This window comes from Mus musculus, chromosome 9 (genome assembly GCF_000001635.26).
Source record: "Mus musculus strain C57BL/6J chromosome 9, GRCm38.p6 C57BL/6J".
In the NCBI taxonomy this organism is placed as follows: domain Eukaryota; kingdom Metazoa; phylum Chordata; class Mammalia; order Rodentia; family Muridae; genus Mus; species Mus musculus.
This window is the reverse complement of record NC_000075.6, coordinates 20,227,078-20,289,785: the sequence shown is the minus strand read 5'-3', so window position 1 is coordinate 20,289,785 and position 62,708 is coordinate 20,227,078. Positions and strand designations below refer to the sequence as shown.

General features: G+C 37.5%; 2 protein-coding genes and 1 pseudogene across 2 annotated transcripts; 1 reads left to right on the top strand and 2 right to left on the bottom strand.

Moving 5' to 3' along the window:
• Window positions 1-3,137: 3,137 nt before the first annotated feature.
• On the bottom strand, window positions 3,138-7,435 carry Olfr39 (olfactory receptor 39). Its single transcript, NM_146825.2, has 2 exons — window positions 7,302-7,435; window positions 3,138-4,101 (listed from the first exon to the last, which is right to left on the bottom strand). Exons 1-2 carry the CDS (start codon window positions 7,307-7,309, stop codon window positions 3,150-3,152), a joined length of 960 nt encoding a protein of 319 aa, NP_667036.2. The 5' UTR covers window positions 7,310-7,435; the 3' UTR covers window positions 3,138-3,149.
• A 21,437-nt stretch (window positions 7,436-28,872) lies between these two features.
• Window positions 28,873-52,624, bottom strand: Olfr872 (olfactory receptor 872). Its single transcript, NM_146560.2, has 2 exons — window positions 52,544-52,624; window positions 28,873-29,915 (listed from the first exon to the last, which is right to left on the bottom strand). Exons 1-2 carry the CDS (start codon window positions 52,570-52,572, stop codon window positions 28,973-28,975), a joined length of 972 nt encoding a protein of 323 aa, NP_666771.2. The 5' UTR covers window positions 52,573-52,624; the 3' UTR covers window positions 28,873-28,972.
• On the top strand, window positions 36,898-36,993 carry Gm25425 (annotated as a pseudogene).
• Window positions 52,625-62,708: the final 10,084 nt, after the last annotated feature.

Sequence of the window (62,708 nt, the reverse complement as noted above, 5' to 3'; positions counted from 1 at the left end):
AACTTCAAGCATTACCTATTTGATCATATCAGCTTATTTGGGATAACATCAAGTGGAGACCTAAATACTCACTCAACACAAATGGGTTAGAAACTCATACCAGGGGCACAAGTCCCTTCCGCTCGACTCGAGCCCCGGGCTACCTTGCCAGCAGAGTCTTGCCCAACACCCGCAAGGGCCCACACGGGACTCCCCACGGGATCCTAAGACCTCTGGTGAGTGGAACACAGCGCCTGCCCCAATCCAATCGCGCGGAACCTGAGACTGAGGTACATAGGGAAGCAGGCTACCCGGGCCTGATCTGGGGCACAAGTCCCTTCCGCCCCGGGCTACCTTGCCAGCAGAGTCTTGCCCAACACCCGCAAGGGCCCACACGGGACTCCCCACGGGATCCTAAGACCTCTGGTGAGTGGAACATAGCGCCTGCCCCAATCCAATCTCGCGGAACCTGAGACTGCAGTACATAGGGAAGCAGGCTACCCGGGCTTGATCTGGGGCACAAACCCCTTCCGCTCCACTCGAGTCCCGGGCTACCTTGCCAGCGGAGTCGCCTGACACCCGCAAGGGCCCACACAGGATTCCACACGAGATCCTAAGACCTCTAGTGAGTGGAACACAACTTCTGCCAGGAGTCTGGTTCGAACACCAGATATCTGGGTACCTGCCCTGCAAGAAGAGAGCTTGCCTGCAGAGAATACTCTGCCCACTGAAACTAAGGAGAGTGCTACCCTCCAGGTCTGCTTATAGAGGCTAACAGAGTCACCTGAAGAACAAGCTCTTAACAGTGACAACTAAAACAGCTAGCTTCAGAGATTACCAGATGGCGAAAGGCAAACGTAAGAATCCTACTAACAGAAATCAAGACCACTCACCATCATCAGAACGCAGCACTCCCACCCCACCTAGTCCTGGGCACCCCAACACAACCGAAAATCTAGACCCAGATTTAAAAACATTTCTCATGATGATGATAGAGGACAAAATTGCAAAGCTTCTGCAAAGCAAAAGACACCGTCAATAAGACAAAAAGACCACCAACAGATTGGGAAAGGATCTTTACCTATCCTAAATCAGATAGGGGACTAATATCCAACATATATAAAGAACTCAAGAAGGTGGACTTCAGAAAATCAAATAACCCCATTAAAAAATGGGGCTCAGAAGTGAACAAAGAATTCTCACCTGAGGAATACCGAATGGCAGAGAAGCACCTGAAAAAATGTTCAACATCCTTAATCATCAGGGAAATGCAAATCAAAACAACCCTGAGATTCCACCTCACACCAGTCAGAATGGCTAAGATCAAAAATTCAGGTGACAGCAGATGCTGGCGTGGATGTGGAGAAAGAGGAACACTCCTCCATTGTTGGTGGGAGTGCAGGCTTGTACAACCACTCTGGAAATCAGTCTGGCGGTTCCTCAGAAAATTGGACATAGTACTACCGGAGGATCCAGCAATACCTCTCCTGGGCATATATCCAGAAGATGCCCCAACTGGTAAGAAGGACACATGCTCCACTATGTTCATAGCAGCCTTATTTATAATAGCCAGAAGCTGGAAAGAACCTAGATGCCCCTCAACAGAGGAATGGATACAGAAAATGTGGTACATTTACACAATGGAATACTACTCAGCTATTAAAAAAAATGAATTTATGAAATTCCTAGCCAAATGGATGGAACTGGAGGGCATCATCCTGAGTGAGGTAACACATTCACAAAGAAACTCACACAATATGTACTCACTGATAAGTGGATATTAGCCCCAAACCTAGGATACCCAAGATATAAGATATAATTTGCTAAACACATGAAACTCAAGAAGAATGAAGACTGAAGTGTGGACACTATGCCCCTCCTTAGATTTGGGAACAAAACACCCATGGAAGGAGTTACAGAGACAAAGTTTGGAGCTGAGATGAAAGGATGGACCATGTAGAGACTGCCATATCCAGGGATCCACCCCATAATCAGCATCCAAACGCTGACACCATTGCATACACTAGCAAGATTTTATTGAAAGGACCCAGATGTAGCTGTCTCTTGTGAGACTATGCCGGGGCCTAGCAAACACAGAAGTGGATGCTCACAGTCAGCTAATGGATGGATCATAGGGCTCCCAATGGAGGAGCTAGAGAAAGTAGCCAAGGAGCTAAAGGGATCTGCAACCCTATAGGTGGAACAACATTATGAACTAACCAGTACCCCGGAGCTCTTGACTCTAGCTGCATATATATCAAAAGATGGCCTAGCCGGCCATCACTGGAAAGAGAGGCCCATTGGACTTGCAAACTTTATATGCCCCAGTACAGGGGAACACCAGGGCCAAAAAGGGGGAGTGGGTGGGCAGGGGAGTGGGGGTGGGTGGATATGGGGAACTTTTGGTATAGCATTGGAAATGTAAATGAGCTAAATACCTAATAAAAAATGGAAAAAAAAAGAAACTCATACCAAAAGCTATAAACAAAAAAGTTATGCAGGTTCTGATGTAAAAATAAGAAAACACAAAAACTCCATGATAAATATATTCCATCTGAAGATTATCAGTTACATAGTAATGATTTTCAATGAGAACTACTTAAGTGAAATTCAGAAAATTATTTAGAAAGAACAATTAAAATATATACAAAGAATTCTCAAAAGTTATAAGCACTTCAGTGAATTAAAAATTCTTACTGCCTTTCTCTCTCTCTCTCTCTCTCTCTCTCTCACCTCTCCCTCTCTTTCTCCCTCTCCCTCCCCCATCTCTCACACACACAGACACACAATATGTGTGTATCTGTATGTGCATGTATGTTAGCATAAATGTGATTAGAGGACAACTTGTGATGGTCCAATATCCTATTCCTTTATGTAGTTCCTGGGAATTGAACTCAGGTTGTTGAGCCTCCCTACCAGTTCTACAGTTAAAGTTAATTACAAATTTTAAAATCCCCTGTACTATAACTGAACAAGTTGAAAATATTGAAGACCTTCTACAAAAAAAATTGAAAAAAGGAATGATTATGAAAGTGGCAGAGGGCAACACACAGGCAACAAAGTGATGGTGTTTTGGGAGCAAGAAATGAAATAGCAATCATTTTCAAGTAGATAAATAAGGTTTTTTTTTGTTTTTTGTTTTGTTTTTTTTTTTTTTTGGTGTTGATCCATCAGGGACAAGAATATACTTTAAGGATTCTTACCAGAGCCCCCTTCACATCTTTATTCCTCAGGCTGTAGATGAATGGGTTGAGCATAGGAGTGACCACAGTATACATCACTGAGGCTATAGTGCTTCCTTGAGAAACATCAGTCCCAGCTGAACTGAGGTAAACCCCCAGTGCTGTACCATAAAACAAACAGACCACACAGAGGTGAGATCCACAGGTGGAAAAGGCTCTATACTTGCTGACTACTGAAGACATATTCAATAAGGAGGAGACAATCTGCGAGTAAGAGAAGAGAATTCCAGTGACAGGAAACACACATAACAGGGCAGTAGCCACATATAATGCGATATTATTGATGAGAATATCAGAGCTTGCTACTCTGAGAATTTGAGCCAACTCACAGAAGAAATGTGGGATTTCAGTACCCATGGAAAAAGTTAATTGCTTCATTAATAGACTATGAAACAGGGAGACTGATAAAATGATAATCCAGCACATTAGCACAAGGAAGCAACAGAAGTGAGGGTTCATGATGACTGTGTAGTTTAAGGGGTGACAAATAGCCACAAAGCGGTCAAAGGCCATTACAGTCAGTAAGAAATTATCCATTCCAGCAAAAACCATAAAAAAATAGACTTGAGTGAGGCACTGCATGTAGGAGATATTTTTGTTCTTTGTCTGGATGTTCACCAGCATCTTTGGGACAGTGGTAGAAGTGAAACACATGTCTACAAATGAGAGGTTGGAGAGGAAGAAGTACATGGGGTTGTGGAGATGGGAATCAGAACTGACAGCCAGGATGATGAGCAGGTTACCAAGCACTGTGACCAGGTACATAAATAAGAATATCCCGAAAAGAATAGGCTGCAATTTAGGATCATCTGAGAGACCCAGTAGCAGGAATTGTGATAGTTCTGTGTGATTTTCTTTTCCCATTCCAGAGGCTTCTCTCCTTGACAAACAAACAAATGTTTAGAAAATATTCATATTGATACCAGCCCTACATGACCCTTCGTGATCCTTCCAATTATCTTGATGTCCTTAGATACGAATAATCTCATTTCACTTTAAATGTTTATAATGTTTTGAGCCTCATACTTTATTTAGCATAAATCTCCTTCATTTTATATTTACTCAGTCCTTTAAATTTCCTCTTAATTTTTCTGTACGCACTAGCTATAGAATGGTCGTAAGACATTTCATATATTCCTTAAGAACCATGAGAGTTTCTCATTCCTAAAGTTTTGTAATACAAAAATGATGTTTTAATAACCTAATTCATATTTATTTTCTGAGTTTATACTTATTGATACAACTATTAACTAACAAAATCTTATTTCCTTTATAAATATTAGTACTATAAAGTTTATTCAGAGCTTTAAGAAGGCTTTTTATAGTAAGCATATCAATATGTGATATATTTTATTGCTACCATTATTACTATTACTATTATTATTCTCTTGTATAATAAGTAGTTTAGATATAAAACTTTTCCATAGGTCAGAATGGAGCTTGGTTTAGGAACTGGACTCTCAATTCAAGTTCCTAGGAACAAAATTTTGGTTTGCCAAGTAATTATGTAACCCTGAGACAGTTACTTAAGGCCACTTGGCTACAAATAATTTTACACCTTGATATTACTGCATTATAGTATTGTCATGAGCAATTAAATAATGCTACAATTCATTTATCTTATTGTGGTTCCTGTCATATGCAACTGGCATCACAAAAATCTGTTTTTTCTTCTGAGCATCCAATAATTTTGTCTTGTAGCAGTATAATTATGCAGCAGCATACTTAAATTTGAAATTTATCAAATCTGGATTGTTATAAATACAACCATTTTTAATCCACTCAAATTTTATTATTTTGAATGTGTGCAACATTTTTGATTAATGAACCTATGTTCCTTTAGTCAGAAAATACCATGTGTGTTCTTATAAGATATGTAAAAATAATATGGGTTGCATATTATGTGGACAAAATAATGCCATTCCATTAAAATAAAGTGAAATGAGAATAAAATAAACCTAAAAACTGTATATATGAGAGTATGTGCTCACATAGTCAAGATAGCAGTGTAAAAAATTAATGGAGTCAATGCATAAAATATGTATTTGACTAAATCAACCACAATTTTTATAAAGCAAATTATCTTAAAATTTTAAGAATTAATGTGATTATTGAAATTAAACATGTTTTATGACAAAATCATTATTGTTGATATATAATGAAGTTTATTTAAGCTATAAGATACATCCAGTAGTAAGTTATTGCATGAAAGAATGTAGAAAAGGCTTATCTTAATATAAATGTTTCAGCAGAGATAAGAATGGTGGGTAATTTTTCATCAAGCTATGAATGAAGAAAATTTCATAGCAAAGAGAAGAGGATAGAAATTTGATCTATTAGACTATGATTAAAGTTAAGGATTTCAAGATGCAACTAACAAAATGTAGATGTGAGAGTCAGGAAGAACATGGCATATGAGACAGTGTAAAGACATTCCTTCATTCTTCCTTAATGCCTCCATCGCACTGGTAAATTCAAATTTACCTGCTAGTCTGAATTTGTGACAGTTTTATCTCATCTTTCCAAAGATATACATGGATCTTGGAATGTTATAGGTGATGGTCAAATACAAATTTTGGATACATAATACATATCTGTATCCAAATATCAATTATATAACAAAAGATAAAATTCAACTTTATATCTATCTGTAAATTCAGACACAAAACTTTATAGTATAAACTACATTCATGTCAAATTCTAAATTAGAAACATGATAAAAAGTTAATAGCAGTTTTAGAGGTGTAAGTCCAATTAACATCAGGATATAACTCAACATAATTTACCACAGCAATGTGTCATAACTACAATTATGAGAGAAAAATGTGGTAGGAAAAAGTAACAGCCATTTTTGTTGTCAGATTCTAAAAGTATGTTGGAAAACAAAATAATCAAGGCCAATTATTTAATCCAATAAGTAGCTGGTGGTGATTATTTTCAAACCACAGTCTACAAGATATTAAATCACTAGTATATCTGTGGTAAATCCATGAACATGTTAATTTAGTTACCTCCAATTTCAATCATATACGTTATTTCTGAACATTTAAAAATTATTTTAAATAGATGGGGTTATTTATATTAAAAATTTTATTGTGTTAAGTTTCATAAATAATTAGTTGTAAGCAAACAGTAGGAAAACAAAAGTGAAACAATAATTACAACTAAAAGTAACAAGTGATATTATAATTCAAGTAATTCAGTAAAATCTTAGATAACATGATAGATCAGTTAAGTGTGACAAAATTGAGAATACCTAAGTTGTTAATGAGTAAATAATTGGATGCAAAATGTCTGGAAGGAAAGTACAATTGAAAGAAAAATTGAAGAAGACTAGCAGACTGTAAGAAATTATTTTAAAAGAAAAATGGCAAAAGTTGTATTTTAAGTTATTTATTTTAATTTTGAGATTATAATATAATTACATCATTTCTTCAATCACTTTCCTTCCTTGAAATTCTCTAATATAACAATCCTTGCTCTTTTAAAAAAATAAATTGTTGTTACACACCCTCACTTCTAAATTCTTAGATGTAATCTGCTCTATATAATGCTGCATGATTGTGTTTTCAGGAATGACCGTTTGGTATTAGATTACCAACTGAAGTGTTTATTTTCTGGGAAGACTATTTCTTCTGCTTTTAGTTTCCCATAGCTTTTCACACATTATATATTTTTATCATTTTTCTCTTCTATAACTACAAAGATCCAACCCACTTCCTTACCCACCAAATTTCATGCTTATTCTCCTTACTTCTCTCTCTCTCTCTCTCTCTCTCTCTCTCTCTCTCACACACACACACACACACACACACACGCACACCATATACAGACATGCATATGTGCTCACAGAATTGTTTTGCCAACTACTCCTTTGCAAAAATTATTCTTCTTGATAGGAGGCTCCAGATTCTAAAGAGTGAGAGAGCAAAAACCAAGTCTATGAAAATAGATGTTACTTCAAATATACAGAGTTCTCCTTCAGAGACAAACTGCTTTTGATATCCTTACTGTTATTATTCTGGAGATATAGCTAATTCTTATCTCCTCCTCCTACTCCTCTTCCTCCTATTAATTTACCTTTGCATTGATTGTCTTGACCAGGACTTACAGATTCTCTCAGATATCCATCATGGAGGCTTTCTATTTCCATAACCTGTCCCCAGAAAGCCCACATGGATTATTATGGAGACTAGAATAATATAATTATAGGTGAGGGGCAATGGTTGAGGTTTCTGTAATTTAAAACATTTAATTACCACAGCTCCTCATTAAAGAAATTGTTCTATTGCTTTTCCAGGTCCCAACACCTTTCATTCCCCCAAGGAAAAAAAGAAGATTGCAGATAGGAAAAATTTTGATCATTGTATCCATGTTGGCATTAATAGAGAGAGATAGACTTATTTCGTCTAAAGGTAGTTTGTTTCAAAAGCTACAGGGAATCTTCTTTGGAAGTAATAACTTGTATGATTATCTTTCCTTGATATCTCTGTGGAATTTGGGGCACTGAATGGTTACTTGTCCACAACATTATTTCAGAAAAGAAGTCCTTATTCTTCTTTGTAATTTTATATTAATATAATTCAAATTAAGAGATAAAACTATATGTGTTTAATGTGTACAGGATTATGTTAAATATGCTACATGTGATAATTGGTTAAATATAGAATAGTAACATGTAAATTGCATCGTGTAGTTACTGATTTTTGTGGCAAGATTCCTAATATCCACTTAATTTTTCAAAATACTCATGAATCTTGTTACTATGGGATTGGAATTTTGTACCTTTTCTTCCATTGGTCTACCCTCTGCTGACTAAACACCATATTTTTGTATTTTTGTGAGATAAAGTTGGTGAAACTGTTATCTGGTGGTGATTATCTCACTTCTTATTTTGCAAATGACATTGAAAAAAGTCCTTATTATTTGACTAGACAATTGACATTCTATAAGATAATTGTTTCTGCTTATGAGTGAACATATCACTGAGTTTCCATCTAAGAGATTACTGATTTTGAAATCAAATGTTACTATAGGTTTAAGACAATGAGTGAAGACTTCTAGGTGCCATTTAGAGGGTTCTGGAATACAACATTTCTTTTTTTAAAAATTTCATCTTTATTCACCAACCTTTAAAAGAGAATTTATATTTCATTAAGCATATCACAACACCCATATTTATAATTAGATTTTGAATGTAAAATGTTGAATGATATAGATATATTAGTTTACTGTAATATCCTGGATAATAATAAAAAAACTTCCTTTAATTCCTATTGTGTTGACATGAAAAGAAATCAAAATAACATGAATGTATCTCTTAGGAATTTTATGCAACAACTTTAAACTCTATAGTCATTAACATTTTCAATAATAATAATAATAATAGTAATAATAATAATAATAATAATGTATTTAAGGGTAATGAAAACAGTTATAAATGGTCTATTTCCCTTACTTTCTGTTATTAACTAACTCCTGTTACTAAAAAATAGCTTGATAGCTTACATTTCTAATGACTGAATAAGATCAACTACACAGATATCTACATAGAAAAATATATATGGAAAATTAAGAAGAATTCTGCTTTTTTTTCTCACACTATACTTGCATTAATTTAAGGCTTTCTATAATCTAAAATATGCTACTTTCCAGAGTCAGAAAGCAAGCTCAATAAGGGAGAGTTGGCAGAACTACCCAAGGGCTATTGTTCTCCACTCAGCACTACAATCTAGTCTCCTATAGACCCTGGACACTTGTGAGACTTCAGGAACAATATAAGCCAGGGCACCTGCTTCCAGAAGTGGGAGGGCACCCATTCCATATCTGGGAGTTCTTCCTCTACAAAAGAATATGCCCCAGAAGACCCCATGGGAGTGGGTATTGAAGAAGGAGGAGCCAGTCTTGCTAAGATGTCTTTTGTTAAATATATAAATATTACTCATTCCTAATGTCACAAAGTCACAAAGTTAATTCTCTCTCTCTCTCTCTCTCTCTCTCTCTCTCTCTCTCTCTCTCTCTCTCTCTCTCTGTGTGTGTGTGTGTGTGTGTGCATGTATACATACATCTCTGTGCACAGGTGTATGTGCAGGTGTGCAAGCCTGGAATACAACATTTCAAAAGCTGACAGTGAGATGCCTCAATTACTCTTGTCTTTGTTCATTTATCACAGAAGGCCAGAATAGGCGAGATGTCACCAAATTTTGGGCAGACATTATAAAGCAAAAGAACATGTTTGTGGACAGAGGTTTAAGTATGAGTATTAAAGTACAGGGGACACATTGTGAAAACAAAATCCTGGTTTATAGGGGATTTTCTTAGACTTTATGGATCCAATGTTTTTAGGCCAAAACACATCTCTCATCCTTCTCTCCTTCTTTCTCTCTTTCTCTCTCTCCATCTCTCATTCTTTTTTTTTTTAATTCTTCAATTTGGAGATATTATATTTAGGTCAACAACCCAGCAACCATTCTTTACCCATTTCCACTAGTGGAATAATGTACCGTCATTACATCATCAATAGCCTACTGCTTTTTTTTTGTTATTTTTTTCTTATTAGATATTTTCTTTATATACATTTCAAATGCTATCCTGAAAGTTCCCTATACCCTCCCCCACCCTTTATTCTTTTTTCTTAAAGAAAGTCATATTTGTCACTAATAGTTTACTATTAGATGAATAAAATTCCCCCATTACGTAATCCAAAATAGTAAATCTTTTTTAATCCATATGTTCTTTCTTTTGCATTTTTCTATTTTTTTATTGAAAGTAGAATTTTTTCATAAAATATATTGTGATTATAGTTTCCCTTTTTCCAAATCCTCTAAGATCCTCTATACCTCCCCTTCCATCTGGATTCTTACCCTTTTTGTCTCTCCTTAGATAACAAACAGGTTTCTGAATAATAATAATAATATAATAATAGTAATATAAAACTAAAAGGAACAAATCAGTATAGGACAAAATAAACACAAGAAAAAGAACTTAGATAAAGCACAAAAAACACATATAGATGCAGACACACACACATTTACACAAACAGGATCATAACAAATGTTGTTAAATTGGATATCAGTCTTACAATAATGCAGAGAGATGCGTATTTATCACCCTGCACAAAACTCAGGTCCAAGTGGATCAAAGACCTCAACATAAAACCAGATATACTAAGTCTAAGAGAAGAAAAAGTGTGGAATAGACTTGAACATATTGGCATAAGAGCCAACTTTCTAACCCATAGATCAGGAGCTAAAAACAACAACAACAACAACAACAACAACAAAAACTGAAAAGCTTCTGTAAGGCAAAGTACACCATCAATAGGACAAAATGGCTTCCTAAAGAACTGGAAAATATCTTTACCAACCCTATTAGCCAAAATATATAAAGAACTGAAGAAGTTAGACACCAACAAACCAAATTTCTCAATTGAAAAACATGGTACAGAACTAATCAGATACTTCTCAACAGAGCAATCTCTAATGGCCAAGGAACACCTAAATTTTCAACATCCTTAGTCACCAGGGAAATGCAAATCATGAGAACTCTTGAAATTCTACCTTATGTAGCAGGAGTTTTGCTACACTGCTTTGTCTCCTGGCAGGTTGCATGTGTGCTGCCACCCAGAAGTTATTTTTGAAAGACAGACAGTCAGACAGACAGACAGACACACACACACACACACACACACACACACACACACACACACACACACTACCTTATTTTAAACACACCTTACTAACTCAGTGGCTGGGCACTTCTAAGCCTCCTGTGGCTAGCACGGCCATACTCTCAAGTACTCCTGGCTCAACACCTTCTAAATCTATTTTTAATCTTGCTGCCCTGTTACTTTCTGTTAAGCCCATTGGTCTTTACTGCCCAAGATGCTTCTGGGCAGTCTTTCTGTGGGCTTTACTCCTATGTTTCGAATGATCTCCCTTCTGCAGCTCTAAAATTGTTCTGTGTCTCTCTCCTGGGTCGTGGTGATCCCCTTTTCTTCCTCTTGCATCTTAGCCCATGGAACTCTAAGGGTCCCACCCTATCTCTGTTTGCACAGCCATTGACTGTATGGCAATTCTTTATTGCCAATCAAATCCAACTGTGGGTAGGCTTCCTTTCTGTATGAATGACAGTGCAAACATGTTTTTATTTTGGCTAACACTATTAGCAAGAGATCACCAGCCACTACATTCCCCCCCCTTTTGTCCACTAAAAAGGCCCTTTCTTTCCAATATACATTGAACATAAGTATAACAGTCATGTAAACTATGAGGTATAATATATAATAAAAGTGTCAAATCCTTCAATGTTGTCAATTTAGATAAAGTATTCTATCATCATTGCTAACTAAAAGAGTTTATAATTCTATACCTAATTATGTTTTGATTTTAGCCTGTAACACCATCTGAAAACCATGTTTTTAATTCTATATAATATCTTTTAATATTAAACAACTTAAGTTTGCTTATGGGGCTATAATTAGTCTTCAACTCCATCAGAAATCCAGAAACATATTAAATATTACTTGAGAATATAGGAAGCACCAAACATAGCTTCTAAAACTTAAATTGTAGAGACAGCTGATTACTTAAACAGTTCCATAATTTCTTATAACATTGGAGCATCTGTCTTCAGTCTTTTGGCCCAGAGTCATCTGGCAGACTAAGCAATGAAGTAGAAATATAAAGAATTAGCTTACCCTGTCTTGGCAGAGATTAGTAGTTGACTTCCCAGATCTGTTTGTCCTTTTGGACAGTATTTTGTCTGTAGATGAATAGGCATTTTCTGCTCCATGGCTACCTTGCCATGTTAAGCAACCTCACCTGGAGGTAAAGATGTTCAATTCTTCTTTGAAGGAGAATGAGGAAACTGTCAGGAGCAGATGTGTCTCATTGTCAAATTATCCTTAATAATGAAATAACATGAAATGTCACATTCTGTGGTTTTCTGATGTTTTCAAAGACTATCTATGTAAAGTATATTTGAATTATTAAACCTTAGCTCCTCTTAGCCATTTCTATTTGAGTAAAATAAAAGCACTTTATATAATTAAATCAGAATCTAACCTAACAATTAGTTTACTATCTGGTCCTTAACTTGTCTTACTTAATAATTCTTAAACAATTTGTAATAGTAGATATTAGAAGAACTGGGTCAAAGCCTTCTAATATCCCTTGCTCTTAGAAGAGTTGTATAGGCACAATGCCGATCTAAAAGTAACAATATTAATTTCAAATTGTGTATCAATATACAGATTTATACCAATGAAAACCTTAATTTTATATCAATATATAAATTCTGTATCAGTGTAAGTAATTTTACATCAATCACAAAGATTTCTACCAATGTAAGAATATGGCTACACAATGCTTTGATCAATAATAAACTTAGTAACTTATACCATCTATTTCTTCCCTGTTTGAAATTATGACCATTACCAAATTATCACGTAAAATGACAACCTATCTATGATTTGTAAAATAACCATAACCAGACAACCAAACCCAAGGAATTGGCCTGACAACTCTCCATGTCTTCTTCCTTCTGAATAAGGGAGGCAAGAAATTCTTTAAAGGGGTAGGAAGGGGTAGGGAGATTAGAAGATTATTAGACTTAAGAAAGCTAGCTTTAGCATCTTTTATCCAGCCTCTGTATGCTTAGAAGACCCAGAGCTTGACTGAAGTTCTGACTGGATTTGTCTGAAAGTTTTGATGAAGCAAGATCATCTGGAGTCAGTAGCAATTCCTGAAGCTGTTCTGGAAGCAAGTATCTGAACAGAATCAGAAAGCAGGGGCCTGGAACAGCAGGTCAGTTCAGCATCTCTGAGTAAGAATCTTGTCAAAGCTGTACATCCTGTAATATATGAATACCACAACCAAAATTTTAGTACCATCAAGATAAGTGTATAGATTGTGCAGGGTGCACAGATCAGTTAAAGATGAAATTTTGCTCCTTGTTCGAGCAGGTGAAAGACAACTGTCTTTTTTTTAAAAAATTATTTAATATCAATAACCAATTGTAATAAATCTTCAATCATGCCATATGGAGGGCAGGAATAATCTTAAGGATTCCATAACCAACAAGATTTATTGTCTCATTTTAGCTGAAGTTTTGGCTTAAGACATTTTTATGTATAAGCCAGCTACTGGGCTGTTTCCATGTCAAGCAACCAGCAGATCAATTTACTTGTGGTGTTTGATTTTCTCAAAAATTTTTTGAGATCCTTAGGAGGTCTTCCCCTGTCATATCTGATCCATATCACCCTGGAAGAGGGCCACAGCATTTTATCTTTTCCTGTCAACACAATTACAGAGCCCTTTTCCAAAAATAGCATGTCCTTGGTCTAGTAGCTAAAAATCATTAAAGGTATAGCTTGACCTCTCTCACAGAGGAATTTTAATATAACCACCAAACTCATAATCACACCATTTTGATAATTAAAACAATTCAAAGCAATTAAAGCAATCTGAACAAATATTAATGATTAAGACATTGTATCATCACACCCCCCTGCTTTTCAACCTATAATTTAAGATCAAAAGCCTTAATATTTTATATATCTATGTATACTTAAATTCTTCCTACTATGGAGATTAATATCTCTGTGTACATATTGTAGTATTCCCAATTCTGTTTATTTAATTCTCAAGGCCTAAGCTTCTACTGTCTGAGATAGGTTAGGTTTCCTATCTCCTGCTTTCTATCTAATATATATATATATATATATATATATATATAAGATTGAATGCCTCAATCTTTATAGATCTCTGTATTTAACTTTAATTAAATTCCCTTCTACTGAAAATACCCAAGGAGCTGAAGGGATCTGTAACCCTATGGGTGGAACAACGTTATGAACTAACCAGTATCCCGGAGCTCTTGACTCTAGCTGCATGTGTATCAAAAGATGGCTTAGTCGGCCATCACTGGAAAGAGAGGCCCATTGGACTTGTAAAGTTTATATGCCCCAGTACAGGGGGGAACGCCAGGGCCAAAACGTGGGAGTGGGTGGGTAGGGGAGTGGGGGGAAGGGTATGGGGGACTTTTGGAATAGCATTGGAAATGTAAATGAGGAAAATACCTAATTAAAAAAAAATCCCTTCTACTTACTTTGTAAGCCTATTTACAGGCTGTAATTTTTGTCATGCCAGGGTGATAATCCTAGAAATCCCATGTAGACCACACTTAAAGATCCTGATAATTTGCCCTGGTACGACATTTAAATTTCTTTAAAGCATTTGTTCATTCATTCTCCCTATCTTCTACCTAGCTTAATATCTGCTGCACCTACCATCTGGCTTTCTGCCGCTCATTTTCTTCCTTCTACTAGCCACACTGGCTCTTAGCACAGCAGAAGCTCCAAGCTACTTAGCTTAAGCTCTTTGTATCAGTTTTGAATAAATCCCCATGTGGTTCAGGCAAAATCTGTATATTCCCTTCTATCCTTAAAAACAGTCAAATCTGACTTATAAATCTCTATCCTTTATTTATCTGGTGGCTGGAGTCAGGCGTCTTTATTCTCTGCTTCTTACTGTATTCTTTCTATCAGGCCGCCCTGGGTAAATTCTTGCACCTCTAAATCTGTTTTCTCTCTCTCTCTCTCTCTCTCTCTCTCTCTCTCTCTCTCTCTCTCTCTCTCTCTCTCTCCTTTTCTGGGTCATTGTGATCCCTCTTTTTTCCTCCTGCATTTTAGCCCATGCAACTCTAAGAGTCTCACCCTGTCTCCCTTTGCCCAGCCATTGGCTGTATTGCAATTCTTTGTTGCCAATCAAATTCAGCTGGGTGTAGGCTTCCTTTAGATTGCATGCAGGACACTACACACAGTCTTTTTGAGTAACATAATTAGCAAGAGAACACCAGCTGCTACAACCTTACACCTATCAGAATGGCTAAGATCAAAAACTCAAGGAACAGTACATGCTGGTGAAGATGTGGAGAGTGGTGAACACTTCTCCATTTCTAGTAGGAGTGCAAACTTGTACATCCACTCTGAAAATCAATTCGGTAATTTATCAGAAAACTGAGAATAGTTTTACCTCAAGTCCCAGATATACTACTCCTGGGCATATACCTAAGGCATATACCCACCATACCACAAGGACACTTGCTTAACTATGTTCATACAACTTTATTCATAATATCCAGATTATGGGAAGAACATAAATATCTCTCATCTTAAGAATGGAAAAAGAAAATCTGATACATCTACACAACTGAATACTATTCCCTTAAAGACTTCTACAAGAGGAGGTTGTAGAGACTGAAATGGCCAACTTCTGTAGCCAGGAAGCACTTCTAGAGGAGGGAGGGAGACATCAATCCACCTGTAAACCCTTCAACTAAAAATTTGTCTTGCCTACAAGATATGCAGGGATTAAAAACAGATCAGAGACTGAGGGAGCATCCATTAATCTTGATCTGTACCCATCACATGTGGGAGACAACCTCTGACACTATTAATGCTGCTCTGCTGTGCTTGCAGACAGAAACCTAGCATAACTGTATCTCAAGGGGGTTTCTCCAGCAGTAGATGGGGGCAGATGCAAACATCTGCTCCATCAGTCAAACATCAGGAGAAACCTGGGGAGTTTTGTGGAAGAGTGTGGGGATAGAAGTAAGCAAGTTAGAGGGGTCAGGGACACCACAAGAAGACTGACAGCATCAACTTATCTTGGGCCATCAGAGAGCAAATGTGCAGCTTGGTCTTTATGTGGGTCCCCTAACAAGAAGATCAGGGGCTGTTTTGGTCTTTGTTCCTTGACATTGGGTCCCTTCCTCTCAACTTGGACTGCCTCGTTGGGCATCTATGGGAGAGAACGTGTCTAGTCCTGCTGAGAATATAAGCCCCAGGGTGGACTGATACCCAAAGGGGTCTTCCCTTTTCTGAGGAAATGGGGAGGGGGAAATGTGGGGAGGTCTTTGTAAGGGTGGTTCTGGGAAGAGAGGAGGGAGGATCTCTTTGATGCTGATGTCAAGTGAATAAGGTACAAAAATTCAAAATCAAATAAGCTACTTAAACAGAACTATAACCCCCTGTCAAACAGAAACAGCAAAAAAAAAAAAAAAAAAAAAAAAACTCATAAAAAAGTCCAGGCTCAGATGTTTTAGTACAATATTTTATCAGATTTCCAAAGACTAATTAATGTCAATACTCACATTTTTATCTCACAACATAGAAACAGGAGGAATACTGTCCAATTTTTACAAAGCCACATTTATCTCAACAACCAAATAATATAGATTCAATAAAGAAAGAGAATTATACACCAATGTTCCTTATGAACATAGATGCAAAATTATTAATAAAATACTTGCAAGCTGAATTCAAGAACACATCAAAAACTGTCATCTACATGGTCATGCAGGTTTCATTCAAAAATGCAGGAATGGTTTAACATATGTAAATCTATAAATGTAATCCATTATACAAACAAACTGAAATACAAAAGTCACGTGATCATTTCATTAGCTGTAGAAAATTCTTTTGGAAAATCCAACACCTCTTCATCATAAAAGTCATGAAGAGATTAAACACACAAATATTAATGTAATAAAGCATTTTATCCAGCAAGTCCATAGCCAATATCAACTGAAATAAAGAGAAATTCTTAATGATTCCACTAAAGTCAGGAACACTACAAGGTTTTAAACCCTCTTCTTATCTATTTAAGATTAATCTAGTACTTGAAAGATTACCCTTAGAGTAAGACAATTGATGGAGATCTGTAGTCTCCCCTCCCCCAGCCTGAAACCTGCTTGCTCAGGGGTGGAGCTTCCTGCTCATTCGTTCTGCCACGCCCACTGCTGGAACCTGCGGAGCCACACACGTGCTCACCTTTCTAATGGACCAGAGATTATTCGGCGGGAATCGGGTCCCCTCCCCCTTCCTTCATAACTAGTGTCGCAACAATAAAATTTGAGCTTTGATCAGAATGAATTTGTCTTAGCTCCATTTCTTCTTTCGCCCCGTCTAGATTCCTCTCTTACAGCTCGAGTAGCCATATCAGTTGAACCGTTCACGTTGCGAGCTGCTGGCGGCTGCAACAGAGATCAAAGGTATACAATTTGGAAAGGAAGAAATCAACGAATCGTTATTTGTTGATATGATATCGTAGATAAGTTATCCTAAAAATTCCACCAGAAAACTCCAACACTTGATAAAAAAATCTTTAGCAAAATAAGTGGAAACAAGATTATCTCACAAAAAACAGTAGTATCTTATATACAAATTACAAACAAACTGAGAAAGAAATCAGTGAAATAACACCTTTTACAATAGTCCGAAGCAATATAAAATATTGTAGGTTAACTCTAACAAAGCAAGTGAAAAACTTTTATAATGGTCTATCAACCAAAGAGTATAGATGACACCAATTACATACGTAACAGTGGATTGCCTTATCTGGCATGCCCTTGATCCTGTGGATGCTTGTTGCCCTAGTGTAGGGGGATACTAGAGGGGTGGGATGGGAGTGAGTGGGTTTGGGGAGGCAAAGAGTAGGGGAAATGAGATGTGTGGTCTGCAGAGGGGAGACTGACTGGGAAGGGAGACAACATTTGAAATGTAAATAAATAAAATAACCAGTTAATAAAAAAGAAAATATTAAGACACTGAAGAGATTGAAGACCGTATCACAAGATGAAAAGATCTCCTATGTTCATGTATCTGTAGGATTAACACTGGGTCAAGAATGGCTGCATAAGGGGTGGTATGACAAAGTTCCTGACTCTAAAGCTGACAGTGGCTAACAGAATCACAGGAGGAACAAGCTCTAGTCAGAGACAGGTATAACAACTAACGCCATAGATTACCAGAAGGCGAAAGGCAAACGTTAGAATCTTACTAACAGAGACCAAGACCACTCACCATCATCAGAGTCCAGCACTCCCAACTCAACGAGTCCTGGATACCCCAACACACCTGAAAAGCAAAATTCGGATTTAAAATAGTATCTCATAATGCTGGTAGAGGATTTTAAGAAGGAAATTAATAACTCACTTAAAGAAATTAAGGAGAACATGGCTAAAAAGGTAGAAGGCCTTAAAGAAGAAACAAAAAAAAAATCCCTTAAAGAATTACAGGAAAACACAACCAATCAGGTGATAGAATCGAACAAAACCATTCAAGATCTAAAAATGGAAGTAGAAACAATAAAGAAAACCCAAAGGGAGACAACTCTGGAGATAGAAACCCTAGGAAAGAAATCAGGAATCATAGAGGGGAGCATCAGCAACAGAATACAAGAGATGCAAGAGAGAATCTCAGATGTAGAGGATTCCATAGAGAACATGGACACAACAATCAAATAAAATGCAAAATGCAAAAAGACCTTAACTCAAAACATACAGGAAATAAAGATACAATGAGAAGACCAAACCTACAGATAATAGGAGTAGATGAGAATGAACATTTTCAACTCAAAGGGTCAGCAAATATCTTCCACAAAATTATAGAAGAAAACTTCCCTAGCCTAAAGAAAGTGATGCCCATGAACATACAAGAAGCCTACAGAACTCCAAATAGACTGGATCAGAAAAAAATTCCTCCCAACACATAATAATCAGAACAACAATTGCACTAAATAAAGATAGAATATTAAAAGTAGTAAGGGAAAAAGGTCAAGTAACATATAAAGGCAGGCCTATTAGAATTACACCAGACTTCTTACCAGAGATTATGAAAGCCAGAAGATCCTGGATAGATGTTAAACAGACCCTAAGAGAACACAATTGCTAGCCCAGGTTACTATACCTAGCAAAATTCTCAATACCATAGACGGAGAAACCAAAGTATTCCATGACAAAACCAAATTCACACAATATCTTTCCACGAATCCAGCCCTTCAAAGGATAATAAAGGGAAAACACCAACACAAGGAGGGAAATTATGCCGTAGAAAAATCAAGGAAGTAATTCTTCAACAAACCTAAAAGAAGACAGCCGCAAGAACAGAATACCAACTTTAACATCAAAAGTAACAGGAAGCAACAATTACTTTTCTTTAATATCTCTTAATATCAATGGACTCAATTCCCCAGTAAAAAGACATAGACTATCAGACTGGCTACACAAACAGGACCCAACATTTTGCTGCTTACAGGAAACCCATCTCAGGGAAAAAGACAGACACTACCTCAGAGTGAAAGGCTGGAAAAGAATTTTCCAAGCAAATGGTCCAAAGAAACAAGTGGGAGTAACCATTCTAATATTGAATAAAATTGACTTCCAACCCAAAGTTATAAAAAAAGACAAGGAGGGGCACTTCATACTCATCAAAGGTAAAATCTCCCAAGAGGAACTCTCAATTCTGAATATCTATGCTCCAAATACAAGGGCAGCCACATTCATTAAAGAAACTTTAGTAAAGCTCAAAGCACACATTGCACCTCACACAATAATAGTGGGAGACGTCAAGACTCCACTCTTATCAATGGATAGATCCTGGAAATAGAAACTAAACAGAGACACATGGATACTAACAGAAGTTATAAAACAAATGGATTTAACAGATATCTATAGAACATATTATCTTAAAAGAAAAGGATATACCTTCTTCTCAGTACCTCATGGTACCTTATTAAAAATTGACCATATAATCTGTCACAAAACAGGCTTCAACAGATACAAAAATATTGAAATTATCCCATGCATCCTATCAGATCACCATGGACTAAGGCTGATCTTCAATAACAAAATTAATAATAGAAAATCAACATTCACGTGGGAACTGAACAACACTCTACTCAATGATACCTCGGTCAAGGAAGAAATAAAAAAAAGAAATTAAAGACTTTTTAGAGTTTAATGAAAAAGAAGCCACAACATACCCAAACTTATGGGACACAATGAAGGCAGTCCCAAGAGGAACACTCATAGCCCCGAGTGCCTCCAAAAAGAAACTAGAGAGAGCATACACATGCAGCCTGACAATACACCTAGAAGCTCTAGAACTAAAGAAAGCAAATTCACCCAAGAGGAGTAGACACCAGGACATAATCAAACTTAGGGCTGAAATCAACCAAGTGGAAACAAAATGAACTATTCAAAGAATAAACCAAACCAGGAGCTGCTTCTTTCAGAAAATCAACAAGATAGATAAACCCTTAGCCAGACTAATTAGAGGGCACAGGGACAGTATCCTAATTAACAAAATTGGAAATGAAAAAGGAGACATAACAACAGAACCTACGGAAATCCAAAACATCATCAGATCCTACTTCAAAAGGCTATACTCAACAAAACTGGAAAACCTGGATGAAATGGACAACTTCTGAGACAGATACCAGGTACCAAAGTTAAATCAGGATCAGATTAATGACCTAAACAGTCCCATACCCCTTAAAGAAATAGAAGCAGTCATTAATAGTCTCCCAATCAAAAAAAAAAAAAAAAAAAAGCCCAGGACCAGATGGGTTTAGTGCAGAGTTCTATCAGACCTTCAAAGAAGACCTAATTCCAACTCACCTCAAAGGATTCCACAAAATAGAAACAGAAAGTACTCTACTCAATTCCTTCTATGAAGCCACAATTACTCAGATACCTCAACCACGCAAAGACCCAACAAAGAAAGAGAACTTTAGACCAATTTCCCTTATGAATATCAATGCCAAAATACTCAATAAAATCCTCACAATCCGAATTCAAGAACACATCAAAATGACCATCCCTCATGACCAAGTTGGGTTCATTCCAGGGATGCAGGGATGGTTTAATATATGGAAATCCATCAACATAATTCACAATATAAACAAACTCAAAGACTAAAACCACATGATCATCTCATTAGATGCTTAGAAAGCATTTGACAAAAATCCAACACCCCTTCATGATAAAAGTCTTGGAAAGATCAGGAATTCAAGACCCATACCTAAACATAATAAAATCAATATACAAGAAACCAGTAGCCAACATCAAACTAAATGGAGAGAAGCTGGAAGCAAATCCACTAAAATCAGGGACTAGACAAGGCTGCCCACTTTCTCCCTAAGTATTCAATATAGTACTCGAAGTCTTCGTAGCCAGAGCAATTCGACAACAAAAGGAGATCAAGGGGATACAAATTGGAAAGGAAGAAGTCAAAATATCACTATTTGCAGATGATGTGGTAGTATATATAAGTGATCCTAAAAATTCCAGAACTCCTAAAAAGTACCAGAGAACTCCTAAACCTGATAAACAACTTCAGTGCAGTATCTGGATATAAAATTAACTTAAACAAATCAATGGCCTTTTTCTACAAAGGATAAACAGAATGAGAAAGAAATTAAGAAGACAACACCATTCACAATAGTCACAAATAATATAAAATATCTTGGTGTGACCCTAAGGAAGTGAAAGATGTATAAGATAAGAACTTCAAGTCTCTGAAGTAAGAAATTGAAGAAGATCTCAGAAGATGGAAAGATCTCCCATGCTCATGGATTGGCAGGATTAATATAGATAAAATGCCTATCCTGCCAACATAATCAAGAAGAAGGAAGACCAACTTGTGGATACTTCATTCCTCCTTAGAATAAGGGACAAAATAACCATGGAAGGAGTTACAGAGACAATGTTTGGAGCTGAGATGAAAGAATTGACCATCCAGAGACTGCCACTCCTGGGGATCCATCCCATAATCAGTCACCAAATGCAGACACTATTGCATATGCCAGCAAGATTTTGTGGAAAGAACCCTGATATAGCTGTCTCCTGTGAGGCTATGCCAGTGTCTCTACCTGCATATGTAGCAGAAGATGGTCTAGTTGGCCATTATTGCGAAGAGAGGCCCCTTTTTCTTGCAAACATTTCTTGCCCCAGTACAGGGGAATGCCATGGCCAAGAAGTGGGAGTGGGTGGGTAGGGGAGCATGGCAGGGGGAGGGTATAGGGGACTTTCAGGATAGCATTTGAAATGTAAATGAAGAAACTATTTAATAAAAAATTGAAAAAAAAAGCCAAAACGAAGACACAACATACCAAACTTATAGGATACAATGAAAGCATCCCTAAGAGGAAAACCCATAGCTCTGAGTGCCTCCAAAAAGAATCTGGAGAGAGCATACACTAGCAGGTTGACAGCACTCCTAAAAGTTCTAGAATAAAAGGAAGCAAATTCATCCAAGAGGAGTAGACAGCAGGAAATAGTCAAATAGTCAGGGCTGAATTCCACCAAGTGGAAACGTAAGATCTATACAAAGAATCAACCAAACCAGGGGTGGTTCTTTTCTTTTCTTTTCTTTTCTTTTCTTTTCTTTTCTTTTCTTTTCTTTTCTTTTCTTTTCTTTTCTTTTCTTTTCTTTTTAAATTAGATGTTTTTTCCTTTACATTTCAAATGCTTTCTATTTCCTAGTTTTCTCTCTGTAAATCCGCTGTATCCTTTCCCATCCCCATTCTCCCCTACCCACCTAATACTGGGAGATAGAATCTTCACAAGGCCAAGGGCCACTTCTCCCACTGATGGCTGACTAGGCCATCCTCTGCTACATGTGCAGCTAGAGACACAAGCTCTAGGGGTACTAGTTAGTTCATGTTGCTATTCCTCCTATAGGCATGTAGACTCCTTCAGCTCATAATGTATTTTCTCTAGCTCCTTCACTGGGGAAGCCGTGTTCCATCCAATAGATCACTGTGAGCATCTGGTTCTTTGAGAAAATCAACAAGAGAGGTAAACTCTTTGCCAGACTAACTAGAGGGCACAAAGACAGTATCCTGTTTAACAAAATCAGAGCTGAAAAGGGAGATAAAAAACAGAATGTGGGGAAATCCAAAAAATCATCAGATCCTACTACAAAAGCCTATACTTAACAAAACTGTCAAACCTGGATGAAATGGACAATTTTTTTCTAGACAGATACTAGGTACCAAAGTTAACTCAGGATCAGATTAATGATCTAAACAGTTCCATATCTCCTAAAGAAATAGAAACAGTTATTAATAGTCTACCAACAAAAAAACCAAAAAACCCCAAAACCCAAAAACCAAAAAACAAAAATGTGTACTCACTGATAAGTGGATATTAGCCCAGAAGCTCAGAATACCCAAGATATAATTTGCTCCAACATATAACAAGGACACATTCTCCACTATGTTCATAGAAGCCTTATTTATAATCGCCAGAAGCTGGAAAGAACCCAGATGTCCCTCAACAGAGGAATGGATACAGAAAATGTGATACATTTACACAATGGACTACTACTCAGCTATTAAGAACAATTACTTCATGAAATTCACAGGCAAATGGATGGATTTAGAAAATATCATTCTGAGTGAGGTAACCCAATTACAAAAGAACTCACATGATATGCACTCACTGATAAGTGGATATTAGACCAAAAGCTCAGAATACCCAAGATACTATTGACAGACCACATGAAGCTCAAGAAGAGGGAAGACCAAAGTGTGGATGTTTCAGTCCTTCCTTGAAGGAGGAACAAAGTACTCAAGAGGTGAAGTAAGGAGACAAAGTGTGGAGCAGAGACTGAAGGAAAGGCCATTTTGAGACTGCCCTACCTGGTGATCCATCCCTTTTACAGTCACCAAACCTAGAAACTATTGTGGATGCCAAGAAGTGCTTGTTGACAGGAGCCTGGTATAGCTTTTTCCTGAGAGGCTCTACCAGAGCCTGACAAATACAGTGGCAGATGCTCACTGACAACCATTGAACTAAGCATGGGGTCCCCAATGGAGGAGTTAGTGAAAGGACTGAAGGAGCTATAGGGGTTTGTTACCCATAGGAAGAACAACAATATCAACCTACCAGACCCTCCAGAATTCACAGGGACTAAAACACCAACCAAAGAGTACACATGTAGTGACCTGTATTTACAGTTGCATATGTATCAGAGGAGGGTCTTATCAGGCATTAAAAGAAGGTGAGGTCCTTGGTTCTGTGAAGGCTTGACCTCCCAGTGTAAGGGAAAGGAGTTGGTTGGTGAGCACCCTCATAGAAGCAGGGGGAGGGGGTGGCATAGAGGGTTTCCTGGGGTGGGGAACTAGGAAAAGGAACACCATTTGAAATGTAAATAAAGAAAATATCCAATAAAAGAAAAGGAAAAAAAGAAAAAAAGAAAAGAAAATCAAGCTGAGCAAGTCATGTGGAGTAAGCCAGTAAGCAGCGTTCTTCTTCATTCATGGATTCTGCTACAGTTCCTGTCTCCACATTTTTGACTTGCTTTCCTTCAATAGTGGACTGTGACCCAGAAAATGGAAATGAAATAAACCCTCACCCACCCAAAAAGTACTTCTAACTAAGTCCAAGAACAAATCAAAAAAATTAATCACCTTTATTAAGTAGGTTTCCAGATATGTAGGGCCACTTTAATGTTTGAAAATTGGTCAATGTAATCCACCATACAAAAATTTTGAATGAAAGAAAGTATACGATCTTTGCCCCTTCTTAGAATAGGAAACAAAACACCCATGGAAGGAGTTACAGAGACAAAATTTGGAAGTGTGATGAAAGGATGGACCATCTAGTGATTGCCATATCCAGAGATCCATCCCATGATCAGCTTCCAAACGCTGACACCATTGCATACACTAGCAAGATTTTGCTGAAAGGACCCAGATATAGCTTTCTCTTGTGAGACTATGCCAGGACCTAGCAAACACAGAAGTGGATGCTCACAGTCAGCTATTGGATGGATCACACGGCCCCCAATGGAGGAGCTAGAGAAATTACCCAAGGAGCTAAAGGGAACTGCAACCCTATAGGTGGAACAACAATATGAACTAAGCAGTACCCCGGAGCTCTTGTCTCTAGCTGCATATGTATCAAAACATGGCCTAGTCAGCCATCACTGCAAAGAGAGGCCCATTGGACTTGCAAACTTTATATGCCCCAGTACAGGGGAACGCCAGGGCCAAAAAGGGTGAGTGGGTGGGTAGGGGAGTGGGGGGAGGTGGGTATGGGGGACTTTTGGTATAGCATTGGAAATGTAAATGAGCTAAATACCTAATAAAATATGGAAAAAAAAAGAAATGAAAAAAAAAATCCCTGGTTAAAAAAAAAAAGAAAGTATATGATCATCTCATTAGATGCTAAAAAGCCTTTGACAAAATCCAACTCTTCTTTAAAATGAAATTCATAGAGGAATAAGGAGTACAAGAGACGTACATAAGCATAAATGCAATTTATAGTAAACCTAAAACTAATATATAATTAAATGGAGAGGAATTCAAAGCAATTCAACTAAAATCAAGAGTAAAGCTAAGCCTGTCCTCTCTCCATATTTAGTAACATAGAAGTTAAAGTTCTACCTAGAGCAATAAGACAAGTAAAGAGATAAAAGAGATGCAAATTGAAAAGGAAGAAGTCACATATTGCTACTTGCAGATAAAGTGATAGTATTCATAAGTGGGCCTGTGGTAGTTTGAGTAGGTATTGTCCCCATAGATTAAAGTGTTTGAATGCTTGGGCATAGAAAGTGAACTATTAGAAAGAATGGCCTTATTGGAAAATGTATAGCCTTGTTAGAGGATGTATGTTACTGTGGAGGAGGGGCTCTGAGTCTCATATATGCTCAAGCTCAATCCAGTATGGAACAATCTTCTCCTGGATGCCTTCAGATCAAAGTCTTAAACTATCAACTCCTCCAGCAGTATGTCTACCTGTATGCTGCCATGCTTTTTGCCATGATGATAATTGACTAAACCTGTGAATCTCTAAGCCAGTCCCAATTAAATGTTGTCTTTTATAAGAGTTGCCTTGGTCATGGTGTCTCTTTACATCAATGAAATACCTACTAAGACAGATCTCAACATGAAATAATAAAAATTATAGATAAATAAATGGAAATTAGAAAAAACCTGACTCAAGTAACTAGGACCCAGAAATATAAACATTGTATGTTCTTTTTAATGTGAAGATATTAGCTTCTAATCTTTTTTAGGTGTGTTTTACTTGGAACATAAGTGGACCTTGGAAAGTGATAATTGGACGTTGGTGTGGAAACACAGCACAGGAGTTTCTATAGCAGATTATAGGTAAAACAAAGGTAAAAAGAAGTATTGGATGTGAAATAGCCTATCCAGGGATGATCATGGAAAGTGTTGGGAGCTCAGGATGTATAGAGAGTATTAACCTAAAGGAAGGTTGTTTGAAAAACCTATATGGAAATTTATCTTGCAACCCAATTAAAATTATTATTAAAATGTATAGTAGGAAACATGTGATAAAAGACAGAGGCATATAACCAAGGTAGGAGGATGTGGAAGATGAGAGGTAGTAGATAGTGAGTTAATAATCACTAAGCATGTATGAAATAGCCCATGGGAACTTATGGATTAATTAGTTTCAAAATTCAATTAAAGGAAATTAGCCAGGCATTGTGGCACATGCCTTTAATCCCAGCACTCGGAGGCAGAGGCAGGCAGATTTCTGAGTTCGAGGCCAGCCTTGTCTACAAAGTGAGTCCCAGGACAGCCAGAGCTATACAGAGAAACCCTGTCTCGAAAAACCAACTGCCTCCTCTCCCTCCAAAAAAAGAAAATAAAATTAAAAACAGAGGTTCACTATGTGGTGACACGTAGCTGCTCCCAGAAGTCATGGAATATTAAATAAAAATTGAAGGCCCAGGTGGGAGAAACCTCTCTAGGAGTTATTAGTTAGGGAATTTCGAGGGGTACTCAAAGCAACACAGAGCTTTTGTCATTATTCTTAGTTAGCCACAACAACTAAATGGTAAGGTGCTATTGATGAAGGCACCATACATTTTAGCTTCTGGTAATAGAGAAATTAATTTTCATTAATTAACTTTGTCATTGTTGTGGAATTTTCAAAGTGTGAGAAGGTACTATTCAGGTTTCTGGGGAGAAATGATATTAGAGGTCTTACCTAGCACTGCATCCTCCATGCTCTCCTACCAACCTGCCAGGATGACATGTCCATTGGTGTAAGAGTGGTTTGAGTTATGTGATGACTGTTTCTAACTGGGTTTCAGTCCTTTGCCACAGATGAAATTTTATGTCTAATACTGTAAAACTGGTAAAAAGTTCATGATTTGAGAGGCGGTGATCTCTGGTATAGAGCTTCCTTACTAGATTTCTAAGTACTTAGTTTATACTCAAAGGCCTTAACTCCTCTCACTCAATTGTTACTAAAGAAGGGTCTCTTTCATGCGGGTATCAGTCGATTTAGAGACCCTTACCTGGTTTAAATGTTGAGGAAAGTGAGTATAATTGTTCAGCATTAAATGGAATATTTTTATTAATATATATCACCTGACAAAGCAGGGAGAACATTTTAGAAGATGATATGGAATTAATGAAAGAGTTGGAGGATATGGAAACTGCTGTAAAATGCTGTTTTCTGACGTAGCATGGCATGGCCATCACACCCACGAAGCCATAGCAGGCGTTGGTACCTGCACAAGACCTAAAAAAATACTACTAGGGCAGCCAAAATTGCATCATATGTGTAGGAAGTAGTCACAAGTCCCTACCACTGACTGTGGAGATATTGGCAGTTCTTAGCTGCCCAGAGCATGAGAATCATGAGACTTTGGAGACATGACTATTAGTATCTTTTCCATGTTCCAGCTGATGAACTACCCTATACATTATATGGGCAGCACTAATGGGACTAAGAGTTATTTAAATAAAATAAGGTCATAAACTTCATATGTCAATATTTTAGGGGCTGTTTGGGAAGATTTTGAGGTAGAAAATTAAGGTTGCAGAAGGCTGATATAATCAAGTTTCATTCTATGCATGCTTAAAATATGCATTTAGAAAAAAATGTTTTTGGTGGTGCTCATTGGGTGGATGTGTTGCAGCGTCATTGGCAATAGAATCAAAAATTTTCAAAAATTCTCCTAAGTAGGCAGATACATACATCTAAATAAGAATCTCTGATTATGAGATACAGCAACCAGTATTTTGAAATTAATTTATTTTAAAAATATTCAATTATACATTACATGACAAGTATATTTGTATCATACTTATGTCCCCTTATGTTTTCTTGTTCCATCCTATTACTCTTCATTGTCCAACCAGAGATATTTGTTTGTACTTTCTGTCATAAAATCACATTTACATAAAATCATCTATGTGTCTGTATAAAATATAGGAATCATGAATGAGAAAAAACAATTATTTGTTTTTTTGAAACTGGCATTATTCACTAAATATTATTGTCTCTAGCTGGATCCATTTTTTCCCTGCAAATGATACAACTTATTCATCATGTCTGAAGAACATTTCATTGTATAAAAAGAATTTGCACATTTTCTTTATCCAATTCTCTATTTTTGAAAATATAGGTGCTTCTAAAATTTAGCTTTTGTGAGTAAAGCTGCAATAAAATTGAAATTATGGGAAATTGTTTCCATGACATGTTGAATTGTAGTTCTTTGCATAAGTACCCAGGAATTGTGGAGACGGACCATAAAGAAAATCAACTTTTAGTTTTCCTGGGGAAGGTCCATATCTTCAATAGTTACAGGAGTAGTTTAAATTTCCATGGTGATGTATAAATGTTCTCTTTTGTGCATATCTCTATTATAGTTTGTATTTGTTTCCATAATCCCTGACAATGTGGTTGAGATGAAATGGAGTATTGTTTTATCTGAGGGATGGTGAAGTTGAATGTTATTTATTAATTCATCAGTAGGTATTCTCATTCAATTTAATTAAAGACAAACTAAAGGAATATGCATTTAGGTATTGGTGGAGTGGAATGAAAGCCACAATAACAAAGAAGTTATAATTTCATGGATAAATTGTTGGGTTAAGAACTCAAACTCAAAAATGATAGAAGGTGTTATAAAATTACATTGCTCTTCTCTGCAGCTGCCAAAGAGCAGTTTTAATGTCCCTGTTCCTCAGGCTGTAGATGAAGGGATTAAGCATAGGTGTGACCACTGTGTACATCAGTGAAGCAATTGCACAGTTTTTAGGGGAATTCGATGCAGTTGAACCAATGTATACTCCAATGGATGTTCCATAAAATAAGCAAACAACTGACAGGTGAGACCCACAGGTGGAAAAGGCTTTATACTTTCCATCTTTTGTTGGAATTCTCAGGATGGAAGAAATAATTTTATAGTATGAGAAAATAATTCCTGTGGTTGAAAATAAACCAAAAAAGACACCAATAAAATGTATAACTATGTTTTTGGTGAACATTTCAGAACAGTTATGATTAAGAAGTTGTGAAGGGTCACAAAAGAAGTTAGAGATTTCCATGTCATTGAAATATGTAAATTGCAGTACAATCAAATTGTGCACCTGAGAGTCCACAAGACTGGCCAAAACAGATGCTAAAAGTAAGAATGCACAGAGGTTAGGATTCATAATGATTTTGTAATGCAGAGGGTGACAGATGGCTACAAACCTATCATAGGCCATTACAGTCAGAAGCATACTATCCATACATCCAAAAACTATAAACATGGACATCTGTGTTAGGCAGCTCACATAGGAGATGACTCTGCTTTGAGTTCCAATATCCCAAATCATCCTTGGGACTATAGTGGAGATCAAACAAATGTCAGACCAGGAAAGGTTGGAGAGAAAGAAATACATGGGGGTATGGAGGTGGAAGTCAGAGCACACGGCCAGAATGATGAGCAGATTTCCAAGCACTGTGACCATGTAGAAGGATAAAAACAGCACAAGTAGGAAAGGCTGTAGTTCTACATTCTCTGAGAGGCTCATGAGATGGAACTGTGAGACAACTGGTAGATTTTGTGCTTCTGTGTTGTTTGGACACCTTTAGAGATACAAAATTTATTGGAAAAGTATATGACATAATGTGTAATTATATTATGTTTTCAGAAGTAAAAGAAATAATTAAAAAAGGAAAACAATTTATCTTTTAAGTCCAACTTATTACAAGTAAAATGTTCTCACTTGAGGTCCATAGCTTCCAGCCTCAGGACAAGACCAATCTACAATTCTACATATTGGTTTCCATGCTGTAATCTCCTTTTATATAAGTATACTAGTAAGGAAGTAAACTTAACAGAGTGCTAAAACCCAGAACATGAGAAATCAGATGTTTAGGATCATGACAAAAATAAAGCAATCTTTTTTTTATGACACTGAGAAGGAAATAATATCTTTTCACTTTTAAAAATCATTACTACTGCAGCAAAAAAAAAAAAAAACAATAAAAATAGAATATAGCATATTTTTCTCAAGTCATAGGTAGCTACTTTATGAAAACACCAATTCTCTAAACTCTATTATTTTGTATCATAATTTACTGTGGTTCTTTTAGATAGTGAACATAAGTGTTAGAAGGGAACACTTCACATTTTCTACTAGATTAAGTAAGAAAACCTTCTGGGGGAAATCACCATCCCTGACTTCAAACTGTATTACCAGACAATAGTGATAAAGACCACATGGTATTTGAGGGGAACAGGAGAGAAACCCAGAGGACATGAGAATGAATGGAAATATGCAGCTTCTGGGGGTGGGAGACAGGGAGACCTTCTAGAAATTCCCAGAAATCTGGGCGGTGAGAGACTCTCAGGATACAATGGCGATGAACTTAACCAAAATGCCCAACAGTGGGTAGAAAGAACTTGAAGAGTCCACCTCCAATAGACAGGGTTTCAACTGGAGGGATGGGGTTACCAAGTGCAGTCAAAATTTATGACCCAAAAGTGTTCCTGTCTAAAAGAACTTCAGGGATAAGAACAGAGAAGAGACTGAAGTAAAGGCTGTCTATTGACCAGCTCATCTTGGGATTCATCTAATGGCAGGGGGTCACTATTACTGATGCTATGATGTGCTTACAGACTTGAGCCTGGCATGGCTGTCCTCTGAGAGACCCTACTAGCAGCTGACTGAGACAGATGCAGATACACCCAACCACTGTATGGAAGTTGGGAATCCCTATGGTTGAAGGATTGAAGGATCTGAAGGGGAGAGTGACCCCAAAGGAAGATCAGCAGTTTTAACTAGCTCAGCCCCCAGGGAGCTCTCAGAGATTGAGCCACCAACCAGGAGCATACTCGGGCAGGTCCGAGGCCCCAGGCACATATGTAGCAGAGGTCTGCCTGGTCTGGACTCAGTGGGAGAAGATGCGCTTAATTCTCTAGAGGCTTGAGGCCCCAGGGAAGGAGGAGACCTGGTGGTAGGAGAGGACCCTCTTGCAGGCAAGGGGGAGGAGGAATGGGATGAAGAACTGTGGGAGGGAGGACTGAGAGGGAGGAGCAATGACTGGAATATAACTAAATAAAAATAAGTAATTTAAAAGAATTTACTTTAAATCTAAACTATGTATAAGAAAAAAGAAATGAATGAGTTATAGATTCATCAAATCACTAAAATGAAGCCCAGAAGAATGAATCAAACTAAACATATTCATCATAAATTAGGAAGTTGAAATAGCAATAAAAATATTTCTAGCTGAAACTGTCCAGGGCCAGATAGATTGACAACTAATTTCTACCAGATGTTTATAGCAGAGAGGCAAATCTTAAATTATTTTTAAAAATATAGAAAGAAGAAACACTTCTGAACTCTTTCTATGAATCCAAAAAAGCAACACAAGGTAAAGGCTCACCAAAAAGGAAAACTAAAGAGCAATAAACCTGGTCAACATAGGTTTAAAAATGCTCAGTAAAATACTTACAAATAGAATATCAACACACATGAAAATAGCTTATTCACCATGATCCAGTTGGCTTTATCTAGAAGATGCAGGGATCTTCAACACATGTGTTCAATAAGTCAGATAAATAGTTTTAAAAACAAAAATCATACTATCATCTAAATAGATGCAGAAAAATCATGTGATAAATCTAATCTTTATTATGCTTTCATTATAAGGGTCCAAGAGAATGAAGGGAACACAGCTCAACATAATCAAAGCTATATATGAATCACGGTCAACATCATCCTAAATATATAAAAACATGAAGCAATCCCATTGATGTCAGGAATTAGAAAGGACTCACAATCATCCCCACTTCTCTGCATTGTGCTTGAAATGATAGCTGAAGCAAAAGAACACCAAATAGATACTAGGAAAATAAATCAAACTACTCCCTTTTTTCAGATAACATGATATTACATATTAGAAATCTCAAAACCTCCAACAAAAAGCATCTAGAAACAAACAAATTTAGCAGTGTGGTAGACAATAGAATCAACTTTCACTAATCAATAGCTATTCTATACAGCAACAACAAACACACAGAGAAAAAGACACCCCCCCCTTAGTTTAGAGAGTAAACTAAGCAGGAAGAATCTAACCAAGGAAGACATGTACCTCTACAATGAAAACTCCTGAAAGTAGGGAAATACACTAGAAAATGGAAATATAGTTCAAGCTCTTGAATTGGTTTAATTAATACTATGGAAATGTTCATTTTACCAAAAGCTATTTACAGATCCCATGCAATCCCAATCAAATCCTTCATCTATTCTTTTGCAGAGACAGAAAAAAAATCCTAAAATTAATATTATACCTTAAAAATCACAAGCAAGCCAAAAATATTACTGAGGGAAAAAACAGTGCTAGAAGGAGTTCAATTACAGATCTTAAGAAATACTACAAATCTATTGTAATACAAACAATATGGTACTGGCTTAAAAACAGACATGTAGTCCAATGTAACAAAATCAAAGACTCAAACATGAGCATATATAACTTTAGCCACATAATGTTTACAAGGACCCTAAAGTTATATGCTGGAAATAAAGCACCTTTAACAAATGGTGCTGGGAAAACTGGATGTCTACATGAAGAAGAATGTAGATGAAGATAGAATTGTATCTATGACCTTCCACACCAACTAACTCCAAAATGATGGAAGACCTAAGTGGAAAAAATGAAGTTGAATAGGCAGTGATATAGGAATAGGAAAGGACTTCTTGACTAGGACTCCATTTGACAAAGAACTAATGTCAACAATTGACAAATAGTACTTCTTGAAATGAAAAACTACACAGCTAAAGAAATACTCAACCATGTGAAAAAGAATCCCATAGAATGGGAATGAATATTTGCCAAATACACATCTGACTGAGTGTTATTATTCACAATATATATCCCCCAAATATACTGACCTCAAAACAAATAAAAACACAAATGACTTACTCAGAAAACGGGCCTGGGACCAGAAACATCCCCAAATGGCTAAGAAATATCTTAAAATGTTCTTCCTCCTTAGCAATTAGAAAAATGCAATTCAAAACAACTTTGAGGTTTAGTTTTACCCCAGTCAGAGAGGCAAAGATCAACAGAATAACTTGATAACAACTGCAGGAGGGAAAGCAGTAAAAAAAGGTCACTCATTGCAGTTGGTTTAAAAATTAGTGTGGAGAGTTCTCAAAAAACTAAAAATAAACCTACCATATGACCCACCTCTTTGCATATGCCTTGTTTATTGGACATTCTACCCCACAGATATTTGTTCATCATTTTCATTGTTAGTCTATTTACAATAGCTAGGGGATTTTTAAAAAAAGACTTAATGCTTACCAACTGCCAAATAGATGCTAAACATGTGCCTTTGGCATGAGCCCTCTACCATAGTGAACCTACTATTACTATGATGAATGTATATGGTATTAAATCAATTTATAACTTATCATTATTTTTTATGATTAAGTCATCTTCCAATCCTCAGTAGTGAAGTTTCTATTTGCAGTGGATGATGATCAACATGGAGACCTAGAATTGAACCAGGTACAGGGAATATGAATCTGTAGTATGGTCAACCCTAAATGAAACATATATATGGTATCACCTCACTCAAATGTTCACGGATCATTGTGGAAGTGTGTGCGGGGTTAAAAGTTTGTAAGGTTTAGAAGAAGTGGATGAAGTCACACACACACACACACACACACACACACACACACACACACACACACACACAGACACACACAGACACACACATTACCTTCTGGATATAGTGCAACAGTCGCACATAAACCTCTCGGCAGTTGTGACAACATGTATATCTTGTATAAGCCTTAGTAATGCCAAATCCTAGTATAGAGAAAATGGGCAGAAATTCAACCCTTAACTAAGGAGCTATTGACAATTCTTAGCTATTGGAATACTAAGGGCAATTTTTCTCTAAAAATGTAGTACATGATGAGTTTATCATGCTCCAGTGGAAGAATTCAAGAATATTTTGGGAGCACAAATTTGTCTTAATGAGGGAGAATGGACACACAGCTGGATGAGTGATGAAGAGGAATGGATCTCTGAAGAATCAGAGGAGGGAGCATGGTTATGATCAAAACACATTGTACAAAGTTCTCAAAGAACTAACAAAAAATTTCCTCCTGCATGTATGCCTTCAGGGCTGACCATTGAGTATTGGGTAATCAAATGGCATGTTCTTCTCTGAGGAAGATTATTTCTCCCACTTCTGGTATTCCTTAGTTGTTTGTAGTTCTTTGTGTAGGGCTGCTGAGACCTCCTGGGCTTTTCTCCTATACTTAGATATTTTGAAATATATGTCCAGAAGTAATGCAAAAAAAGGCATGAAATTGAAAATGAGCAATGGCTTCAAGGGAATAAAAAGAAGGGAGAAATGATGTAATTATAATTTTAAAAGGATAAAAGTAATAAAAGTTTTTGACCTCCAATTTTAGCATCTTTGGTCTGTTAATGCTACATTTTTTTCCTGATCAAATCCTTATTTATAGTTAAGAACTTGAGTTTCTGAGGCAGCTCTAAGCTTATGTTTAATTCCCAGTAACCCCATGCCATATCTATTATGTAGACTACTTTGTGTCATTGTTTCTCACTATGATTCAGTTTGGAAAATGTAAATGGAAAAAGTACAGGAAATGATGTAAACACTTCTGCACATTTTTCTTATTTTAAATTACCATTAAATGTATTAATTTTATCTGTGAGCATTTTGCCTGTATGTGTATACCTGGACTGGGAGTTAGAGATGTTTCTGAACTATTATGTGGGTGTTGGGAGCCAAAACAGGTTTCTTTACAAAAGCAAAAACTGCCCTTAATTGCGGAACCATCTGTTTTGTCCTTTCACTCACTTTTAAAATAGGTATAATAAATCATCTGCCTAAAAATGTTTTATCATCTTAATTGTTTTTATGTTTTAAAATAAAAAAAATATACATTTTGGTATATTATTTCTCTTCCCTCATTTCCCCCTGACTCCTCCCTAACCACCCTACTCTTTTGGTAAAAAACCTAAGCAAGCAAGCAAGTAAGCAAGCAAGCAAGCGAATAAAAGCCACCATAAAGAAAGATAAAAAACTCATATAGCTGTCTCTTGTGAGGCTATGCCAGTGTCTGGCAAACACAGAAGTGGATGCTCACAGTCATCTATTGGATGGAACACAGGGCCCCCAGTGGAGGAGCTAGAGAAAGTACCCAAGGAGCTGAAGCGGTCTGTAACCCTATAGGTGGAACAACAATATGAACTAACCAGTACCCCTAGAGCTTGTGTCTCTAGCTGGATATGTAGCAGAAGATGGCCTAATTGGCCATCATTGGGAGGAGAGGCCCTTGGTTTTGCAAAGAGTATATGCCCCAGTACAGGGGAATGCCAGGACCAGGAAGCGGGAGTGGGTGGGTCGGGGAGCAGGGTGGGGAGAGGGTATAGGGACTTTTGGGATAGCATTTGAAATGTAAATGAAGAAAATATCTAATAAAAAAGAAAGAGAAAAACTAAAACTAATCCAAACTAAAACAAGAATTATAAAGTAATTTTTGTATTTGCCAATTATTCTGGAGCATATGGGAATGGTTGATATATTCAGTATTACTTGTCTTAGTTAAGGTTTCCATTGTTGTGAAGTTACATTATGAACAAAACAACTCTTATAGAGGAAAACACTTAACTGGGGCTGCTTACAGATTCTGAGGTTTAGTCCATTGTCATGGCAGGAAGCATCACAACATTCAGGAAGAAGTGGGACTGGAGGAGTTGAAAGTTCTACATGTAGTTCCAAAGGCAGACAGCAGAAGACTAGCTTCCAGGCAGCTAGGAGAAGGGTCTCAAAGTCCATACTAAAGTGACACATTTTCTCCACCAAGGCTATACTTACTCCAACAAGATCACATCTAATAATGCCACTTCTTGAACCAAGCATATTCAAGTCACCACATTACTCCATTAAAGAAAAGGTTTTTTTTTCTCTCCCAGAAGCTATCAATTACAGATAGTTTCTTTTTCCATAATGAGACTTTGTGCCCACTTTTCCATTTTCTGTGCAAGTTTATCTGTTTTAAACTTGTTCAAGGTTTTGTATATGCAGAACTTTTAGAAGAACACAATTTTGATTTTAAGTTGCAGAGACTATTGTTGACCACTATCATTGATTTATGTATTCATCTGTGACTATTTTTAAAATATATACATGATTGTGAATTTTTTGCAATCTATTTGCAAACAATGCTTGGAAACAAGTATGCAAAATTCTTGATATTCCTTCTTTAATGTCAGAGAAGCAAACATTAGGATATTTTTTAACATTTAAGAAGAACATATTAATATTAACTCTTTACTGCTATGAGTAATATTTATTGCTTCCAAATACAGGATAATGATTATTTAATAATGAATCTTTAAGAAATATAATTTTGTAGACTTGGAATTACCCCTACAAAATTTAGTTGTTATAATCAATATGTTGATCTACTCACTTGACTTACAACAAACAAATATTTTTGGAATTTTGGGCTATAATTTTCTGTTAATATTTAAATAGTTTATTTTTAAAATAATTTTCATAATGTGACTGCTTTGGAAGCATATATACTAAGATTTGAATGATACAGAGAAGATTAGTATTGACTCTGTAAGGATGACACATAAATTCATCTTCCACATTTTTAGAACAGTAATTAAAAAATCATTTGTCATTAATATATCTTACCACCCATAGATTCAATTTTCTAACAAAAACACATGGGCTAACAAAATGGATGAAAAAACAGGATCCATCTTTCTGCTGCATGCAAGAAACACACCTTAGCAACAAAGATAGACATTCCATCAGAATAAAGGACTGGAAAAAGTTTTCCTAAGAAAACAGAAACAAGAAGCAAGCCATCGTAGTATCTGACAAAATAGATTTTCAACTAAAATTAATCAAAAGAGATGGGGAAGGACATTTCCTACTCATCAAAGGCAAAATCTTCCAAGATAAAGTCTTAATTGTAAATATTTTTGCAAGACCATCCATATTTATAAAAGAAACCTTACTAAAGCTTAAGTCACATAGTGAACCCCATGCATTAAGATTGGGAGACTTCAACCTCCTACTCTTACCAATGGATGGGCCACACAGACAGAAACTAAGCAGAAATATAAAACTGACTGAGGTTTGAATCAAATGGACCTAAAAGATATCTACATATAATAGTCCACCCAAAAAGAAAAGAATATACTTTATCCTCAGCACCTCATGAAACCTTCTTCAATTTTGACCATATACTTGGACACAAAGCAAGTCTCAGCAGACACAAAAAAACCCTGAAGTAACCTCCTGAATTTTATCAGAGCACCATTGATTAAGCTGTATTTCACAATAACTGAAACAACAGAAAGCCTACAATCCCATAGAAACTGAACATCTCTCTACTCTGTTACTATTGGTTGAAGGAAGAAATGAAGAAAGAAATCGAAGACCTTCTAGAATTCAATGAAAATGAATGCACAATATACCCAATATTATGGATCACAATGAAAGCACTGCTAAGAGGAAAGCTCATTGCACAAATTGACTGCATAAAGATATTAGTCTTTATTTTTAATAAGTGGCTAGTATTCCAATGTGGAGATATACCACATTTTCTTTACCCATTCTTCAGATGAGGGACATTTAAGTTGTTATAGTTTCTGGCTATTACAAATAAAGCTGCTTTGAACATAGTTGAACAAGGGTCCTTGTGGTATAGTGGGCCATCTTTTGGGTAGAACAATCCCCACTTGTTTTCAGAAACTGCCAAAATGATTTCCAAAGTGGTTGTACAAGCTTGCACTTCTACCAGCAATGGAGGAGTGTTTTCCTTGCACCACATTCTCACCAACATCTGCTATCACTTGAGTTTTTGATCTTAGCTATTCTGACAGGTAGAAGATGGAATCTAAGGATCTTTTGATTTGCATTTCCCTGATGACTAAGAATGTTGAATATTTCTTTAAGTGTTGCTCAGCCATTTGAGATTCCTGTGTTGAGAATTCTGTTTAACTTTGTACCCCATTTTTAAATTGAGTTATTTGTTTTTTTTTTTTGGTGCTTATTTTCATTTGTTTCCCAATCTTATGGCAGCCTTTATCTTACAGAAGCTTTTCAGTTTCATGAGGTCCCATTTATCAATTATTGATCTCAGAGCCTGAGGAATTAGTGTTGTGTTCAGGAAATTGCCTCCTGTATTGATAGATTTAAGGCTATTTCCTACTTTCTCTTTTATTAGATTTAGTGTATTATGTTTTATGTTGATGGCTTTGATCCATTTGGACTTGAGTTTGTGCAGGTTGATAATTATGTATCTATTTGTATCTTTTACATGCAAACATCCAGTTAAACAACATGAATTTTGCAGGTACATGGATGGAACTCAGGGTATCTTCCTGAGTGAGGTAATCCAGTGTCAGAAAGACACACATGGTATATATTCACTTATAAGTGGATATTAGCCATACAGCGTAGGATCAACAATGTTACAATCCACAGACCTAAAGAAATTGGGTAGTGAGGTTGTCCCAAGAGAGAATGCATGAATCTTACTCAAAAGAGGAATCTAAGTCTATCCACCAGAGGTAGATAAAGCAAGGGGACTGGGTAGGAGAGGGGGTAAAGAGGGGAATGGGGATTATGATCAGGTGTGGGGAGATAGGGCAGGGAGTGGGCTAGGAGTGAATGGAAATTGGTGGGGGGCATCTCTTGTAGCTAGCTGAAGACATAGGATGAGGGAGGATACAGGGAGTTGAGGTAGGTGATGCTAGCTGAGAATCCTACTAGAGGGAGATACAGAAGACTGAAGTAGCCACCTCTTGTAGCCATGAAGGACTCCAGATTAGGGAGCAGGAGATCAGTTCACACACAAAACCTTCATTCCAAAATTTGCCTTGCCTATAAGACATGCAGGTATAAAGATGGAACTGTGACTGAGGGAACAACTACCCCAACCTGAGACCCACCCCACATGAGAGAACCAACCTCTGACACTATTAGTGATATTCTTCTATGCTTTAAGAGAGGAACCTAGTATAACTGTCTCTTGAGAAGCTTCATCCAGCAGCAGGTAGAGTCAGATGCAGAGAGCCACAGCCAAACAGGTGGAGTTCAGGTGTCTTGTGGAAGAGTTAGGGATAGAAGTGAATAAGCTAGAGGGGTCAAGGATACCACAAGAAGACCTATTGAGTCAAATAACCTGGTGCTATGGGGGTTTGCATAGCCTGGGCTACCAACCAGGGAGTATATGGGAGCTGGTCCTAGATATTTGTAGCAAATGTGCAGCTTGGTTTTCATGTGGGTCAGCTAACAACTGGAGTGGGGAATATCTCTGTCTTCATTCCTTCCATTGATTCTACTTTCCCCTATCTGGACATCCTGGTTGGGCCTCAATGAGAGAGGATTCCCTAGTCCTGCTGTCACTAGATATCCCAGGGTAGCGTGGTACCCAAGCCATGCCTCCATTTTTCTGAGGAGAAGGGGAGGTGGCAATGGGGGAAGGGATTTGTCAAGGTTGGAATGGGAGGAGAGGAGGAAGCGAGATGTGATCAGGTTCTAAGGTGAAAAAAAAAACCCTAAATTATTTGAAAAAGAAAAAATTAGTGGGATCTCATACTAGTGACTTGACAGAACACATATAAGCTCTAAAAAAGAAGTAAACATATCTAAGAGGAGTAGATGGCACCAAAATTTAAAATATTGGCTAAAATCAATAAATTAGAAACAAAGAGAACAGAACCCCAAATGAAAGAGTTAGTGGAAGTTCTGAAGGAGCTGAAGGGGTTTTCAACTCCATAGGAAGAACAATATCAACCAGACTTTCCAGAGCACTCAGGGACTAAATTGCCAAACAAAGTGTACACACAGAGGGACACGTGGCTCCAGCTGCATATGTAGCAGAGGATGGCCTTATCTGGCATCAATGGGAGGGGACACCCTTGGTCCTGTGGAGGATAGCTGCTCAAGTATAGGAAAATGCTAGAGCAGTGAGGCAGGAGTGGGTGGGTGGGTGAGCACTCTCATAGAAGCAAGGGGGAGTGGGAATGGGATAGGGGGCTGTGGAGGGGAAACTGGGACGGGGATGACATTTGAAAAGTAAATAAATAAAATAACTAATAAAAAAGAGAACACGAGAAGCTAACAGCTTCTGGGACAGGCCAAAGCAACACAGCTTCTGAGAAAGGTCCTGTTTTGGACCTTCATCTTAGGCCAGGAGGAGGTCCAAACGCCAGATATCTGTGCACCTTCCCTGTAAGAGGAGAGCTTGCCAGCAGAGACTGCTCTGACCACTGAAACTCAGAGGAGAGATCTAGTCTCCCAGGACTGCTGATAGAGGGTAACAGAATCACCAGAGGAACAATCTCTAAACAGAGAAAACTATAACAACTAACTCCAGAGATTACCAGATGGTGAAAGGTAAACGTAAGAATCTTACTAACAGAAACCAAGACAACTCACCATCATCAGAACCCAGCACTCCCACTTTGCCCAGTCCAGGGCACCCCGACACACCCAAAAAGCTAGACCCAGATTTAAAAGCATATCTCAAGATGATGGTAGAGGACTTCAAGAAGGACTTTAATAACTCACTTAAAGAAATACAGGAGAACACTGCTAAACAGGTAGAAGACATTAAAGAGGAAGCACAAAAATCCCTTAAAGAATTGCAGGAAAACACAACCAAACAGGTGATGGAATTGAATAAACCATCCAAGACCTAGAAAGGAAAGTAGACACAATAAAGAAAACCCAAAGTGAGGCAACACTGGAGATAGAAACCCTAGGAAAGAAATCTGGAACCATAGATGCAAGCATCAGCAACAGAATACAGAGATGGAAGAGAGAATCTCAGGTGCAGAGGATTCCATAGAGAACATCGGCACAACAATCAAAGAAAATGGAAAATGCAAAAAGATCCTAACTCAAAACATCCAGGAAATCCAGGACACAATGAGAAGACCAAACCTACGGATAATAGGAGTAGATGAGAATGAAGACTTTCAACTCAAAGTACCAGCAAATATCTTCAACAAAATTATAGAAGAAAACTTCCCAAATCTAAAGGAAGAGATGTCCATGAACATACAAGAAGCTTACAGAACTCCAGATAGACTGGACCAGAAAAGAAATTCCTCCTGACACATAATAATCGGAACAACAAATGCATTAAATAAAGATAGAATACAAAAAGCAGTAAGGGAAAAAGGTCAAGTAACATATAAAGGCAAGCCTATCAGAATTACACCAGATTTTTCGACAGAGACTATGAAATCCAGAAGAGCCTGGACAGACACTAAGAAAACACAAATTCCATCCCAGGCTACTATACCCAGCCAAACTCTCAATTACCATAGATGGAGAAACCAAAGTATTCCATGAAAAAACCAAATTCACACACTATTTTTCCATGAATCCAGCCCTTCAAAGGATAATAACAGAGAGAAAAAACAAAAAACAATACAAGGACAGAAACCATGCCATAGAAAAAATAAGAAGGTAATTCCTCAACAAACCTAAAAGAAAGACAGCCACAAGAACAGAACGCCAACTTGAACAACAAAAATAACAGGAAGCAACCATTACTTTTCCTTAATATCTCTTAATATCAATGGACTCAACTCCCCAATAAAAAGACATAGATTAACAAACTGGCTACACAAACAAGACCCAACATTTTGCTTTTTACAGGAATCTCATCTCAGAGAAAAAGATAGACACTACCTCAGAATGAAAGGCTGGAAAACAATTTTCCAAGTAAATGGTATGAAGAAACAAGCTGGAGTAGCCATTCTAATATCTAATAAAATCAACTTCCAACCCAAAGTCATCAAAAAAGACAAGGAGGGGCACTACATACTCATCAAAGGTAAAATCCTCCAAGAGGAACTATCAATTCTGAATATCTATGCTCCAAATACAAGGGCAGGCACATTCATTAAAGAAACTTTAGTAAAGCTCAAAGCACCCATTGAACCTCACACAATAATAGTGGGAGACTTCAACACACCACTTTCACTAATGGACAGATCATGGAAACAGAAACTATACAGGAACACAGTGAAACTAACAGAAGTGATGAAACAAATGGACTTAACAGATATCTACAGAACATTTTATCCTAAAACAAAAGGTTATATCTTCTTCTCAGCACCGCATGGTACCTTCTCCAAAATTGACCACATAATTGGTCACAAAACAAGCCTCAACATATACAAAAATATTGAAATTGTCCATGCAACCTATCAGATCACCATGGACTAAGGCTGATCTTCAATAAGAAAATAAATAATAGAAAGCCAACATTCACGTGGAAACTGAACAATACTCTTCTCAATGATACCTTGGTCAAGGAAGGAATAAAGAAAGAAATTAAGGACTTTTTAGAGTTTAATGAAAATGAAGCCACAACATACCCAAACTTATGAGACACAATGAAAGCATTTCTAAGAGGAAAACTCATAGCTCTGAGTGCCTCCAAAAATAAACTAGAGAGAGCACACATTAGCAGCTTGACAACACACCTAAAAGCTCTAGAACAAAAGGAAGCAAATTCACCCAAGAGGAGTAGACGGCAGGAAATAATCAAACTCGGGGGGCGAAAGCAACCAAGTGGAAACAAGAAGAACTATCAAAGAATCAACCAATTGAGGAGCTGATTCTTTGAGAGAATCAACAAAATAGATAAAACCTTAGCCACACTCACTAGAGGCCACAGGGAAAGCATCCTAATTAACAAAATCAGAAATGAAAAGGGAGACATAACAACAGATCCTGAAGAAATCCAAAACACCATCAGATCCTTCTACAAAAGGCTATACTCAACAAAACTAGAGAACCTGGATGAAATGGACAAGTTTCTAGACAGATACCAGGTACCAAAGTTAAATCAAGATCAGGTTAATGATCTAAACAGTCCTATATCCCCTAAAGAAATAGAAGCAGTCATTAATACTTTCCCAAACAAACAAAAAAAAAAAAAAGCCCAGGACCAGATGGGTTTAGTGCAGAGTTCTATCAGACCTTCAAAGAAGATCTAATCCCAGTTCTTCACAAACTATTCCACAAAATAGAAACAGAAGGTAGTCTACCCAACTCATTCTATGAAGCCACAATTACTCTGATACCTAAACCACAAAAAGACCCAACAAAGATAGAGAACTTCAACCAATATCCCTTATGAATATTGATGCAAAAATACTCAATAAAACTCTTGCTAACCAAATCCAAGAACACATTAAAACAATCATCCATCCTGACCAAGTAGGTTTCATTCTAGGGATGTAGGAATGCTTTAATATATGGAAATCCATCAATGTAATCCATTATATAAACATACTCAAAGACAAAAACCACATGATCATCTACTTAGACGAGAGAAAGCATTTGACAAGATCCAACACCCATTCATGATAAAAGTCTTGGAAAGATCAGGAATTTAAGGCCCATACCTAACCATGATAAAAGCAATCTACAGCAAACCAGTAGCCAACATCAAAGTAAATGGTGAGAAGCTGGAAGCAATCCCACTAAAATCAGGGACTAGACAAGGCTGTCCACTCTCTCCCTACCTATTCAACATTGTACTTGAAGTCCTAGCCAGAACAATTAGACAACAAAAGGAGATCAAGGGGATACAAATTGGAAAAGATGAAGTCAAAATATCACTTTTTGCAGATGATATGATAGTATATATAAGTGACCTTAAAAATTCCACCAAAGAACTCCTAAGCCTGATAAACAGCTTCAGTGAAGTAGCTGGATATAACATTAACTCAAGCAAGTCAATGGCCTTTCTGTACACAAAGGATAAACAGGATGAGAAAGAAATTAGGGAAACAACACCCTTCTCAATAGTCACAAATAATATAAAATACCTTGGCGTGACTCTAACTAAGGAAGTGAAAGTACAGTATGATAAGAACTTCAAGTCTCTAAAGAAAGAAATTAAAGATCTCAGAAGATGGAAAGATCTCCCATGCTCATGGATTGGCAGGATCAATAGAGTAAAAATGACTATCTTGCCAAAAGCAATCTACAGATTCAATGCAATCCCCATCAAAATTCCAACTCAATTCTTCAACGAATTAGAAAGGGCAACTTGCAAATTCGTCTAGGATAGCAAAAACTCTTCTCAACAATAAAAGAATGTCTGGTGGAATCACCATGCCTGACCAAAAGCTGTACTACAGAGCAATTGTGGAAGAAAAAAAAACTGCATGGTACTGGTATAGCAACAGACAGGTAGACCAATGGAATAGAATTGAAGACCCAGAAATGAACCCACAGCTATGGTCACTTGATCTTTGACAAGGGAGCTAAAACCATCCAGTGGAAAAAAAGACAGCATTTTCAACAAATGGTGCTGGCACAACTGGCTGTTATCATGTAGAAGAATGCGAATTGATCCATTTCTATCTCCTTGTACTAAGGTCAAATGTAAGTGAATTAAGGAACTCCACATAAAACCAGAGACACTGAAACTTATATAGAAGAAAGTAGGGAATAGCCTCGAAGATATGGGTACAGGGGGAAAATTCCTGAATAGAACAGCAATGGCTTATGCTGTAAGATCGAGAATCGATAAATGGGACCTCATAAAGTTGCAAATTTTTGCAAGGCAAAAGACACCGTCAATTATACAGAAAGACTACCAACAGATTGGGAAAGGATCTTTACTTATCCCAAATCAGATAGGGGACTAATATCCAATATATATAAAGAACTCAAGAAGGTGGACTCCAGAAAGTCAAATAACCCCATTAAAAAATGGGGCTCAGAGCTGAACAAAGAATTCTCACCTGAGGAATACCGAATGGCAGAGAAGCACTTGAAAAAATGTTCAACATCCTTAATCATCTGGGAAATGCAAATCAAAACAACCCTGAGAGTCCACCTCACACTAGTCAGAATGGCTAAGATCAAAAATTCAGGTGACAGCAGATGATGGCGAGGATGTGGAGAAAGAGGAACACTCCTCCATTGTTGTTGGGATTGCAAGCTTGTACAACCACTCTGGAAAGCAGTCTGGCGGTTCCTCAGTAAATTGGACATAGTACTACTGGAGGATCCCGCAATACCTCTCCTGGGCATATATTCAGAAGACGTCCTATCCAGTAAGAAGGACACATGCTCCACCATGTTAGTAGCAGCCTTATTTATAATAGCCAGAAGCTGGAAATCCCAGATGTTCCTCAACAGAGGAATGGATACAGAAAATGTGGTACATTTACACAATGGAGTACTACTCAGCTATTAAAAAGAATGAATTTATGAAATTCCTAGCCAAATGGATGGACCTGGAGGGCATCATCCTGAGTGAGGTAACCCAATCACAAAGAAACTCACACAATATGTACTCACTGATAAGTGGATATTAGTCCAGAAACTTAGGATACACAAGATATAAGATACAATTTATTAAACTCAGCAAACTCAAGAAGAACGAAGACCAAAGTGTGGACACTTTGCCCCTTCTTAGAATTTGGAACAAAACACCCATGCAACAAGTTACAGAGACAAAATTTGGTGCTGTGATGAAAGGATGGACCATCTAGTGATTGCCTTATCCGGGGATCCATCCCATAATCAGCTTCCAAATGTTGACACCATTGCATACACTAGCAAGATTTTGCTGAAAGGACCCAGATAGAGCTGTCTCTTGTGAGACTATGCCGGGGCCTAGCAAACACAGAAGTGAATGCTCACAGTCTGCTATTGGAGAAATCTCAGAGCCCCCAATGGAGAGCTAGAGAAAGTACCCAAGGAGCTAAAGGGATCTGCAACCCTATAGGTGGAACAACATTATGAACTAACCAGTACCCCGGAGCTCTGGACTCTAGCTGCATATGTATCAAAAGATGGCCTAGTTGGCCATCACTGAAAAGAGAGGCCCGTTGGACTTGCAAACTTTATATGCCCCAGTACAGGGGAACGCCAGGGCCAAAAAGCGGGAGTGGGTGGGTAGGTGAGTGGGGTGGGTGGGTATGGGGGACTTTTGGGATAGCATTGGATATGTAAATGAGGAAAATACCTAATAAAAAAGAAAAAAAAAGAGAACACTACAAAGCATCAAAAAAACAAAACAAAAGAAAGCAAAACAAAACAAAACCCAAAAAACAAAAAAACCACCTCACAGCAAAAACAAAACAAAAACAAACAAAAAACCAACAAAACAAAACAAAACAAAACCCAACCAACCAAAAAAACCACGAGCTGGCTCTTTGAGAAAATCATCAATATAGAGAAATTCTTATCCAAACTAACTAAAATGCAGAGGGAAAAAAAACCAAAAACCAACAACCAAAAACCAAAAACCAGACCAAACCAAAAACCAAACCAAACCATACCAACCATACCAACCAACCAACCAACCAACCAACCAACCAACCAACCAAACAAACAAACAACCAAACAAACAACCAACCAAACAAACAAGACACAGAGCAATGTATGAAAGAGGAATGTTACCTTGTAGTTCCTTGGAGTTTGTTCTGTGACAAATAAACTACTTAACATTGTAATAGACATTAAAATTAAACAAACAAACAAACAAACAAACAAACCAAAACAAAACAACAAAGAAAACAAAACAAAACCCAACTGCCACCACCACCATCAACAACAACAACAACAACAAAAAAACAAAAGTAAAAACAAGTCAACAAAATCAGAAATTAAACAGGGACATAACAACCAACATAGAGAAAATCCAAAGAATATGTCTTACTTCAAAGATATGTAATCCTTTGGGTATATGCCCAGGAATGGTATAGTCAAAGAGTTCACATGGAGGTTCCCATTGCTCCAGTCACATATGTAGCAGTGGATGACCTTGTAGAACATCAATAGGGGGAGAAGCCCTTGGTCCTGGGAAGGCTTGATGTCCCAGGGTAGGGGAATGTCATGGTGGGGAGTTGGGAGTGGGTGGGTGTTCACCCTCATAGAAGCGGGGGAAGGGAGGATAGGATAGGGGGATTCTGGAGGGGAAACCAGGAAAGAGGCTAACATTTGAAATGTAAATATATAAAATATCCAATAAAAATATAATCCAAAAAAATTGGAAAACGTGAATGATTTTGATTATTTTCTTGAAAAGTACCACTTACCAACATTAAATCAGGATCAGTTAAACATTTTAAATAGTCTTATAATCCCTAAGAAAATACAAGCAGTCATTAAAAATCTCTGAACCAATGATGGTCTAGTTGGCCATCATTGGGAAGAGAAGCCCTTAGGTCTTGCAAACTTTATATGCCCCAGTACAGGGGAACGCCAAGGGCCAAGAAGTGAGAGTGGGTGCGTAGGGGAGCAGGGCAGGGGGAGGGTATAGGGAACTTTCGGGATAGCATTTGAAATGTAAATAAAATATCTAATAAAATCTCTCTCTATATATATTTTATTATTTTTTTTAAATTTTTTTTTTTAAATCTCTGAACCAAAAAAGCCTGTGGCCAGATGGTTTTAGTGTAGAATTTAGGCAGACTTTCAAAGAAGAGATAATACCAAAATTACTCAAGCGAGTCCACAAGATAGAAATAGAAGGAATACTGCCACGTTCATTTTATGAAGCCAGAGTCATTCTGATATCTAAACCATACACAGAGTCAACCACAAAAGAGAATTGCAGACCAAACTCCCTTATAAACATTGATGCAAAAATATTCAATAAAATATTTGCAAATTGAATTCAAGGACACATCAAAAATATCCTCCACCATAATCAAGTAGACTTAATACCAGAGAAGCAGGGCTAGTATGACATATGAAAAATCATAAATATATTCCACCCTATAAACAAACTGAGAGAATAAAAACATTTGACAAAATCAATCACCTTTTATGATAAGTCTTGGAGATATGTGGGAAACAAGACTCATACCTAAACACAATAAAGTCAATATACTGCAAGACCTAGGTCCTTGGCACATAGGCAACAATTGTACAGCTTGGTCTTCATGTAGGACTCCTAACAGCAGGAGCAGTGGCTGTATCTGACTCTGCTGCCCATTTATGGGCCCCTTACCCTAACTGGGCTGCCCTGAATAGCCACAATATGAGAAGATGCACCTAGTCCTACTGCAACTTTGACAGGCCAAGGTTGGCTGATACCCATGTGAGGTCTTCATTTTACTGAGCATTTTCTGAGGAGAAACGGATGTTGGGAATATGGTGGGAAGATGAGGTGAGAGGGAGGCTCTGTGGGGACAGGAGGGAGGGGAAGCTAAGATTGGATGTAAAGTAAATAAATTAATTAGTTAAAAAAGATTAAAACAACATCAACAACAACAACTTCTATAGCAATTACATGAAATTTTCTTGTTTCTAACCCTACCCCCAGAACTCCAGTTACAGGCAAATGCTACCATTTCCACCAGTTTACACGGGTCTTGGATATTCAAACTCAGGTTCTCACACTGAGCATTCTCCTTAGCCTCCTTCCAAAATTTTTTATTCTTTTGTTTTATTGAGATTTGCCTGTATATTATGGTTTCTGGTTTACTGTTTTTATGTGTTTTGTGTATGTTTCTTTTCCTTCCTTCCTTCCTTCCTTTCTTCCTTCCTTCCTTCCTTCCTTCCTTCCTTCCTTCCTTCCTTCCTTCCTTCCTCCCTCCCTCCCTCCCTCCCTTCCTCCCTTCCATCTTTCCTTTTCTTTCTATTCTGTTTTTGTTTTGTTTTGTTTATGATTCACTGTTGTCATGTTAGCATTCCAAAGAGAGAGAAACTGTAGAGTTGGGTGGGTAGTTAGGTTGGAAGAATCTGGGAGGAGGGGGGATGACAACTATAACTAGATTAAAGTTTATGAAAATAAAAATTTCAATAAAAAGTTTTGAGACTTTCTCTTAATATAATACAACCAACAATAGATGTTTGATTCCAGTATTACAAACGTTTGTTACTCCTCAAAATCTCAATAGTGGGTACTTACATATCTTATTCTATATAGATGTTATGCCTAAAATCTATTTAGTAATAATTGTGCTTTGGTAACTCACTAAGAAATTCCATCTTTCATGAGGAAGGATATTTCTATTTTACTTTAGAAGACCAGATAGAAGTCAGGATGTAAGTAATTTAGTCCCATGTATTTGAACTTGTAGTGTATGGGGCTCAATGTTTAGTTTATCTGTAAGTCTACCTCCATGTGTTTATACTAAAGAATATTGCCCATCTGCACAATATGGCTGGGTAGCCCCTAAAGATAGGAAAATATCACCAGTGTGTTTATCTTACTTTCAGAATTCTATTAACATGATAATATAAACTTAAAATATCATCGAAGATATTACTGTATAAGATTTTATGATACCTGAGATATTTGTTGTGAGTATACACTGTATATTGAACACTTTTCACCCATTTCCCACCCTCATTTGTCCTGTTTTTTCTTATATAGTTTCAGTACTGATTTCATATTGTGTGCATGTACTTGATTTTATACACATATAAAATCTAGGGGCAAGAAATGCAAGGAATTACAAATGTTGGTAATTACTGGTAAAACTGAACATGCCTTAAATTTTTTATTGAAAAAATTATATTTTTCTGAGACTGGCATAATTTGCTTAATATGATCTCTAGTTGCGTTTTATTCTCTTCCAAATAACACAGTCTTGTTATGTTATTGCTGAAAAAATTAATCATACACATACCAGATTTTCTTTATCTATTCCTCTGCTGGGTACTTAGGCTGCTTCCATAACTTTCCTATTGTGAATAATAACCAAAACTGATATGTGTCTATCTGATGTCATGATTTGGAGTGCTTTGGGTAAATATCTGTTAGTGATATAGTTGAATTATATGATAAATCTATTGTTAGTTATTTAAAGAACCTTTATACTTATTTTCATATTGGCTAAACTATTTTGCCCCATAAGTAGGAAATAAGAGTTTTGATGGACATGATTTTTAAAGGCATCAGTGCTCAGTCTGATAAGATATTCTAAAATATGTCTTAGACCAAGTAGTAAAGTTCACCTATCTATTTTTCTGCCTGTTAAAGGTTCTTATGCCTGTCAAAATCCATGTCATGAACTTTGAATATACGAGTGTTATAATGCCTTCAATGATAAGATTAAAATTCTTGCTTCTATTCTTATGTGGATATTTTTAGGAGATGAAAATATAGAAAAGAAGTGCCTAATGTTTTGAAGTCATACTGATTATGAACAATGTTTGTAAGCCAATAAAGGCTCTATTTAATGTTGACCTGTTATTTTTGAAACATCTTTTGTGTTAGACATAGTATTAGCTTGGGGAAATGAAAAGGAAATATATATAATTATTGTCTTAAATTTTTTTAAAGATTGCTCATATATAAAGGAAAAGTGAAAGTTTCATCACATAAATGGAAAATAATATTTTGGGTTGCGAGGTATTTTATTTGAATTTTATGAAGTTTAGTCTCACCCTATTTTTATTCTTCACAATATATAAATATTTTGCCAATAACTAGTCACACACTTGATTTTCCCATTTTCTCTTGCTTTTCAATGCAGTTGTACTTACTAGGAATTGTCACATATAAATTGTTCCATATAAATACATCAAGTCTTAGAAATATTATCAGCTTCCAAGCATTATAGAAATAATAAATAAAGATAAATTTAAAATTAAATCATTTCTTGGTCTGATGGAATAAAGTTTTTCAGTTTTTTTCATCAATTGCAAAAGTTTTTTTTTCTTAGTTATTGCCTTTTAGAACAGTATAAAATAGAATTTATCAGCATTACTGCTTGCAGGATGTGAACTAGGCAGTAGTACATGTAATGTATCATCAAAGTTATATGCTAAATACATGAAAGCCCAAGTGTTTTAGATTAATATTCTTTCATTTTCTTTAAGTCTTCAGATTACAATGTAATTACATCATTTTACCCCTCCTATCTCTTTATAGGCCCTCTCACATACCCCTTCTTGTTCCTTTTCAAATTCACAGCCTATTCTCCCTCTCCCTCCCCTCTATCTCTCTCCCTCCCTCTCTCTCCCTCTCCCTCTCCTGTTCCCTTCTCTCTCTCTCTCTCTCTCTCTCTCTCTCTCTCTCTCTCTCTCTCTCTCTCTCTCTCCTAAATTTATAAGTACAATCTGCTCAGCCTGTACAATCTTACTTGTATATACACTTACAGGGATTACATTTTGGTATTGTTTCTTAGCCCATCTGAAGCATGTTTTGTTTTTTTATTAGTTTTGAATTTTAGAGGTTATGTTGGCATATCCATCTAAAACATGTATTATAATACTATCTAGCCTTCTGAATAGAATATAATGGTAATCTGATATGATGTTATGATACAATGGGATATCTTTTGAATGGAGGAAGATATGGACAATTTCAAGGCTATCCTGGAGGCCAGGGAAAATCTGCCTTGAATTACTATGTTACTATTTCTTTGTGTTCTTTGCCTGTGATACATGGCTATCATTCTTTTTGTGGAAGTAGTTAATGTCTCCCACTGTGGTGTATGAGGAATTCCAAAAGGGAAAACATGAAATTTTTGTATTTACAAGAAATGAAACACATATGAGGTTATTATTGGGAATAACTAAGCAAGACCCTTCTGAAAAAAAGTCCCATGTCAATAATTAGGTGATCCACTTCAAACACATATTACTACATTTTTGGGTTCAATTCTCTCATGTAAAACTGATATAAAGGCTGTACTTTCTGTTTTCTAGAAAACAAACTGGTAATTGACAAAGTGGAGGTTATTAGGTAAATAAAGAGAAATAAGCTATGTGGGATGCACTGACCAGAGTCCAGAGCTCAAAATCCTTTAGCAATCGTTTCAGATGCCACTGTTGCTCTCCTTTACTTTCTATGCTTCCTCAACTTCATAATAACAGAATTTCTTATGAAACAATTTTGAGGGACTCATAGGATGACTATCGGAAATAAACATGATACTGTGGTTGTTCAACTTCCTCTTTTTTTCTCTCATATTCATAATATTGTAAGATGGCTTTAAAAAGAGCCTTTACTTTTACTTTTGGTGTCTGAGATGTCTTTCACAAATACAGTCCATGGGGAATGAAATAAAATTCAATTAATAATCAGCCCACTTTAATACAATACATAGCATAAATTAACAAATCATCATTGAAGAAAATTTATAGGACAGTTTCCTCTCATCAAGTTTTCTCTTATGAGGAGATATCAATATTTCCAAGGGCTCTTTCTCTATTATCCACCCCTTTCAGCACTTACTTATTTAAGCTTATTCTTTGCTGGGTCATGACCAAGATCCAAAGTAACTCCTTTGTCTTGTTCCATGTAAGGTTCTGGTTCCTTTCAAAGGCTTGATGTAAATAAATACTGAAATAATCCCCTGATGCATTCATCCACTAGTGAAGAATGAACTTTAGTACCCCCAACTGTACTTCAACCTTGACATTGAAAGTTTGATGGCCTGGAGTAATTATTGACTCTTTTATGACCTTGGAGATAGAATGCCCAGAGCTCCTAATTACACAAATTAGTTTACAATATTATATTCTCTCAGAGAGTTTTAATATTAGAATTTTTTAAAAAGTAAGAAAAAAAAACCACTTAACTGAAAATTCATGGCTCTTTCTTTTCTCAGGATAAACTCTAGTTATTATTCAGTGTATCTCTACATTTTATTCATTCTTTAAAAATATCTGTATGTTGCATGCCATTAATTTGAATGTGATAAAAACATTCAATGAGTGATATATGGCAAAATTTATAGGGAGGAAACTAGAAATGATGTAATTATAATCTTCAAAAATAGAATAATGTAAAAAAAATGGAATGTTTTAAATACTTTAAATTACAAGTTAATATTCAAAAGAAATAAATTTTAGGATAATGTTTTTGTAAAAACTTTGCTTTTATATATCCTTCTTTGCTAGTACCCCTCACATCCACCTGCTCCGACTTGGAGACCATATTGTCATTTATCTGTACATTTCATACAGCTTGTTTGCATACCTCTTGTGGTCCCCTTTAATTTTATTTATTGTGTGAGAACTTCATAAGTATAATAAGATGCAATATGACCATATATAATTATAATTACACACACACACACACACACACATATTCAATTTCAAACTGACTGGGAAGCTTCCTCACTACTGGGTAGCTTTAATAGTACTAGTGAGGATCATGCCCCATCAGTTTGAAATTGATTTCTCTATATCCTGTAGCTAGTGTGTGTTGTCTTCAGAAATAGGGTTTTAACATGGTCCATTTTTAGTTTCAACACACATACACATACACACACACACACACACACACACACACACACACACACACACACAAACACACACTTCAACCCAGTTTCAGTGTATGAGGGAAAACAGGTAATATTTGTATTTCTGAGTTTGAATTAATTTCTAGAACATATGATTTCATACTCACCCATTTTCCTCCAAGTGCTATAATTTGTAGGAACAAATAAATAATGCATATTCATAGCATACTTTCTTCACCTGTCATCTGTTGATAAACTGTTAGAGTGGTTCTATTTCTTGTCTATCCATTGCAATAAATGTGTGTGCAACTGTCTCTCATATAGAGTGTAGAGTATTTTGAGTATTTAACCAATAGTGATCCAAAGCACATCCAAACCCAGTCAATGACAAGAGATATTCAAAATTAGAGTAGAAGTTAATGAAAGAGAAACAAAGAAAACAATATAAAGAATATATAAATCTAAGGGCTGGTTATTTGAGATGATAGTAAAAAGTTTAGCCCTTCCGGTGGTCGCCAGCACCGGGTCACCGTGGGAGCAGAGTTGGCAGACACCCTCAAGGTCCCTAGAGGACTCTCCACACAATCTTAGGACCACCGGTGAGTGGAACACAACTCCAGTTCCATTCCGATTGGGAAGGAGCATGAGACAGCATTAGGGAAGCAGAAAACCTGGCCTGACCAGGGTCACAAGTCCCTTCTAGTTGGTGCCAGCACCGGGTCACCTTGGGAGCAGAGTTGGCAGACACCCTCAAGGTCCCTAGAGGACTCTCCACACAATCTTAGGACCACCGGTGAGTGGAACACAACTCCAGTTCCATTCCAATTAGGAAGGAGCATGAGACAGCATTAGGGAAGCAGAAAACCCGGCCTGACCAGGGTCACAAGTCCCTTCTAGTTGGTGCCAGCACCGGGTCACCTTGGGCACAGAATCAGCGGATACCCCCAAGTTCCCAAGAGGACAGCTTCTGAGGCAGACCCCGTTTCGGGCTCCAGACATCCGGGCACATTCCCTGCCAGAGGAGAGGTGTCCACCCTGCCCGGGAGTGGGGATTGCCAGAGCATCTGGAGGAGACATTGCAGTTCCCGGATCCCTTTGAGACTAGTCTGCACAGGTGAGAGTGTGGACTATAGAAGCTAACAGCTTCTGGGACAGGCAGAAGCCACACAGCTTCTGAGGCAGACCTTGTTTCAGGCTCCAGACATCCGGGCACCTTCCCTGCAAAAGGAGAGGTGTCTGCCCCCATTGGGAGGGCTTTGCCGGAGCGTCTCGGGAGCCATCTTGATTCCCAGATCCCTCTGAGACTAGTCTGAACAGGTGAGAGTGTGGACTACAGAAGCTAACAGCTTCTGGGACAGGTCCTGTTTCGGGCCTTCATCTTCTTCCAGGAGGCAGCTCCGAATGCCAGATATCTGTGCACCTTCCCTGCAAGAGGAGAGCTTGCCTGGAGAGAGTGCTCTGACCACTGAAACTCAGGATAGAGCTAGTATCCCAGGTCTGTTGATAGAGGCTAACAGAATCACGAGAGGAACAAACTCTAACCAGAGACAACTATAACAACTAACTCCAGAGATAACCAGATGGTGAAAGGCAAACATAAGAATCTTACTAACAGAAACCAAGACTACTCACCATCACCAGAACGCAGCACTCCCACCTCACCCAGTCCTGGGCACCCCAACACACCTGAAAACCTAGACCCGAATTTAAAAGCATATCTCATGATGCTGGTAGAGGAAATCAAGAAGGACTTTAATAACTCACTTAAATACAGGAGAACACTGCTAAAGAGGTACAAGTCCTTAAAGAAAAACAGGAAAACACAACCGAACAGGTAGAAGTCTTTAAAGAAAAACAAGAAAGCACATCCAAACAGGTGATGGAAATGAACAGAACCATACTAGACCTAAAAATGGAAGTAGATACAATAAAGAAAACCCAAAGTGAGGCAACACTGGAGATAGAAACCCTAGGAAAGAAATCTGGAACCATAGATGCCAGCATCAGCAACAGAATACAAGAGATGGAAGAGAGAATCTCAGATGCAGAAGATTCTATAGAGAACATCGGCACAACAATCAAAGAAAATGAAAAATGCAAAAAGATCCTAACTCAAAACATCCAGGAAATCTAGCACACAATGAGAAGACCAAACCTATGGATAATAGGAGTAGATGAGAATAAAGATTTTCAACTTAAAGGGACAGCAAATATCTTCAACAAAATTATAGAAAAAAAACTTCCCAAACCTAAAGAAAGAGATGCCCATGAACATACAAGAAGCCTACAGAACTCCAAATAGACTGGACCAGAAAAGAAATACCTCCTGACACATAATAATCAGAACAACAAATACACTAAATAAAGATAGAATATTAAAAGCAGTAAGGGAAAAAGGTCAAGTAACATATAAAGGCAGGCCTATCAGAACTACACTGGACTTTTCACCAGAGACTGCGAAAGCCAGAAGTTCATAATATGGCAAGATATTATGTTTAGGAGAAATCATCGAATGTAACCACATTAGAGGAGACTTTTACCATAACAATTCTGTAGGAACATGAGTCATATTAAAAATTAAGAGATGTAATGGCAAAGAGTAATTTATATAAGTGACAAATTGCTCTTCAATAGATTTTTCCACTTGTTGTAAGGCCAGCAATCCTTCTGAGATGATTATCATTGGAAGGAAGCAGGCACTAACTTATTTTGGCAAAGAGCCAGATATTATTGTTCAGCCATAAAGAATAAGTAAAGACACTTAACTGAAACAGCATAGTACAGATTGGTTGCTTGCTCAAATAGGGTTTAATGGAACTATAGATGGCCACTACCCTCAAGATAGGTTGATAAAATTTTTAAATGTACATGAGGTGATATTTCCTAAAATGACTTCCTCACAGTTTTTATATAATGCTCTATTGATTTTTACTGATGGCTCCTCTAAAGGGCGAGCTGGATTTCTTATAAATAATCAACAGGTAATCATAAAGACTCCAGCCTCTCAGCTCAATTAGCAGAATTAACAGCAGTACTGAATGTCTTTCAGTCTGTGCATGAATGAGGCTTTTAATATTTTTACTGATAGTTTATATGGTGCACAATCGGTACCCTTATTGGAGACCTGTGGTACGTTTAACTTAGTACGCCAGCAAGATCCCTGTTTTCACAATTGCAAAACATCATTCTTGCCTGAAAACACCCGTTCTATATTGGCCACATATGATCTCATTCTGTTCTTCCTGGACCTTTAGCTGAAGGCAATGATTGCATCAACAGAGCTCTAATAGGAGAAGCCTTAATTTCAGATCCTGTTGCCTTGGCCAAATGTGATCATGAAAAATTTCATCTCTCTAGCCATACCTTAAGGCTCCAACTTAAGATCACTAAAGAGCAGGCAAGAATGACTGTAAAACAAAGTCCTAAATGTATTACATTATCTCCAGTGCCACACTTAGGAGTTAATCCACGAGGTTTTATGCCTAATCATATTTGGCAAATGGATGTAACTCATTATGCAGAATTTGGAAAACTAAAATATAGACATGTTTGTATTGATACTTGTTTAGGATTTCTTTTTGCTTCTCTTCATACTGGAGAAGCCTCCAAAAATGTAATTGATCATTGCCTACAAGCCTTTAATGCCATGGGATTGCCTAAACTCATTAAGACAGATAACGGGCCATCCTATTCTAGCAAAAATTTTATTTCATTTTGTAAAGAATTTGGCATCAAACATAAAATTGGAATTCCTTATATCCCCATGGGACAAGAAATAGTTAAATGTTCTCATCACACTTAAAAAAAAATTGGCTTTTAAAAACAAAACAGGGGTAGTTATATCCCCCAAGGTCACCAAAGGCACATCTTGCTTTTATTTTATTTGTTCTAATTTTTTTGCAAACTGATGTTAAAGGTCAGTCTTCAGTGGATCTCCACTGGCATCCAGTTACTTCTAGTTCTTATGCCATGGTAAAGTGGCGGGACCCATTTACTAATGAATGGAAGGGTCCAGACCCAGTCCTAATCTGGGGAAGGGGCTCGGTCTGTGTTTTTTCACAAAAAGAAGATGGAGTGTGATGGCTGCCTGAGAGATTAGTTCAACAACTAGACACAGATCCTGAATTTTCTAGTAAGTATGACTCTAACCTTGATTATGGCTAAAAATCTTGTCTTCTTTCTGCAATTCTCAAAGTCACCTCCCCCACACCAGGAGCTCTAAGTCTAGCCTGATCATTGCTAATTTGCAATTGAATGGAGTACCTGGACTTCCCCAAAAGAAGCTTTTGTTCTGTACCTTTCACTGTCTTGACTTTGTTTTTCAAGCAGGTCAGTCAAAGCCCTTCAGCCTGACTGCAGAGGGCGTGCATCCCTGCCCCCAACAGTGCTCAGGTGGCAGTTATTAATTTTCATCAAGAAGAATTCTAAGTACATATTGTGGCTTTGGTCTGATTTGGGAATAAGTTGTGCTATGAGGGCCGGTTAGTCCACGACGGGCAACCAGATCCCGGATCATACCAATTTAAGACAGGGGTACATGCCAAAAGGCCATGGCTGTTGATAATAAACCACAGAGCCATGTTTGTGTGAATTATAACACAAACTAGCTGCATGTAACTTCCTATTATGGAATTGGATGGTTCTAGAGGATCTGAGATCCTAAGGCAGGCATGACCGCCAGCCACCATAATTCCCAGGCAGGACTATGGAGCATAAATAAATTTTATGCCTCAGTCCAGCTTTTTTTTTTTAAATATTAATAACAGAGAGTAGATGTAACTTCCCACAAGCCTGAAGCAGGCTGAGCCAGAACTTGACCTTGCTGCCACTAAGGAGATTATCTAGGGTGGAGCCTTCCTCCCTAGATCACTCTATTGTTGAGCCACTGCTGCTGTTCCTTTTCAAGATACTGCTACCTGCTGAGAGGCCCCAGAGCTATTCCGGAGAAGACACCCTAACCTGCACATCATCACCTGCAGCTGGTTCCAGGATGAATTGGCGGAAATGGACTTTCCCCCCTCTTTTATAAAGTGTGTCCGCCATTAAACATTTGAACCTTGAGCAGACTAGCATGTCTTGGTTCCATTATTTCTCAACCCGCCTAAGCTCCCTCTTTTCTTTCAGTTCCAAGATGCCTTCCAGGGTTGAACCCAGACATGAGAGCTGCAGGCCAGCCCCAACAACCAGGATCATCAAGCCAACACTAAGGAAAACCAGACAGCTAAAGGACATCATAAGAAGACAAACAACAAGAACTAGGGCAATATGGTACTGCCAGAGACCCAGCTACCTTGCTTCAACAAGTCATGGATAGCCTAACCCGGCAAAATTACATGAAGGTGACATTAAATACAATATTATAAAAATGGTAGGATCATTTAAATAGAAAATGAATAAATCTCTTGAAGAAATACTAGAAAAAAAGAATCAAACAGGTGAAGGATATGAATGAAAATATATATTAAAATATACATACAAACTGAGCCCATCTTTGAGATGGAAAACCAGGGAAGAGAAAAGGAGCTACAGACACAAGCATCACCAACAAAAAGAAAGAATCTCAGGCATAGAAGTAATTGATACATCTGTCAATGAAAATGCAAAGTTTAAAGGGTTTAGAACACAAAACATCCAGGTAATTTGGAATACTATGAAAAGATCAAACCTAAGATTAATATGCATAAAGGAAGGATGTGCTTATATTTTTTCATCTTCCTTCCTTCCTTCCTTCCTTCCTTCCTTCCTTCCTCCCTCCCTCCCTCCCTCCCTCCCTCTCTCTCTCTCTCTCTCTCTCTCTCTCTCTCTCTCTCTCTCTCTCTCTCTCTTTCTAGACAGGGTTTCTCTGTGTAGCTCTGGCTGTCCTGGAACTCACTCTGTAGTCCAGGCTGGCCTTGAACTCAGAAATTCAACAAAAGCACAGAAGAAACCTAAAGAAAATGACTATATATGTACGAGAATATTACAGAACACCAAATAGACCAGAAAAGAAAATTCTCCTGCCACATAATAATCAAAACTCTAAACATACAGAACAAAGAAATAATTTTAAAAGCTTCTTGGGGGAAGAAGACCAAATAACATATAAAGGCAAACCTATCAGAATTACACCTGACTTCTCAACAGAGATTTTAAAAGTCAGGAATGAAGATAAAGATTACTTTAGAGAAAATGGCTAGATAAAATTTTTCTAAGCAAATGAACCCCCCAAACAAGCTAAAGTAGTCGTTCTAATATTTAATAAAATAGACTTTCAACCAAAATTACTCAAAAGAGATATAGAAGGACACTCTGTATTCCTCAAATAAAAACCCACAAAGAAAATGTCTCAGTTCTGAACAGCTATGTCCCAAATTCAAGGGCATCTACATTCATAAAAGAAATGTTACTAACTCTCAAATTGCACATCATAATCCATGCATTAATAGTGGGAGACTTTAACACCCCATTGTTACCACTGGACAGGTTATTGAGACAGAAACTAAACAGAGAAATAATGGAACCAACTGACATTCTGAGTTAAATAGACCTAACAGATATCTAGAGAACATTTCACCCAAATGTTCACAATAGAATATACCTTCTCAGCATCTCACGAAATCTACAAATTGATGATATACTCAGTCACAAAGCAAGCCTCCCCTCATACAAAAACAATAATATAGCACCTTATATTTTATCAGACCACCATGGATTAAAGCTGGGCTTCAACAACAACAAAAGAAATAAACAAAAGAAAGCCTACAAACTCATGAAAACTGAAAAACTCTCTACTTAATGACCACTGGGTCAAAGAAGAGATGAAGCAACAAATGAAGGACTTTCTATAATCTTGTCCTTGTAATGTTTTGCCAGCAAAACATACTCGGACAACCAGATCCTTCTACGGCAAAGCTTTATTGCTTACATCTCAGGAAGACCCCAAACACAGGAACTCAGTCCTTAAATAGCCCACAAGAGCGGTTGGAGACGTTTTTCAGCCTGACTGGTTGCTCACTATCAGCCCAGATGACGGCATGGGACAGGCAGGGCACAAGGAATGGAAAAATACCCCAGCACATGCGCAGACTACTTGTTTACCAGTTAGAACACTGGATATCAGCGCCATCTTGTAATGGCGATTGCAAGGGGGGCTCCTCACATCTCCCCCTTTACTTTTATTTAAAAGGCAACAGGCCACCCAGTACTGAGAGTGGAGATAGAGGTCAAATCCCCAGTGAGCAAAATTAGGGGCATTACACAAAATCTTCTTCTAGGCTCATCACCCAGAGGGGTCTTGGTCCACTCCCGTGTCGTTTTTCCTGGGGGAAGGATACTCAACCTTCATACAAGATGACATGTCTCCCTAGAATAGGCTCAATTTATGCCGCAGAGTCTTTCTACTGCAGTGCTTAGCCATGCAACTCTCTTGGGCTGCTGAAGCACACTCACTCTATCCTCGTGCAATGAGACTAGCCTCGTGGGATGTAAGAGTTGAGCGGCCAGCGACCTATTGCTTAAATATAGATAACCATATATCAGGGGCGGCACCGTGTTCTAATGCTGCAAGTGCATGGGCTATCACCATCTTGTCCCTTTTTGTTTGGGCTTTAAGTTTACAGACCATCCAGAGCAAAAGCAACACTCCACCGCATAGGGTCACGGCAAACAAGCCTACCCCCACCCACTTCTTAAAGTAGGAAAATGCAGAGGAAATCCAGGTGGAGAAGCCCTTCATCAGCGAAGGGTCGAGACGCGTAGAATTCACTAGTAGAATAGTAACTCTCAACTCTCGAAGCGTTTGTTCAAATTCCATGGTCCAATTCTGTAACATATAACGAGACAAAGTTTTTGACAAATTTGCTGCTCTTGTAGAATTTTCAAACTGAACAGAAGTAACACAAAGACCAGGCATCTTGTATTCATAGCCCAATTGAGCCAACTGCCAAAGAATATCCACCTGCTCTTGGACTAAGTCGATGTGTTGATTTTTCAACATCAACCCTCCTTGTATCTGTGAGTTGGCTGTGGCCTGTTTATCTAAGGCCATTGTGACTGTCATAGAAAGTTCATTAATAGTTTGTGTTGTTTGAACAGTAGTAGATAGAGCAAGTGCCGAGGCCGTGATAGAGGCTGCAACCGCCACTGTGGCCACCAGTCCAACTATGATAGCAGAAATACCAAAATCTCTTTTCCCTCGAAACAAAGTCAAGCTATTAGGGGCATCTACAGGAACAGGAACAAATCTAGGCATGCGGGTAACCAAAGCAAAAGGATATTTCTTAGCATCCCAGCATAAGGCATAAAAACATTTTTCTTGTGAGCAATCTATCTCTATCTGATTCCGAGTTAAGCTTGTGTTACATACCACCCACAAAAACGGGGGCCATACACATACTGGGGTGGCGGTAAAATTTACCTCTTTCTGTTTTTTATATCTAACATTGGAGGTGGTCCATTTAAAAGAATTTGGACTCTGCTTATCAGACCGACCAGTCTTCAAGGTACTTTTCCAATCAAAGGTCAATTCTCCTTTCTCACTAGAACCTCCTCCAATCATTGCCATGGGGGCAAGATCAGTACAGCTTCCATTAACCCCACAAAGCAACCACTGATCAAAAGGGTTAGTATTAGTTCAGAGGGGGTCCATAGTACTAAAATCATATCCAGCAAAAGTATCATTATACTCTCTACTAATATATGGGGAAAAGGAAAAATATTTCTCTACTGCCCAAGTATATTTTTTAGCTTGGCAACCTGTCCAAGGTAACGTTACATCTTCCATGGACCCTTCCTTGCAAAAGGGTGCCATTCTTGGTTGTGAAGGCGGCTTATTTCTAGATCTTCCACATTTTCGGCTGGGCCACCATCTGGAATCCAAAAGGGATTATCTTCCTCCTGTGGAAAAACACATATAGCTCCCCTGGATCTTATTAAAATAGGATCCGGGCCATATCTTTCATTTATTATCAAGGACATTCTTCCACTTGACCATTTCATTGAGCGATTGAGGCCATTGTTTGTACCTTTCAGCTGGTGATCTCCCAGCATTATCCAATTTTAAAAAATTAAGAGTAAATATTATAAGGGATAGAGTCATGTTTGGCGTCATAGCCTTTATCCCCCCTTTTTGTTTAATTAAATAGGACTTGAGCATGCGACAGGCACGTTCTACAA

Excerpts from the sequence above, each read along its gene's own strand:
- Olfr872 (NM_146560.2), bottom strand. The coding sequence starts at position 52,572 with ATGACCCAGCAAAGAATAAGCTTAAATAA. Across the intron at positions 29,916-52,543 it reads CAAAGAATAAGCTTAAATAA|GTGTCCAAACAACACAGAAG; the intron begins GTAAGTGCTGAA and ends GTATCTCTAAAG.